Raw genomic sequence first — 72,089 nt, forward strand, 5'->3', positions numbered from 1 at the left:
ACCCGAAGATAATGGGAGTCGACTCATGGATACCTCTGGTGATCTCTGACGCGATGAACTCGCGTAGTCCCTCATCTACCGGCTCGGAACCTGATCCCGAACCCGACCCCTCTCCTGAACCGCCATCTACCGGCCTCGATCGAAGTACCACCATTATGCAATACATAATACAATCATTAGTGATACTGATACTTCCTGAGGGATCACTGCTACTTACAAGTTCCCTGGTCTTATCTTGGCCTTCCTTGGTTCGGGTACGGATCCTCTGCTTTCAGTAGTACGGGCCCATACTACCTTCCACATCTATCCATACCTTCTTCAAGAAATGCCTCGACTCCACCAGATCCCTTTCACTACTGCTGATCACTGCTATACTCATCCTAGGCTTGCCCTAGGGAAATCTCTGATTCTACTCTATCCAGTCCCCAGCTGCTGCAGGCCTCCTTGTAATGCCAATTAGCCATTACCCGAATACCATCACGTGTGACGAGGCTCAGATAATCCTTCGAGTACCCGACTCGTCCCTACAACGGTTGGACTCAAACAAGAGTTGCGCAGTAGGATCAAATCTGTCACTCTAAGATTATTCAACCCTGATCACATGTGACGTGACGTCTTCGCCTAATGGCTAACTCCCATTATTCAGAGTCCCACATAGCACGAAGCAAGCAGCATTCAGACAAGGGTAACAATCTCAATCAACTCTATCTGCTTACAGGAACTGTACTAGCATAAAATGCTAAGCTCATATTACCAGGCATAACCTAATCAGGCTATCCTACTCGCTGTCTACTCAATACTAGCATGCAATTCTCATACAACTGAAACACATAAAGCAGGCACATAAGGCATCACTCCTAGATCCTTAGTCCTATTCTAGCATGCTGTTCTATAAAAGCTGATAAACATAACATAAACTTGTATGGGTACTTTGGGGAATACTTACTTGAGCTCGGCCGGTCGCGCACATCACACACTTCGTTCTTTCTCAAAACTCTTTTCTCAATCTTTAGAAAACATTTTCTTTTGGAAAATCTTTTAATCCGTCGATTTGAGTTCAGACACCCCCGAAGGTGTGTCCGAATCCATCAAACCAGGGCTCTGATACCAACTTGTAACGACCCAATTTTCACGTCCAAAAATTTCGTTATAAACATTACATAAGAGCATTAAAAGTTAAAACATTGTTTGATTAAACCACTCTCATCGAAAATCAAATTGAAAACCACCACGCTCGATCAATCAAATATCAGAGTATCAATCCCAGAATAAACTCGTAACTGCAGAAACAAGAGAGTGAGTGTGTGTGACATGCTGCTACCGTGCCGGCTCCTTTCCCCTAGCTGAGGAGGTACCTGAAACCAAAACTAAAAACCGTAAGCACGAAGCTTAGTGAGTTCCCCCACTGTACCACATACCATACAAACACATAACATACATACTGCCAGGCTATTCTGGGGTGCCTGACTACCCGGTACGGCCATTCTGGGGTGCCGAATACCCACGTCAAGCCATTCTGGGGTGCTGACTACCCGTGTCAAGCCATTCTGGGGCGCTGACTACCCGTGTCAAGCCATTCTGGGGTGCCGACTACCCATCAGTCCTAACAACCGATCCTCGGGGACTAGTCCCCTCCCACTACCTCTATCGCATATAACATAACAAGCCAGCATGCAAATATATCATCACGTACTGTCGGATATTTCTGGGGTGTCTGAGCTACCCTTCGGTCCTACCAACCGATCTCTACTTCTATCTCATAAAACATAGCATGCTAGCATATAACATATCAGGTAGTAGCAAACCTAGATGTTATCACAAAGACAATCATCTAACATACGACTCCTACCGGTGGGCCGGCATTGTGGCCGTAGACCCACCGCTACTGGAAGGTAACTCACCTCGAAGTAGCTGCTGATCTAATCGGGAACTGACTGTCTACTGCTGCTCCGGAAATCCTCCGGCTGCAAATCCCACAACATACTCAATCAAACACTGCTAACTGTCCATTGGGTAAAATGACCATTTTACCCCTGATCATGTCATAAGTCAAAGTCAGAGTCAACTTTCAGTTGACCCGACTCGCCGAGTTGGCTCTCCAACTCGCCGAGTCCCTAACCAAACGACTGTCCTGGATCCCGACCCTACTCGTCGAGTTAGGCGTTGCCTCGACGAGTTCTTCTTCTTACTGAGGTTCAAGTCCTTCATACTACTCGCCGAGTTATATGAACACTTTATGCTGTGACTCGCCGAGTTGTATGAACAACTCGCCGAGTCTGTTCTTGATCTAAGGAGATTGCCTTGAACTCGCCGAGTTAGGGCATGGACTCGCCGAGTTCCTCCATGGATGAGTTTGGCTTCCAACTCACTGAGTCACACCCCGTGACTCACTGCTCACTCGACACTACGAAAAGGGGACAAACTCGGAGACTCGCGAACCGACTCGCCGAGTCTGATGAACGACTCACCGAGTCGTCGCCATGCATTCACTATATATGCGATTTTGCTCGATTCCAGTCCATGCCATTTACAGATCTGGGTTCCTAGAGCATGAATGACACGTAAAGTTTCCAACTTTACGTGTAGATACTCACCAATGAGGGATTTAGGGCTCAAAATGCCTCAAAAGGGTAGATCTAGGGTGAACAAGCAAAATGGGTCCATAAAGGTAACAAATATGAGCTCCTGGAGTTCAATCTTGCCTAGATCTAAAGGCCAATCAACTTATTACGACTTATATTGCACATACAAGCTTGGGGATTGGCTCAAGAATGACTTAAATGAAGTAATAAGCATAGAAACATGGGGAAAACGGGTTATACCTCAAAGGAACTGCTGAGAGAGCACAAAGATGCTTGGATTCCTTCCCTTCCTCTTGATCTACTTCCCTTTTGCCTCAAAACCTTCAAGATCACACAACAATTGCTTCAAACTCTCAATGAACAACTTAGAACGAGGGTTGGAAGCTCTGGGGGTGAATGGGGGCTGGCTTGGGGCGGATATGTTGTTTAAATAGGGTGCAAACCCCTGAAACTTAGGGTTTCATCCAACAGCAGTGACTTGCCGAGTCCAGGATATGGACTCGCCGAGTCGCCAACTTAAACGTGTCCCGGGTCCCGTATCTACTCGGCGAGTCGGACCTATGACTCGCCGAGTCCAAGGCTACAAAAATAGAATACTCAAATAAGATTTACGTACCAGGAACCAGGTGCTATAGAGACCTTCAATAGAACAAGGTCACCAACCTGAAATTCCAAGGGTTTCCGTCTTTTGTCTGTGTAGTTTTTCTGTCGGTCTCTAGAGGCTTTCAATCGCTCGCAAATTTGCAAAATCTTTTCTGTTGTCTCTCTGATGATTTCTGGACGAGTGAGAGTGTTGTCAGGAACTTGTCCTTTAGCTAGTTGTGTGTCACCCACCTCAACCCAACATAGAGGGGATCTGTACTTCTGGCCATAGAAGGCTTCGAATGGAGAAACTTTGATACTAGTATGGTAGTTGTTGTTGTATGAAAACTCGACCAATGGTAAATGGATATCCCATGCTTTACCAAAGTCGGTCACACAAGCTGTTAGCATGTCTTCCAACGTTTGTATAGTCCTGTCACTCTGTCCATCAGTTTATGGGTGGTAGGTTGTACTCATGTCCAACCAAGTTCCCAGGGATTTTTTTAGCAACTAACAGAATCGTGAGGTGAATCTACTGTCTATCGGAGATAATAGATATGGGAACACCATGCAGTCGTACGATCTCTCTAATGTATGTTCTGGTCATTTTCTCCATCTTGTCGGTTTCTTTGATTGGTAGGAAGTGCACGAACTTAGTTAACCGTTCAACGATAACCCAAATGGTATCGAGACCACCCGTTGTCTTGGGCAACTTGGTTATGAAATCCATTGTAATCCGCTCCCACTTCCACTCAGGTATCTCTGGTCGTTGTAGTAAACCTGAGGGCTTTTGGTATTCTACCTTAACCTTGGCACAAGTAAGACTTGCCTACGAAGTTAGCAATCTTTGCTTTCATGTTAGGCCACCAATATAACTTTTTGAGATCCAGACACATCTTTTCTGAACCTGGACGAACATAGTATCGAGTATTGTGTGCTTCGTTCATGACAACGTTTCTGGAACCACCGATTTTCGGTGTCCAGATCCGATCCATGAGGTATAACACTCCGTCACCCTTGACTTCTAAGTTCTTATTCATCCCTCTCAGGGTTTCATTTGCCACATTTTTAGGCTTTAAGGCTTTCTGTTGACTTCTAAGTTCTTATCCTTGACTCTATGTCCTAAGTACTATTTCCGACTTAGGGCGTCAGCTACTTCATTGGCTTTACCAGGAGGATAACGAATTTTGCATTCGTAGTCATTTAGTAGCTCGACCCACCGTCGTTGTCTCATGTTGAGCTCCTTATGGTCAAATATATGTTGGAGACTTTTGAGGTCTGTAAAGATAGTGCTCTTCGTACCATACAGGTAGTGTCTCCAGATTTTCAAAGCAAAAACTACTGCTCCTAACTCCATATCATGAGTAGTGTAGTTGACTTTGTGTGTCTTAAGTTGTCTTGAGGCGTAGGCGATGACCATTCCTTGTTGCATATGAACACAACCAAGCCCTTAGGTGGATGCATCGCAGTATACCACAAAATCTTCTATCCTTTATGGGAGGGACAATATCGGTGCGCTGCATAAGGCTTGCTTCAGCGTTTGGAACGTTTTTTCTTGTTTCTCTTCCCAGTAAAAGGTTACCCCTTTCTGGGTCAATGTGGTAAGAGGTTTCTCAATCTGTGACAAGTTCTCAATGAATCTGCGATAGTATCCAACGAGGCCTAAGAATTGACAGATTTTTGTAGGCGTCCTTGGTGCCGACCAGTTCTCGATGACCTTGATTTTGGAAGGGTCCACGTGAATTCCCTCTTCGCTAACCATGTGACCCAAAAATTCGACTCTTTGAATCCAAAATTCGCATTATAGATCTTCGCATAAAGCTTCTCTGCTCGTAGTGTTTCCAAGAACTGTCGTAAGTGTTGACTATGTCCCTCCTTACTGCGTGAGTAGATAAGTATGTTATCGGTGAATTCTATCACGGACTTATCTAAGTAAGGACAACACACCCGATTCATTAAGTCCATGAACATCGTGGGTGCATTGGTTAATCCGAAAGGCATCACTACAAACTCGTAGTGACCATAACGAGTTCGAAAGGCTGTTTTGGGAACATCTTCCTCTAAAACTCGTAACTGGTGATACCCGAATCTTAAGTCAACCTTTGAAAAGTAGTTTGCTCCTTGAAGTTGGTCGAACAAGTCGTCTATCCGTGGTAGAGGGTATCGGTTCTTAACGGTAAGATTCTTTTGCTCGCGATAGTCGATGTACATACATAACGATCCATCCTTGTTCTTCACGAACAAGACCGGTGCTCCGCAGGGTGAGAAGCTTGGTCTAATAAATCCTTTGCTGAGAAGTTCGTTCAGTTGACTAGATAGTTCCTGCATCTCAGCTGGTGCTAATCGGTAAGATGATTTGGTTATAGGGGTAGCTCCTGAAATTAAGTTGATTTTGAAATCGACTTGACGTTGTGGTGGTAATCCTGGAAGATCTTCGGGAAAGTCGCGGATTGCTAGGATGTTCTTTTAGTCATTCACCTTTTGGCTCACATCAACCACGTGAGCAAGGAACGCATGATATTCCTTTCGCAAGTACTTATGGGCTTGAATACTCGAGATGATTCGAAGGTTCGTGTCTGGTTTGTCGCCATAGATAACTAGGGTTTCGCTATTTGGTAGATTAAGACGAACGGATTTCTCAAAACACAAGATGTCAGTACGATGAAGACTCTTTAAACTGGCCACCAAGAACACTCTTTAAACTCAAGGATCACATTCTTTGCAAAACTAGGGTTTTGGGACGATAAGATGCAATGGAGGCTGATTAGGGCGAGGTCCAAATGACATGAGAGTGATTAAATAGGGTCCTCGCCCTGAAATTAGGGTTTGGGTCTTAAGCCACGTACGCCCCGCGTACGTGGTACATGCCTGCATCCAAACCTCCCGAATATGCTAAGCGTATACATATGTACGCCCAACTTACTTTAGTACCCTTCATGCAAAAGAATTATTAATCCAAGGGTAGAAAGGGTAAATACCTGCATTCCAACCGTTACACAAGACTTATTTATGAAAATGCCACTAGGGCTCTTTTTGCACATTTTCTTGAACTTAAGGACCAAATGCAACATAATAAAATTATAGGGTTAAATTTAAAAGTACCTTATCATCGGGATGTTACATGTAAATATAATATTGAAACACGAACTGTTTTGTGTACTTGTTTTGGTGTGGTACTCGTACCCATTGAGTTCTGTTTTTTCCAGTCCATTTGCTCAACCCTATTTGAAATTGTCTAAATGAGAGAGAGAGAGAGAGAGTGTGTGTGTGTGTGTGTATGTTAGGGCTTAATACTTCTAAACCCTCCTTATTTGTCAAACTATTCCTTCAACTTAATCTTTTTGCACAAAGTATCACATCTAGGATTTCCCTAAGAATTCAAATCCTTAAGCTTCTAGATTAGCCCACAACATTAAATATTTTTATAATTAAATCCCAATAGGTTAAGTCAAACTACATACCTCAACTTCAAGTTTTGAACTGTCAAAATAACTTCAACTATTAAGACTATAACCCTAACCTTTCAGATAATAATTCCAAATTAATTATAATTATTTAATCAAGAAAGATTTTGTTAAGAATATTCATATATACTAAGTTGAAGTGTTGGCGATGTGTCCATCGACACTTTCAACCCTATATTCTGTAAAATCTGATATTTTCAACTCTTCTACTCTTTAAAATGATAAATTTCACCCTGCTATTTTTTAAGATATCACTTTGATCCTTCCCCTTTAAACTTTATAGTCACTTTCACCCCTCCATTTTTTAAACTTTCGTGTTTAACCTTCATCTACTTTGTAAAATGATATTTCCACTCATCTACTTTTTAAAATGTCATTTTGACCCCCGTCACATCTAGGATTTCCCTAAGAATTCAAATCCTTAAGCTTTTAGATTAACCCATAACATTAAATATTTTTATAATTAAAGCCCAATAGGTTAAGTCAAATTACATACCTAAACTTCAAGTTTTGTACTGTCAAAATAACTTCAACTATTAAGACTATAACCCTAACCTTTCAGATAATTATTCCAAATTAATTATAATTATTTAATCAAGAAAGATTTTGTTAAAAATATTTATATATACTAATTTGAAGTGTTGGCGATGTGTCCATCGACACTTTCAACCCTATATTCTGTAAAACCAATATTTTCAACCCTTCTACTCTATAAAATGACAATTTTCACCCTGCTATTTTTTAAGATATCACTTTGATCCTTCCCCTTTAAACTTTATAGTCACTTTCACCCCTCCATTTTTTAAACTTTTGTGTTTATCCTTCATCTACTTTGTAAAATGATATTTCCACTCATCTACTTTTTAAAATGTCATTTTGACCCCCCTTCACTTTGAACTTTGTAAAATATCACTTTCAATCTTGTTTTATCCCCCATATTATATATAATTTGATTTTCCTAAATAAATTTCGTTCGTTAACTTAAAAAAACTAACTTTTATATGTTTTTATGTATGTGTCGGTATAAATTCAATGTGGTTAGTGTTTCGATGTATCCAACGTAAATTTAGAACTTTCGTTCGTTCATTTAAAAAAATTACTTAGTTTTTTATGTACGTGTTAGTATAAATTCAAGTTTTTTCTAAGTTTTGATGTAAATTTATTTATATGTTTTCGTGCTTATTTTTATGTACGTTTGTTACATATGAATCAAATAACATATAATACGTTTTTGATTATTTGAACTTCTGCTTGTTAACTTGAAAAAATAATCTCAATTACTTATATTTATATACATGTCGATATAAATTTGAGACAACTCATCATTTGTCAAATACATTGCAAACATCTTGTTCTAACCTAAAATCATAAGTGTTATCGTACAAATATGTATTGGTTGTACAAGCAATCAAGTTTTTAAAAACAACTATTTTCTTTTCAGTTGTTTCGATAAACTAAAAAACTTAATCATGCAAGTTCCTTATTCACTTGTTACAACAACATAAACATATTATTTCCTGATAACAACTTATTCGCTTGTTACAACATATTATTTCTTGATAACACCCACATATATAGGTGTTAAATGAGCATCTGATGAATAATTTTTTATGGAAAAAGAAAATAAAAAAATTTAAAGTTACGTTCATAAAAACATATCCTTTGTGAAGTATTTTAAACTAAACCGACAACATTTTTAATGTATATTTAATGGAAATATATTTATAATTTGAATTAAAACTTATTCTTATTTTTGCTGTTATATTTGTGTAATAATTTCATTTTAACTTAGATATCTATCTATTTAACTGTTATAAACAAAGCATGCTTAAATGACTTAGTTTATGAAAAATATTTGAACGACTTTTACCTATTTTTAAAAAAATAAAATTTCTTTTTGTATCTTTTAATCTACCAATAACAAAATAGATATTACATTGATTGTTAGAAAACCGGGGTATTAGAATGCTTGAATTACTAAGAATTGTTATATTCATTTTCAGATTAAAGTATTTCAAGGGTACATTCGAAAATCTCTAATCGGATAAAACTCAATATTCAAGAACAAAGAATGAAGAAGATAAAGTTATGTCTTGTATGTTTTGTGTACCAAAAAAGTTCTAAAATTAATCAATTAACATGAGATAACTTCCTGTCCAAAAGCTGTCAAAAGATAGTTACAGGAAAGTAACTTTATGTTTGAAAACTGTCACTAACCACCTTAAAATCGGGTCTAGAATTAGTATCATAAAACCGGATTCATTTTCTTAAATTCAGTTTTTCATGCATTTTTAACAAAGCATATGGGTCTAGAATCATGATCACAAAACGGGGTTCATTTTCTGAAAATTGCCCCTTGGACCCCGTTTCCAGGAGTGTTGTTCTCGGACTCCCGTCAGTTCAGGGACTTTGTCTCTAAATAGAAATCTAGTTTCAACCAAGACAAACTTAAACAAATGTGCATTCCGCACCACCCTAATTTGTTTAAATTTTTTTCAAGGCAACATTGATCAACAAATTAATCCTAATACACTTAAATAGTATTGATGATAGAAATCACCAAGATTGATCCTATGTAAATTCTAAAAATAAATATATAAAAAGTCATCTTATGAGGATAGATGGGTCTAGGCAAGGGGTGGTGAAATTAGCAAGCAGTATTGGCCCTTTGTTATTCCTCGACTTCAATCCGTTGTTTCGGTTGGGAACAATATGTTCCTTGGCTTCAATCCTTTTGTAGAATTTATATTGTTGGTTCTTTTGAGGTAGCGAAGTTGATGAAATTTTGTTGGATAAAACTTGAAAAAGTGTTATTTTCAACGGTTGAAGGACTAGGAAATAAAAAACTATTACTAATAATGTTCGTTCGAAACTATTGAGTGACTCTAAAAGTCCTCCCAAAATATCATGCCAAGGACATTCAAAAATGTCTCTAACAGAATGAAGATATCACCACTAAACACATGACCTAAGGCTCTGGGGAGTGGTCACCACCAACCCTTCGAAAAAATGGTGTCACCTCTGCGTCATGTCAGCTTCACCACCAATCCACTAGACATAAGAAATGGTCATCACCCCACAGTTATCTTTTATATATTTTTTTTTATGATTAAATCAAATAAAAACATAATTTAAAACATAATAAAATATCTTATATTAATTGAAACCACATTACATTAATTAAAAAACATAGAAAATTAAACATAAAAAATAGAAAATTAAACTTAAATTACTAAAAAAGCATAAAAACACATAGAAAATGAAAATTAAAATACTAAAAAAAACATAAAAATAACATAGAAAATTAAACCTAAATTACTAAAAAGCATAGAATCTAGTTGCGATATTTGTCGAGAACTTCTTGTTGGATTTTCAAAAATACCCTTAAATTTCCGGGTCGAGATTCGGTTGCGGCACCGTGTTTATAATTTGAAGATCGGTGAGTGCCAATTGTCGTCGACATTGTTCCTCTGTTGAATCAATTTTTTTCTAAAAAATTTAGAGTTTTGTCGATTTTCTCCGCTAGTACATCCCCGTTGGTTGATTTTCCGTTAGAAGACGCCCTCTTTCTCGTTTTGTCCCTTCTCGGTGGTCGACAAAGTTGGACGTCCGGTGGACCCCCCCCTTCGGTGGCGTCGAACTCATCATTGAGGTTGAAGTTAACATCAATGTCCGACTCGGACGTTCTCGGCCTTTTGTTGGAACCGGTGGTAGATCCTGAATGCGCCGTTTTCGGATGAAGGACCCATTTTGGACAATTGCGACAAACTTTCCATGCTTTTTGGTTGGCAAACGGTTTACCATTGTTCGTAATTTTGTATTGGTACAATACGGTTGATAAAAATGTTGAAATCGTTGCTACCACTTCGATCCATATTTTTAAAATTGTCAAATACACTGTTAAATTTGGTGCAAGCCCCTCGAAGGTCACACCATTTTGCATTGACCGAATCTTATGTCCGACTTGTTTGCCTTCCCAATAACGCGTGGAAATCGTTTAAAACACAATTCCAAAAGCTTTGACCCGATCGCGCATTGCCGACATCCCCGTCTAGTGATATGAAAAATCCAAGCTTTAGCTAAAGTTTCCTCCTCCTCCTCAGTCCATTGCGTATTTTTCTTTTTCGTTCGATCTTTTGGTTTTTTTGCCTTCTACGACCTGGTTGTGTTTCTTTAACCCATTCGTCATCGTCGTCATTGTTGATGTTTACAGGTTGAGCTTGAGATAATGGAATTTGAGATGGTTGTGAAGTTTGGGATTGAAATTGCGGAGAATGTTGTTGTTGAAATGCTTGAAGTTATGGTTGAATGAATTGTGGTGGTTGTTGTTGTTGGTAGTAGTGTGGGTGGTATGAAAGATTAGTTAATAGATGTTGTTGAACGGGGGATAATAACAATTGCATGTAGCCAATATTCGCTAACAGATCATTTGGAGTGTTTGGGGTATTCGGGGTGGGTGGGGTATTTTGGTTTGGATCCATAAGAATATTTAAGAAAGAATTTTTTTTGAATATATGTGTTTGTGTTGATACAAGGTATGTGTTGAATATATGGGATATTTATAGTTGTAGTGGAATTGATTTTTGAATTGAAAAATAATTTTTCATAACCCAAGCCCATTACCATTTTGGGCAAAAACGGATCTACTAATTCTTTGATTCCACTTAGTAACAGGGATCTTGAACTAAGAAATAGACCCTAGAAACTAAAAAAGGGTATCCTGAGCAATTGCAATAATCAGATTCATTGATATTCCTGGTATAGTAAATGTTATCACACATACAATCATACTCAATTCGATGGAATTGTTTGATCTTAAAGTGGATCTTCTATAATTTCGCACGTAGGGGTTATTTTTGGTTTCGTCCGGTCATTAATAACTTGATTATTTTTAGATAATAGTAGATAGAAACAACGTTTGTAAGGAGTCCTATTAAAACCAAGAAATATAGCCCTGCCTGCCATCTACACCAGAATAAATAGAGTTTTCCGAAAAAACCTGCTAGTGGAGGAAGACCTCCTAGGGATAAGAGACATAGGGCTAAAGAGAGAGCCAAAAAAGGATCTTTCGTGTATAGTCCTGCATAATCTCGAATGTTCTCCGTTACGGTACGTAGACCAAATATGATAATGCAAGCAAAAGTTCCTAGATTCATGGAGATATAGAACGACATATATTTTTTAATGTGCAACGGCTACAACTACGAAATGCTCAAAATGACCGTTGGCAATTTACTCATCTCCCATTCATTGTCTTCTTCCTTCTTCCGAGTCACGTCACCTGCAGAACACGGGCCCTTGGGGTGGTGTTCACGTGTCTTCAGTCACGCCACCTCAGCATCACGCGTCTTCAAGGACACCCACTCCGGGTAGCCTAACTTTCTTTCGAACGTTGTCTATCCCTTTTGTCTTTATAGTTATGTCTTTGTTTATGTTATTTATGATTTTATTAGTTGTATCGAGGCACTGAGCTTGTGCTGGTCTTTTTTTTTTTTTTTTTTTTGCTTATTTGGCTCATGGGCCTATCTAGTGTATGTAGACACTTTATATGGACACTTATCTGGGAGAAGCCTTTAATTTGGATTTTTTTTTCTATAATAATTTTTAATGAGATACCGTCTTTTTTCTTTATCAAAAAATAAAGGGATAATGACTTGAAAGGGTAACGAACTTTCGAATTTGTTCACATTTAGTCACTAAACTTGTTTTCATTATCTATTTGCCACTGAATTATTAAAACTGTTCACATTTTACCCTTATTACCGGTTGTTACCGGTCATAACGGAAAAATGGGAACAGTTTCAGTAGTTCAGTGACAAATAGATAAAGAAAAAAAAGTTTAGTGACTAAATGTGAACAAAATCAAAAGTTCGTTTCCTTCTCAAAAAAGTTTAATGACTAAATGTGAACAAACTTTCTTCTTGTATTATGGTTTAGCAAATTATGTATTTTTGTTAAATTTTAACAATATTTGTTGATGAAGAAATCTATAAAAAAACAAAACAAAACCCCTAAAAGGTATAAAAAACGAAAAATGAAACCAATATTATATGTATAAGTTTTATTTTATAAAAATATGCAATATTATATGTTTAAAAATTATCCTAATATTATATGTATGAATTTTGTGTTATAAAATTATGCAACATATAAATTGACTACATTAAACCATATACGTTGTTTAAAAAAGAATACATACATAGATTGATACATTATATATGTTGTCATACTTCATGTATTGACATACATTATATTAATATATTTACTATTAAAAAGGAGATCGAAAATGAAAGTCAACTTGTTTAGAATTTAGATATTTTTAATTTACCTGGATAATTGATTTATATTTGAGATTGTACTTTCTTAAAAAGTTTGAATAATTATTGAAATTTATGATTATTTAACTAGACATATAAAGTTAAGTAAAAATGTTAACATGTTTTATGAAGTGTTGCGCCAAAACCATCTCATCCATATTACCTTTACAAAAATATTTTTTTAGTAAAAAACAGCTATATATTCAATAGTTAAACGACGCTATTTTTTTTCTTTCAAAAAATTCACTCATAATTTTAAAAGGTTTTAGAAAAAACAATTCATATTTAAATAACTATTTTACAAAAATAAGGATTTTTTTTTTCAAAATACAACGTTGCTAGAATTTGTTTTTTTTATTTCATAGATTTCTTCGTCAACAAATGTTGTTAGAATTTAACAAAAATAAATAATTTGTTAAAACATAATACAAGAGGAAATTTGTTTCCATTTAGTCATTGAACTATTTTAGAGGGAAACGAACTTTCGATTTTATTCACATTTAGTCACTAATTTTTTTTTATCTGTTTGCCATTGAACTACTGAAAATGTTCACATTTTACCGTTATGACCGGTAACAACCGGTCATAAGGGTAAAATGTGAACAGTTTCAATAGTTCAGTGGTAAATAAATAACGAAAAAAAATTTAGTGACTAAATATAAACAAAATCGAAAGTTCGTTAAAGTTATTATCCCAAAAATAAAATAAAAATATTTTTAGATTATTTTTAATTTTAAAAGTATCTGGTTAAAATAAATAAACAATACCTTTTCAAGTTAAAAAGTAAAAAAGAAACCTATGAAGTAATTTTGGTTGCCTTCCAAATGGTTGAAGTTTAGGCTCCATTTTTTTTCCTCCATAGAATTACGAGGTAAGTATCGATTGTGCCCCCCTTAACCTCCTATACACACACCGCCTTTCTTTCTTTCTTCTCCATTTTTCCGTGTACATGTAATTGCAGACATGAACAGGGCAACGAAAATAGCCCTAATCAACTTAAACAACTCCAATTTACATCTGAGAACAGCTTTCTTTCATTCAACTCCTGTCCTCGATCGTCGACGACGCACCCACTGGGAATCTGTAAGCCCCTCTCTTTCACTTTCTTTAATTTATATCCTGTGCTTGAATTTACATTGCTTGATTACAAGGATTACTTGTTATTTGGCGAAATTTTTGTTTTTCTTAGGAGTAAAAGAATCAGGGAATTGAATACAACTTGGGAATAAGTGAATTTGGTTTTGAAAAATAGCAAACAAGCTAATCTTGCGATACCTAAATAAGAATAGAGAAAATACACAATTATTGACTTCATTTAGAGAACCAAAAGAATAGGGAAACTAAGCATATTGGTCAATGCGAAGATATATTAAACTAATTCTCAACGCCCACATAAGAATAGGGAAACTATTTGCATATAATCAGAAATTGTATTGGTTTTGTTCAACTAGATTGCCATATTGGGGGAAAATGCAATACGAAATTGAGTTTCAAATTTCATTAAACCTAATTTGGCGTGAGTTGTTCCCTTATTAACATCAAACTTGTCAATAAAGGAAGCATCTTTAATCAGCACTGTAAATTTGAATTATTGGTTACTTATTTCTCATCTTTTTCTTTCTAATTTGAGCAGGCTGGAAGTTTTTACAGAAGTTCCTCAAGGGTGAGAATTTTGTTCATAGTCCTTTCTTTTTTTAGATTTAACTAGTGAGTTAAGTAACCTTTTCATCTATTGAATTTAGCACAAAACACCCGCTTTTAAATCATAAACTCTTTTTTTTTTTCTTCTATGTTAAAATTCCATACTTGTAAATACTTACAGAGACCCAACTTCAATTCAAGAAGACAAAGAAAGTTTTATGCTAAACATGAAATGCTGAGGAATGCTAGTGCTTTTGCAGAAAACATTTTCCAGGTAATTGTAAATGTAAATCGCACATTTATATAAAGTTCATGAATATCAGTTAAAAAGTTGTTGTGGATTCATTTCCATACATTTAGGGATTGAATGATGATGATGAATTTGACCCATCTTCAAGTCAAGGAAGCTCATGGTTTAGAGGTCATAGTGGACCCGGTGGGACCCGAGGTAACAGTAAGGGAGCCCAGGCTAGGGCCCGCAAAAGTAAGTGGGAAAGACATATATGCCCTTGTCATCCTCATGATTGAAAATATCCTTTGAAGTTGTTGTTTTTACTTGAATTTTCAGAAAGGTTTCAGTTTTATGAAGATGGTGAAGATGTTGAGACGATTTTCCGATCTGCTTTTGGTGGAAATGGATTCTATTTTTGGTCTTTTATAAATGATGAATCACCAAGAAACTCATCAGGCTTCTATAATAATCATGGGGCTTCATGGAATTTTAGACATCAGTTTGAAGATGAAGATGAAGATGGGTATTCATCTGAGTCAAACAGATTAGAAACTGATTTGACAAAAGACAGGATTACCCTTGGTTTGACTCGTTCTGGCCCTTTAAACCTTGAAGATGTTAAAAATGCGTAAGCTTTTCAATCTTCTCCCTCTTTTTTTTTTTATAAAGATTAGAATGGTGTCCCAAATTATTTTTTTAATTACTTTTTATTTATTTTTTTTTTAATTTTTCAGATACCGAGTTTGTGCTTTGAAATGGCATCCAGATCGTCATGAGGGTTCTTCCAAGGTATGATGCATTCTAGTTTTAGGGTTAATCCGAAAAAATGGAAAAAGGTAAGGGCCAAATCGATAAAATGGAAAAATGTAAGGGCCTCTTAAGAAAAAAAAAAGTTTGAGATTACACACATCATTTCAATCCCGGATTTGAACTAGTACATTTACATAGTTGCTTCTGTTACATTTGTATTTATAGCTTCTACTTTTTATTTTATTTTATTTTATTTATTTATTTATTATTATTATTATTATTATTATAACAAAACTAATAAGATGGTGTACATGAACAGGCCATTGCAGAAGAGAAATTCAAGGTCTGCAGTGCTGCATATCAATCTTTATGCGACAAATTGGCGATTAATTAAAATAAAATAAAATAAAAAATAACTTTTTCTATTACCAATGCCACTTAGTGGTCATTTGATTTTTAGTTATTTAGTGTGTTTCATTTTTGTACACCAAACAATATGCTTTTGGTTGATTGTACAATTTACTAATTTCTCCCTGAACAATTTATTATAGTTTTTTGTGTTAGCAATTGTTAAGATTGCTGAATAAAATAAAGCAGAATGTTACTCAAGTCTCTTTATTTGTCTCCTAACATCTGTAGTATGTATCTTTTTTAATCAATGCTTGAAGAACACATTTGTGAGATATGTTGATGCATTCCATGTTTTTTTGTCTTGTAAATTATAATAAATGGTTGAAATATTTGAACAGGTTTTGAGTATTTTATTAAACAATTTCAGTTTGATAGATTTGTCCTCTGTAATTTCGTAATGCACTTTGTTTTCATTCGAAGAAGCCAAGAAATAATGATATTTTTTAAAACCTTGTTTCTCTATCCTACCTATGGATTTCTAATAGATCACGTACAAACCAATTTGTATTGATTGGGTGATTAAAAGACCCTTCAATGTATTATCCATTTAAAAAAGAAAAGGTTCTTTTGTGCACTTCTAGCTATGGTTTTTTCTCGTTTAGGTAATGACTTTGTTATGTTTGCGTATTAGGTGTTGGTTCAATGGTCGTTTTGATTTTTTTTTTTTTGCTTTTCTTTAATAACTTTATCTTGTAGATCTTTGCTAAATGATTTTATATTACCAAATGAGTACAACAGCAAAAAGAAATTAGCTAAGGCCGGACGGAGCGGGTGCAGGGAAAGGAAGCGGGAAGCTTCCCGTCCGGCGGAACACCGCACTATCGGCGCGGGAATGGTGTGTGCGGGAAACGGAGAGGGGAGCCTCTCCCACTCTCTCTCTCTCTCTCTCTCTCTCTTGTTGCGATTGGCCGACATTTTTAATTTTTTTTTTTTGGAAAAACTACCGTTGAATAACGGTAAAAAGTTTTTTTATTATTTTTTTCTGTGGCTGTAACGGCTATTTTTCTTTTTATTTCTTTTTTTTATCCTTTTACCACTACTATAAATATATACATATAACTTAAAAACATCACACTATTCTCTATTCTCTCTGCTTTATATAAAAAAAAAAAAATGAATCCCGACAAGCAAACCCCAAGTTCCGATCGACAGAAAAAAGTCATGGTTCGAGTATAAACATCCCTCCTCACAACATTTTTGCTATCGATTCATCCCCACAAAGAGTTTACCGCCCCCAACTCGATGCTCCCTTTCAATCCCCACTACAATTTCAATACCAAAATGTTGGCCAATATTACCTGATGCAAGTTCCAAATATTCCATCGCAAATGTTTTCAAACTTTGTTGTGTTTCTGGATCAACAATCGCCAAATCAACCTAACCCCAAACTCAAACTGAAACTCAAACCCAAACCCAACACCACCACCAACTTGTCGATGAATCGGATGACGCGGAAAAAGAAGACATGGTTCCCGAAACTCAACCAACACCACCACCACAAAGACGTAAAGGGAATAAAACAAGTGCGCGAGGGTGTCGCACAACCGGGAAGACAAAAGCCGACAACATGGGTTCCACACGAAGAGCTAGTTTTGGTCAAAGCTTGGGTTGATATTTCTGAAGATTCGATTCAGGGAAACGCACAACTGGGATAACATTTTTGGTTTCGCATTTTAGAGCGATTTCGAGAGGAGCTAGGAAAATGTGACGACTACCGTACAAAACATCAACTTAATTCGAAGTTTCGAGAAATAGCAAAGGGGGTTTCAAAAATTAACGGGTTGTACAACAACCTAAAAACCCAACGAAAAAGCGGCCAAGGCGACAAAGAAATACTTCAAGAAGCGTTGCAGTTTTACCTTGAGGAAGTCGGAAAACCATTCAAGTGGCACGATTATTGGAAATTATTGGTCCGAAGTCCTAGGTGGAAAAAATACGAGCGGGATTTTATTTTTGGAGTCCACCAATCAAAGCGAACGAAAACGGGCTCTAGTGGTTACACAACCTCCTCCGATGCTCGGGTCGGTCTAGATTTAAATCAGGACGACGAACTCGAGCTAGAAGAAATTGAACGCCCAATAGGTAGGGACAAAGTGAAGAGAAAGGGAAAAGGGACTTCTTCGAGTGCATTCGATTTCAGCATGCACATTGACGAAATGCAGAAGATAGCATCTTCGTTTGATCGATATAATCTAAATTTCTCCGAACGCTTGGCTTTCGACAAAAAAAAAGAAGAAACAAAAAAAAGGAGCGGGCGGAGAGACAAGAAATGGAAGATATGAAGTTTTTGATGGAAAACGTCGATCATCTCTCGGGACCCGCTCTCGAGCTCGTAATGAAGAAGAGGGAAAAAATTCTGAAAAAATATTTTCCGTAGGTCGTTGGTGGTTTGTTTGATTTTTAGTTTATGTGTGTTTTTTTTTTTAATTTTCTACTTTTTTTATATTTTAGGTTTAATGTAAGTTTTATTTTAATTAATGAAATGCTTTTTATTTTTAATTAAATTTTATGTTTAGTATTAATTTAAAAATTATAATTCATAACAAAAAAATTAATTTTATTTTAAAAAAAAAGTGAGGGAAGGGCTTCCCACCCACTCATTGACTTTTAGATGAGAGAAAGAAGAGTGAGTGAAAGAGGGTATGGCCCACCAAAAGTGATGGAAGCTTCCCTCCCACTCATTCCAGTCTAAGAAGACCCAAAATGTGCATAATCACAAACAACCTTCAAAATTACTTACTTAAAACATGCACATTTTTTTTAATCATACACCCCCACACACACCCATACACTCAAGCCCACAAAGGGTCACGCACATATGCACATTTTATATTTCTTCTGTTGTAATACAAATTTTTTGCTTTATATAGTAGGTTGCTCGATGTGTGCTCGGGAAAGAGCTCGGCGATCTCAGCGAACACCGGGCCGAGGCATCGGCATGCCGAGCTCGACTCAGCAATGGTTTACCGATGAGAGAGTGAAGCGCTGGTATATATATTTTTTTGTTTACCCGTTTATCACTCAAATTCCATTTTCAAAATTTACATTCTTTCCAAAAAATACCCAATTTAAAAAATAAACGTTTTTTTTTTTTTTTTTTTTTAAAATTTCAAATTTTAAGCCCTCAATCTTCAACTATGAATAGCATGATCCTTATTCATTCTCCACCCTATTCAAATATTCTTAATTCAATTCTCTTAACCTTTTTAATTTTCATCTTCTTCAAAACATCATCACTAAAATGGCTCATGTTTGGTCTCATGAAGAATAGATGTTACTTGTTCATTCATGGGTTGATGTAACAAAAGATCCAATCCATAATAACACCCTTTCGACTATTTTTTGGATGCGAATCACCGACATATACAATCACCAAGCTCATATATCTCGCCGTAAAGAATAAATTTATGTCAAATGGAGGCAAGCAAACACACTTGCAACTCGGGTTAACGTGTTTCATAGGGTGATGCATGAAATTGAAAATGGTGAAAATAAAAATACTTTGGTAAAGAATGCTCTTAAGGCTTACCATGTTAAAAATAATAACGGTTTCAAGTCTGTTGAATTTTGGCAAATTGTGAGGCAATGACCAAAATTTGTTCAAATTTAAATTCATTGTCTTCTAATTTCTAATGGGTTACGTGTTGAAGTTTCCAGTAGATTGTTTTTGAATTTCTAGTGGTCTTGTGATGTTTTTAATTTTTAGTCTTCTGTTTTTAAAATATATAGTATGTTTGTTTTTTTATTTGCTGTAAGTTTATTTTCCAGTTTAATGAATCCTTAGGTTTTATAAAAATAATATGTTTGAAATTTTAAAATATAATTTAAATAATTTTCGAGAAAAAGGAATGTGTCAAGAATGACAACCTACGCCTTGCAAATGACAAAAAATTAAGACAATGTGGCAAATCCTAGTTGGCGTTTAGGTGGATTGTGACAAGTGTGACACCATTTCCACCTACCTTATGTGCACAATAAAGAAAAACATATGTTTAAATGCTAATTGAAAATTTTAATTAAATTAAGATTTTATCATTTTTATTAAGTTGCAAAAAAGTAAACAAAAAGGTATGTTAGTCTTATTATATAATTTATTTTTCAATTTATTTGACAAATCTTCAAACCTATAAGAAAACAATTTCATCTTATGTCAACAAAAAAAAATTCTGGGAACCAAAGACATAACATATTGCAAGCATTCTTTCATATTAAAATTCCTTTATTTTCGTCAACCAAAAATACCCCATTAGATCCCTCAAACTTATATAGAGATTCGACCCATATATATTTTTTGTATTTTTACAAATAAACAATTTTATTAACACAACCGGTTGTCGTCGGTTTATATACTTTCAACATTTTTTTTTTTGTAGATTTTAATCCTTAAAAAACAAATAATTAATAAAAATTTATACATTTTAATACTTTGCATTTTCTTCGACCTTTTATTCTAGTTGCGATTGCGACATAAAGATTGTATGATCTAAATGTTAGTTGATGGGCAAAACGACCAAACATGAAGACTGAAGCATAGTACGAGGACCAATTTTGTTGTTCACTCTTTGAAGTGCGAAATTTTTGGACAGAAATGGGATTTAATGTTCACCATAACTGGATTTGGGGGAAATCACACACCAAAAGGATAAACAAAATCCATTCAGGGGATTCAGCACTTGCTTAAAATCCGATCATAACGATCGACTTCTTTAATTTCCCCTTCAATCTTCCCAAGAATTCGTAAAATTTCATGTGAACACCTTTCATCCAATTGAATAATGCTCAGAAGCATACAATTTCTTGGTTCCTCTTCAGGGTTCCTTTTTCATAGATTAAAACTTCATGGAAATCATTCTGGGCTCTCTTTCATTTCCATTTCTGCGAAACCATGTTCAAGAAGACCTTTATTAACAACTTCAAGAACGCCTCGTTGTTTTCGACAATTTCGGGCATCTCCAATTCGTTCCGAGTCAAACCCAGATGTAACCTCACCTTCTTCTTCATCATCTTCATCCCCCATTTTCCGATCAACTGTAAGTTTTCTTTTCATAGAATTTCAATACAGTTTTGGGGGTAATCATCTCTTGAATATTGAACAAATTCCTGTTGCATAAATTTGGGTCGGCATATTGTAAGGTGCATTGTGTCTTAATCATCTTCCCAACAGTTTTTGATTGTTTATTGGCATATTCTATCCATAGATTTGGGTATCAAACCATATAACCACTACCTTGTTTCAATAGCAAACAATTCAATCATTCAAGAATCTTGATTTATTGCTCAATGATCATATTTGAATTCATAAGCTTCCATGGTTGTTTTGCAGGGCAGTTCCCGTAAGATAAATTTCTGTCAATCGTGTGGAGGATCAACAAAATATGATATACCAGATGGGGAGGAGAAAGAGAGAGCTATTTGCACCCTTTGTGGAAGAATTTCATATGAAAATCCAAAAATGGCAAGCTTCTTATATTAATCAAACACAAAACTACCTTCTATCTTCCGTTATTCACCTTAACACTTTGTCTAAAATCCAAAAAATGATAACTTTTTTTCAGGTGGTAGGTTGTTTGATTGAGCATGATAACAAAATTTTGCTATGCAAGAGGAACATCCAACCATCTTATGGTCTTTGGTACGTATTTCTTCTTATGATGTAAAAGGTTAGGGCTTAATTGGGAAAGTCTCATTTCCTTGACTTTCTGTATTAAGTCAAAAAAGAAACACGCGTATATAGCTTACCAGATTAAGCCATGTGGCGCCACAGGACACTTCCAGCTGGGTACATGGAGAATGGTGAGTCAGCATCTGAGGGTGCAGTGAGGGAGACATGGGAAGAAGCCAGAGCTAAAGTTGAAGTTCTTTCCCCTTTTGCTCAATTAGACATCCCTCTCATAGGCCAAGTGAGTCATCAATTTTTATGACCTTTTTTTTTAACTTTCAAAAATACCAAAAAAAAAAAAAAACACATTATTGATTATTGCAAAGTACAATGCTATGATTACATTTTTTTTTGGGACAGACTTATATAATATTCTTGGCGAAGTTGTTGACCCCACATTTTTCACCGGGTCCCGAATCATCAGAATGCCGGCTTTTTGCACTTGATGATATCCCTTATGAATCTCTTTCCTTTTCATCAATGCTCGTTACCTTAAATTTGGTATGTTTTCTTGTTGTTGTTGTTTGTGTTTTTTGTTTTCACTTAGGTAACTTCAATGGTTTCTTTCTTTCATACTGTTTATGTAGTACATTGAAGATATTAAGGTTGGAAAACCGAAGTTTCACTATGGGATCATCAACAAGAGGTACTTTTTGAATTTTGCGATTTTGTTATTGAAATTGTATATATGGAAGATAGCAATTTTAAAATTTTTTTGGCATGTTATGTGTGTATACAAATACTTTTTATGTTATTTTAAGATTTTGGTTGTTTCACAGGCCTGGGACTAGTCCTTCGGAAATTCATGCGTATACTATCGATTATCATATACGGATTTGATGAAAGGCACAGGGCAATTTAGATGATCAACATTTTCGTTTTTTTTTTGTTGCTAATTGTGATTTGGGTCTTCGGTTTATGATGATGCCCTTGATGTAAAGTTGTATTTTATGAGTTTGAAAGTTCTTTCAAACTTGTGTTGTTCATTGTAAAAAGTTAAAAACTTTTTATTGGTAAAGTTCCATTTCTCAAATTTCTTGGCAAAGTTATTTTTTAATTGTTAAGATTATGTTTGGGGGATTAGCTGATAACTTGAAAACTAGCTACTAGCCGATAAAAGATAATATTTAGGCTATGTTTGGTCTATTAGCTGAAAGTTAGGTGATAGCTAAAAAGCTAGATGTTAAATAAAAAGCTAGCTAATAACTTAAAAGCTAGCTGATAAAAAATGACGTTTGATAAAACTAGATGAAAAATTAGCTGAAAGATATAAAATGATGTAAAAGGACATTCAAAATAAATGTGTTTTTATAGTAATTAATTAAGAGGTATATTTGGAAAATTTTAAAAAAGTTCCAAAAAAAAAAGCTTATAAGCTATTTTTTATCTTGCAGACATGATTGCTTAAAAAAATTCGAAAAATAAGTTAACTTATCAGCTAATTATGACGCGCCAAACACAATTTTAGTAAAACTAATCGATAAGTTACCCGAAATATAAAAAAAAATGGCTACTATAAAGATATGGATTGACCAACTCATTTAGTTAAATGAGTTGAGTTAGATTCAATTATCAACATTTTATCAACTCCCGTTATATATAATATTTTTAATTATGATATTATTATATTCATTGTATCAGAAAAACATAATCATAAATCTAATTTCTAAAATACTACGACCATGGAACAATTTATAGTGGCATAAAGGTTGTCTTAACTAGAACTAGAAAGCTTTTATGATATTCTCTTTTATTTACATAGGTCAATACATGCAAACTTATTTATTAGATTGGGTTGGACAAAAAAATGATAAACAGGTGAACCCAGCAGTAATTTAAACATTATTACAATGGTAAAAAACTTCTAAAAATCTTTTACAAATAATTCAAAAAACTTAAAAAACAAAAAATACCACCATTGGAAATGCTCTACAAGACAAGTCTTTGTTTCTATATCATTTATTATTTACTCCAAACATACATTTATCCATCCAACATTTTATTTTACCCACAGAGCATTTCACGAGGATTAAAAAAATAAAATAAAATAAAAAAACCCTAAATCTTTACCCCATTAAATTAGATCACACATAAGTAGACATAAACACGACATGTGACGAGTAAGATAACTAATACATTACATATGTTTATATATATCTATATATGGTTGTTGAGTTTCAAAAAAGCTTGGAAAACTTACAATTATACAGGCTTATTTACATGAGCAATCACACTAAAACATATTAGGGACCAAAAGAACAAACATCACGCATTTTAAGTGCACTTTTATAAAAAAAGAAAAAAAAGAAAAAGAAAAAGAGCATAGCAACGAGGAGCTAGATATTATTATTGGGCAATGTCCGACTTAGCTCCATATATATTACTATTAGTATTAGGGTCCAAAAGAACCCATATCATATCATATCATCATTCATCAACTCACTTAAAAGCTTCTTCAGATGTGCAAAATGGAGCATCATTCTGATTCCAATCTCAGTTGGATTGCTTCTTGGAGAGTTGACCATTTAGGAATTCCAATACAGAAACACGCTGCAATAATTAAAAACAAAGAATCAGATCAAAATCAAAATCATGTTTCATGATATATATACATATATAAAGACTTCCCATTAAATTAAAAAGAAACAACTTACCCGTTGTTCCAGTGCAGTTTCTTCAGACTTTATATTCAAAGATTCCAACAAATTTATGGCTTCTTGAAACCCTTCAATTGCTGTATCCTCAGCATCAAGATTTCTATCCACATCAGCAACTTTCGCAAGGGACACAGCCACATCTAGAACCTGGAATCGGAATTGGAATCAACAAACGGAATGGAATCAAATATAATTATATAATTAATGGACTCACCTGTGATGGAGCTTTTGAAGAATCTTTTATAGCATTTCGACGAACATCAAGAGCCCGAAAGTAATGATCCCTTGCAGCTTTCAAATCCCCTTCATAATATTTCAGATCCCCAATTTTATTCAAAGAAACCGAAAGTGTATGTGTAACCTGCATTACATATATATATATATTCAACTAAGGTTATAAACGTAATTTTACCTTCATTAAAAAAAAACAGATTCAAGAAATTGTTTATACCTCTAGATCATCTGTTCCCACTTTCGAAAGGAAATTCACACTCTCATCAAAATATCCAACTGCAGAATTACCATCTCCCATTGCACGACTACAGTTTTCAATATAATCATCATTATAACTTTGACTTTGACTTTGACTGGTCAACAGAGACAAAAATCAACAGATTGGAGATATAATATAACACATACCAACAGTCACCAAGCATACCAAGAACAGCTCCTAATTGTGAGCATAACTCAGATGTATTCCCTGCTACTTCAAGTTGTTCTCTTATATCTTGTGCACATAAACTAAGTCTTGATTTTGCACTTTCTACATTATTAGCACGAAATGCCTACACAAGGAGAAAAATGTAAATTTTAACAGAAACTAGTAACAAGATGCTGATAAAAAGTTGATAACTTACTCTCATTGCATGTTGAACAAGGAAAGCACCTCTTTCCAATGAGACATCTTCATATATCACTGTTTTCTTCTCACCAATTATTTCTTTTTCCTTTTCCTTTTCATCTGTATCCACAGGAGACCTTTTAATTCTAGCATGACCATCGATAAATCGGTCGACTACACTTTGAAGATTTGCATCAGCTTCTATCTTCTCAATGTCAGCTCCACATAGAGGACAATCATTGAACTTTGATATGCATGCTCTGTTTTTACACAAAACAAGAATGTAATGATAAGTATTTAACTATATATACGTGCATGAAATTGTAGAAAAAGTATATGGTGTATGTTTACTTGCAAAACACGTGAGTACAAGGAACACATCTGCTACATTCAAAGAGTAGGGCTTGGCATATCAGGCAACTGAATGGGCCGATTTTGAAAGTTTGAGAATCATATCCAAAGGGGCATTTTGGGGAAATCACATTAGATTTAGACTCTTCAGAATCTTGCTTGACTTTACTCATTGGACATCCTTGTCCCTGCTGTTTGTTTTGGTTTTCCTTGCTCATTGGGCATCCCTGCTGCTTATTTTGGGATTCTTTACTCATTGGGCATCCTCCCTGATGCTTATTTTGGGATTCTTTACTCATTGGACATCCTCCCTGATGTTTGCTTTGGATTTCACTGGATTTTTTTGAAGATGCATCATCAGGTCGAGCAGCTTTCACAAAAGGGCCAACAGGTGTCATCTTAGTCAAAACTCTGTAAACAAAGAAAATTAGAAATTGCTCAAGATTCAAGAACATAAACACATTCGATTAATGGTATATTGTGGATTTGTTTCTGGTGGTGAATTAGTGACAGAATTTAATTCTCTTCTTAAGCTCAAAGTACTAGCTTGACATAAGAAAACCAGCTCCTTTTTTGGTATCCTGAAAGATAGTATTGGTTGATCAAAGCTAGGCATATAATTTTACATTTTTTCTTGAGGCATTATCTCTAAATAATCAAAGATCATAATCATAATCTATTTTTATCCAAAATCTCAAAACTGACTATTGTGATTGTTTGATCGCACATCCTAGTGTCCTACCTCCTTCTCCTCACAACATGGTAAACTGCAAATGTCTAAGAGGCTTAAACAACTAAATACAAGTACAATTACATGAACTTTCGCCACTCACAAAACTGTCATAAACCCTTAATTTTCAGCTCCTAAATTGGCCTTATCAAAAACAAAACGAAAAAGGTAAAACCCAAAAACCTCCTAGTTTATTACGAATGTGATCTCCGTAAAACGAATTCTTTAACCAAAAAGGTTAGGTATCGTGAATTGAATCTGAGTTAAATTGCAGAAACTCTAAAAGATAAGGCGTAATTGAGATACTTGGAAAAGAAATTATCGATTTTGAAGCTAAAACTGAAAACCCCAATTACACAGATTTCTCATGAGATTGATTTCGATTCAATTAAATTAGATAAGAAAGAAGAAGTTATAAATCCAAAAGGGAGATAAGGGATTGCGATTAAACCTGCAAGCGTAAAGGGATTTCAACGTTTGATGAGGTGATGAACAGGAAATTTGCCTTTTCGTCAAGCTATTGATGGAATCACGAGAGTGAAGCTTGTAGACGATTTCGGATTTGAAGATAGGAGAGAGGAAACACGTCGACGTCTCTATAATGTATAATGGATGACCTTTGTTAAACAAAACTTCAAAAGTAGCCCATAAACTACCAACTTTAACATTTAGGTCCTTCTCGTGTGTGGAGATGGCAAAAAAATAAATAAATAAATAAAAACATGCCTAACGGAATCCAATACGGAACACTCAAGTTGACTAATGATTGGGATAAGGATGTGGATGAAGAATCTCCAAACTAAAAACTAAAAATCGGGAATGGTGATGCTCATCGGTCCGAGCTCAATTTAATGTTATTAGACAAAACTTCAAAAATGGTCTCTGTGGTTTCCGAAAATATCAAGTTTAGTCCCTAAGTTCAAAAAACCTCACAGATGGTCCCTGTAGTTTCAAAACTTTTAACAAATGGTCTTTTTCGCTAACTCCGTTAGCTTTTGGCCGTTAAGTAAGGGATATTTTTGTCATTTTACTACCCAGGGACCATTTATGAGGTTTTGTATTAATTTACTACCCAGGGATATTTTCTCTCTCTCTCTCTCTCTCTCTCTCTCTCTCTCTCCTATAAACATCGAGTAAACTAAACTTCAAATAGAATCAGAAAGAGCTCCTATAAACATTGAGTAAACTCAACTCTATTTGAGAATCAGAAAGAGATGTGAATACCCATTCAAGTGAGGAATGTCTTTTCTAGGTTTATGTGTGTGATTTAATGTGTGTATTTATATTTGATCTTTCTTGTATTATCGATCCAACACCTCCACCCTCCTAAAATCAACTGCACTGTTACCTCAACCATAGAGCTCAAAGAAACAAACCCCTAAGCGAACTTCAACCAAAGATCGGAAATCACCCCACTTCGCCTCTGCAAACCACACCTCGACGAACAAGAAACCAATCAATTCGTCTCTCTTACTCTCCGACGACCTCACCATTTAAAACCCTAGCATTCATCGGAATGAAGACAACGGTTGATTGTTAGGCGGTGGCGTTTGGAGAAGTACTTTTGTTCTTGAAATTGTGTGAAAGGGAAAGAGAGGTTCAGGCATCGGTTCTTATTTTGAAGAATAAGGTTGTTTATGTGCGATGATGTAAACATTAATAGGAGGCCTCCTGTTTATAGAGGGATGAGCAAATCGGAAGTCAAGGTCATCGTTGTCGGCTTCAATGTCAGTTGCTCGAGAATTCATGACCTGAGCTTGAAGCTATTGTCGGCGTCAATGTTAGTTGCTCGAGAAGTCATGACCTGAGCTTGAAGCTGAGACATGACCAGAGATGAAGAAGTAGCGATGGTGTTGGGGGTGTTGGTAGATTCGCTGCTCCATTTGTGTGGGTAAACTGGACTTGAGATCCGCCCCTGGTCCATTTGAGAAGGAAAGTTGATTGCACCGATTTGAGTGTGTTTTTGGATATAATCATTGATTCAAACATATTTTGTTCTTCAACGCGCATACAGTTCTCTAAGAATGAATTGAATGATTTCGATTTTTGTTAAAGTGTGTGTTTTTTTCATAACTATGTGTGTTCTTGAGTTTTGAAGAACACAGAGAGAGAGAGAGAGAGAGAGAGAGAGAGAGAGAGAGAGAGAGAGAAGGAGGTGGGACCCTTGCATATTAAATTTTATTTATTTATTTATTTATTTTAAAAAAATTATACAAAACCTCATAAATGGTCCCTGGGTAGTGAAATGACAAAAATACCCCTTACTTAACGGCCAAAAGCTAACGGAGTTAGCGAAAAGGACCATTTGTTAAAAGTTTTGAAACAACAGGGACCATTTGTGAGGTTTTTTGAACTTAGGGACTAAACTTGATATTTTCGGAAACCACATAGACCATTTTTGAAGTTTTGTCATGTTATTATTATCATTTAAGTTTTGGATCAATTAGTCATCTGACTTATTTTAAGTTTTAAAAGTTAGACAAAACTTCAAAAATGGTCCCTATAGTTTTTAAAAATATCAAGTTTAATCCCTAAGCTCAAAAAACCTCACAGATGGTCCCTGTGGTTTCAAAACTTTTAACATTTGGTCCTTCCGACTCACTCCGTCAACATTTCACCGTTAAGTGAGGGGTATTTTCGTCATTTCAATACCCATGGACCATTTATGAGGTTCTCTCTCTCTCTCTCTCAAAATCCCCACCATTATCCTTTAACAAGCCTGCAACCCAAAGGAAAATACATAAATACAAAAGAATAATTGTTTGACTTTGAGTTGCAACGGAGCTGCTTCTTAACTTTCCGATTCACTTCCATATTTCTTGCAACTGATACCTTTAAACCATCATCCCCAACTCCTTGTTTTTGTTTAACTTTTTAAACACGATTAACCCAAAAATTCATATTCTCGCCTAATTTTAGTGGCGTTCATATACCTCCTTTGCTTCTGGCTGCTACCCCAACCTTACCACTTCCTTGTTTTAGGTGCTTTCAGCTATATCAATAAAGATTGATGTTTTAATTTTGAGAACAAATCGATTGTTTCCAAATCATTTGTTTCCGAGACTGTTTCCAAACATGGGTAAATTGATTGTTTCCTAATCTAGGTTTCAAATTTATTTCATGAACAAAATCACACATGATGGACCCATATAACAAAAACACACATAACTGATGAAGAATGCGCATTCCAAATCGATGGTAGATGGAGATCGAGAGTTCTAATTTTGTTTTGCTGGATAAAGGAGATGCGGGGTTCCAGATTTGCATCCTCTGTTATGTTCTTGCAAAAGAAAATGTTAACAGCTACTAGAAAATCAACAAACTTTTTTGAAACTGTTCAGGGGAAGAGAACAAAAATGATTAATAGTGGCTCTAGTCATTGAAAGTGGGTAAGAAAAAAAACGTTGAAGAAATGACGAACATATGGGTTGTTTGGTCTTATTTCACGCAGGCCTCCTATTTTACTTTCCTGTCGACGAGAACGAAGAAAAGGGAAGGGAGTTGGGTTGGGTTGGGTTTGATCGATGAAGGCAGTGACGGAGTAGAGGGTGGTGGGCAGCTGCAGTGGTGAGGCGGTGGTCAGAGGTGAAAAGGAACTGAGAAACATGGTAATAGTCGAGGTGCACTCAATAATTTCTTCCTTACTCGTTTTTCACACAGCCATAGTGGGAAGGAGGGTAGTGGCGAGGCTGTGGGCGGCAAAGGGTGTTCTCTTGGCAAAACCGGAAGGAAGAAGGTGGTTGGTAATCGGAATTCCATTACCATAGCAGCAACTCAATGGTGGTTTTACTAACGAGGGAGATGGAGGATTGTTATAGAGAGAGAGAGAAAAAGAGAGAGAGAGAGAGAGAGAGAGAGAGAAAGAGACCTTTTATGTTAAAAAATTATATTTTCTTTTTTCCTTTTTTTTATAAATAAGACAAAGTTTCATAAATGGTCATTGTCATAGTAAAATGACGAAAATACCCTTCAGTTAACAGCCAACACTTAACGGAGTGAGCCGGAAGGACGAAATGTTAAAAATTTTGAAACCACATTGACCATCTGTGATGTTTTTTGAACTTAAGGATTAAACTTGATATTTTTAAAAACCATAGGGACCATTTTGAAGTTTTGTCTAAAAGTTATCTGAATTATTAACTTTTGCCAAAACTATAACTAACAACAATATATTTTTATATAATTTTATTATTAGCTAAAGTCATTGAATTTTTTAGTTATTTAGGGTTATTCAAGTTTTTTGGCCTATAATTACTTACTAAACATTTTCATAATTCCATTTACAGTTTCATTATTTTTTCTTTTCAAAATCCGTTTTTAGAACTTTATTTTTTTCTTCGTTTTTATATGTTTTTTTTAGTGTTGTAAAAATCCCGATTAGGTCCTTATTAATCTCCGATTAATCCTAGGCGCTACTTGACCGATTAGAGAGTGCCTAGCTATTAATCCATACATATAATATGACTAGAACAGTAGAACCCGATGAAATTTTAACACTTTGATGAAGTTATATGTAACGCCCGTAGATCCGGACTAATCAATTTAGAGATAATAGGGGTCGAAAACGACTTTTCGACAAAAGATTATTTAGAATAAATAATCTTGACCAAGTTGTAGAATATGTCTCAAGGGTTCCGTACATATAAAGAGCGCCGAAATCCGAGTTATAACGAAGAAGTTATGACCCGTCGAAGTTTCGCGACGGAACCGGCACGACATCAGGAGACGTAAATAGTGAATTTACGATAGAGTACTTTTAGCCTTAGTAATCTAGATGAAAGCCGTAGAATATGTTAATCTGAGAGCGTCCATAAAAAGAACACCCAAATCTGATTTCGTATGAGAAAGTTATGATTTTTCGAAGTTTCGCTTTAGCGGTGTACAGCCCGAAGTTCGAGTATTAGATTGAGCGGTTTTTAGCCGACACAACCTAAACGAGAATTGAATATCTCGTTATTAGTAGTGTAACAATAAAAAGACAGACGAAAACAGACATCGGATGAAGAAGTTATGAGATTTTAACGGACCAATCATGTCCCGGCCTATTAAAAATATAACTTTAAAAATAAAGTCAAAATTAGCCGACGGAGTCTAAATGAAAGTTGTAGAGTACGTCTCCACCTATACGTGGATATAAATAATGTCAAAAACGGAGTTCGTATGAACGAGTTAAAAATTATAATAGCATATTTACGTATTAAAATAAAGTATAAATCATATATACGTACATATATATATATATATATATATATATATATATATATATATATATATATATATATATATACACACACACACATATGTATATATCATTAGAAAGGTATCAACGATGTGGTCATTATAAGACTAATGTTGAGTTATTTCGACATTAGTTTAGTACAAATATCGTTAAATCTATTTAAAATAGTATTATGAAGGGGTGTTTAGTCGTTTATATAACTATAAGGACATTAAGTAATTATGGAGGGTAGTTTTTGTAAATTCAATTACTATAAATAAGAGGCTTGGGCTCTCATATTTCTTGCACCATTCTCTTGATTCAAGAATCTTTCTCTTCTTATCCCCCGAGCATTTCTGTCCCTCGTAATTCGACTTCTCTTTCTGTAGTTTTAGTATAGTAAGGTGAGCGTCAAAGCGCTGCACGAATCTTTGTTAGAAAGATTCAGTGACGAAATTCTGCCCCTGCAAAGCCCGACTCCTAGCTAAAATCCCTTTGTAAATAAGTTATGCTTACCCTATTTTAAATATAGTTTATTTTTAAAATTAGTATTGTTATTATGAATTTATAATAAATATTTGAGCTATTATTATAACTTATGTAAGTGTCGTTATAATATCTTTTTAACTACTCGCGGTATGAGGAATCTGGTTTAAAGGGCCGCATAGGGTTGTTGGATTTCAGAAGTGTTATATGCCAAAATGGTCCTGCCCTCCGGTGTTTTATGTCTGCCCTTGTCTGTACATAGTGGTTGGAAAGTATTGTTTAAACGCTTATATAATAATAATAATAATAATAATAATAAGACTAATAATTAGTTATGGTAAATATTAGACTAAAATCTAGCGATAATAATACTAGGTTTCGTCGAAAGAAATTATTTTAAAGTAAACGAAGCGCTTTCCGAGTACCGAGTCACCACCTTCTCAGGTGAGTGCATAGTTACTTTCATCTTACACATAGATATGAAGTATTTTGTATAAATTACGTGCTATGTATGCAAAATAACTGAGTACTTGCTGTCTATGCTAGATGAACGAATTTATACATGTTTTAAATGATTTAAATTGTATATGTATTTTATATCTACGATAATGTTGGGGTAAAACATGAGTAGATGTAATAGATGGAATATGAGTTGGATGATGAGTTGAGATGTGTTATAGACCACGAGGTGAGGGTGAGAGGTGGACGATGTGAGAAGCCTTTCCCAAATGATGGCCCCATCATTCAGCAGAGTATGGATGACAACCACAGACTATTCTAGACAGTCCAGTGGAACACTAGCAGACTCGCAACCTGTAGGTGTTGTGAACGATGTGTTCACCCGGTGTACTCTAAACCCTGGCGTCTATGCAGACTTGGTACCTAAACCTTGGTGATCATGCAGACTTGATGCCTAAACCTTGGTGATCATGCAGACTTGATACCTAAACCTTGGTGATCATGCAAACTTGATGCCTAAACCCTGGCGACTATGCAGACTTAGTGCCTAAACCCTGGCGACTATGCAGACTTAGTGCCTAAGCCCTGGCGACTATGCAGACTTAGTGCCTAAGCCCTGACGACTATGCAGCCTTAGTACCCGTTGTGTAAACCGTGGCAACGATGGACTTCGTGCTGATTCCTTAGGATGATCCTTAGGAATGAATGAACGAGGAATAGCTAATTCTTAGGGTAGATCCTTAAGACTAAAGAAGATAATGGGGATGTGTAATTGGGTTGACTGTTTGATTGTTTAAACATAATAATTATATTATTGTGGGTTGAAAACCATATGTACTCACCAGGTTTCCCAACCTGACCCACTCAGTTTATTTATATCACAGTTGTCGATATGAAGTGACATTACACTGAGAGATTAAGGAGATATAGATCAATAGTGTAAATGAATGTAAGTTCTGTTTATGCTTATGTTTCTGTATTGACGATGACATCCCAAATGTTTTAAAATGAATAAAATACGTTTCTTTGGAAATGCTTTGATAACGTATTTATCGTGTTTTTCTGGGAATAAATTCTGCAACATTTTTATTAAAAGAGGTACTCTGATTTTCATAAAGCATAAACAAAATCGGTCTTTTCTGGCCGTGAAATGGGGATGTCACATTATATCTCAATAGAAACTATTTGAGATACGATTAGTGTTGTATTTATCATATTAACTTATTTTGTTATGATATTAGTTATGAACTTTTATATGATATTAGTCATTTTTAATTTGTTAAAATCTAACAAGTTAGCAATTAATGGTCCCGATTAATCCCTCGATTAATCTCCGCCTAGCCGATTAATCCCTTGACTCCAGTCCACCGACTAGCTAACGTCGAACGATTTTTACAACCTTGGTTTTTTTATACAATTTTTTTATAAATTGATGTATTTACTTTGTTTGTATATGTTTTTTCACATGATATTAGAGCTATTTTCAATCCATGGTTGTTGATTTGATAATTGTAAAAGACTTTGTAGAAGACACAACTATCGCGGATCAAATTATTCATCGTAATTCACTTTTTAATACTGTTCATCATAGTTTTTGGTGTTTAATGAAATTGGAACTTCGTTTGAGGTTTCTTTTAATGTAATGGAGTTTGCACCTGCCTCCAACTTCTTATGAATTTTGATTTTATGAAGCAGATACTTACTCATGTTGTTTGTTTGTATGGTGGGATGTAATATAAAGAAAGGTAAACACTCATCGTCTCTTACCAATTAAAAACTACCTAGTTGTTTAAACTGAAATAAAAAATACTATCGTTGAACAGAAAGCATACAAAAGGGGAAAAACTAGTTTTGGTTTTAGTGGTTGTCGAAAACATGTCGAGGAGGTGGTGTTCATGGTATTAGTGGTAGTAAGAGAGAGATGGTTGGAGTGGGTTCTTTTTCCTTCCTTTTTAAACTATAAGGGGATGCTTAGTATCCTCTTAATGGTTCCTTTAAGAGATAGGCTTTGAAACGATTAGATGATCGATTCACAGTGTTTGCTTTAACATTTTTCACACATCTAAATGACTCAGCATCCTCTTATTTGGCAAGCTATGAAATGTTGTTGAATTTGTTGAAATGCTTCTAATTTTGTTAAAATGTTGCTAAAATGCTTTTGAGTTTGCTAAAATGTTTTTGAAATTATTGGTATATAACTATATATATTATTGAATCACACAAAAGAGGTTTATGATTAGTTTTCAGCTAGAAGGTGTAGAAAAAAAAACTTTATTTAAGCATGTTTGTATGAAGTTATAATTAATAGACAATAAGACAATAATTTGAAATCAAACTCTCGGAAAAGTAAAGGTAAAATATATATTACTTAATAAATAAAAATCACCCTGTTTGATATGCGTCTGACCAGACTCGGTCAGACGTTTTTGGCTGACTCGGTCAGCAAAAAGTTTTTGTTGATCCAAATTTCGGCATCTAACTCGGCATCCGATTCGGTCCGCTAGAAAAAAAAATAGACGCAGTTTACCCTTGCCCCCTTGACCCATGTTCGCTATCTTCTTCAACTGATTGATCAGTTCCTTCTAACACCAACAGTCGTCTTCTTCTTTAATCGATTGTATGGATTGGATTCATAAAATCGATTTCATGAAATTGAGGTAAGGCACAGGGCTTCTGAAGACACATCTTCTGAAACCGGCGACCGCTTCAATTTCCAAAACAACATATTTCTCTCAGGTTTTAACTTGTATTTTGTTCATGGGTTAATGTTTTCTTTAATTATGAATTTAGCAATGAAATGGGTCATACATTTATGTTCTTTTTTAAGATTAAAGCTTTGTTTTTGTTAAAGCTGTTTGGTAATTTAACCCACTACATTTATGTTCTTCTTTGAAAAAGGTCTTATTTGACCATAAAAGGTCAACATATTCCCAATATGTGTATTTGATAAAAACGGAAATTAAAATGTAGATGATATTTTTTGTCCATTTGTGTATTTGGACTGCAGTTTTAAATCAATGTGTATCCTATACATCTTCGGTTTAACAAAAACAGAAATTAAAATTGCCATTGAACTTGTTTTTGGGTGGTCTGAGATGTTTAAAGAGTATGATTCACTTAATGGGATTCCATATTTTTGACCATGGTATGATATAAACTGCCATATCATATGAACTTTGAAAAGACCAATTTTCATAAGCTTTGATTGCTTCCCCATTTGTTATCATGATTACACACGTAGTGGGATTAGCTAGATCCACGTTTAAACACCGTCAAAAGGTAGAAGAGGTATTTTGGGTACAAAAATATTATATGTATGTTTTGTTCTAAACGTTGAATCAAATTTGTGCTTAAAAATGTATGTTTTTATAATTCTTCAACCATTTCTTCCATCACAGTGTAGAGTAGCAGGGTAAAATGATCATTTTAATCAGTCAACACATTTAGTCAGATGTACAATCAAACATCATGATTTCTTACTCAATCATGATTTTTTACCCAAACAGATCTTTCCCAGTCAGCACTTTCTCAATCAGCAACTATCAAACGGGTTCTAAGTACCAAGTGACATCTTTTTAGAATATGATTCTAATGATTTCAGGTGACATTCTTAAAAATTTATTCACATTTAATATTTTAAAAATATATAAATATAAAAACAATTAATTAAAATTTTAAAATGTATTGTACATCTTTTTCTACTTTCTTCTCTATACTCCTTATATTCTTTGATTTTCTCTCATAACCTTGAGTTGGCTTTGTGATACAGAAAAAAAAAATATTAAATACTAAAAATAATGAAGGATTAATTGAGATATGATCTTAGGTTTTGCATGTATTTTTTAATGATTTATATCCTTTTTGAAAATTTTGCTATTATTTCTTTTCGATCGAATGAAGGTCATTTTCTTCCAATTTTATTGTTTATTCTTCATCTCTGTTATTTCTTTTCCATCACTAGATCATTAAATATTTGTTATGAAATTAAATAAAGTGACATATATTTAAGAGTATGCAAATCGATAATCATTAACATTTAGGGGCATCGTTGATAAAAAGATATAGTCTCATATGCATCTTATTGCAATTTTATACCATTAAAATGACACAAAAAAAAATTTACAAAACCATATTGATCTCTTGCTACACTTAGAAGACATAATTCTACCCAAATCATATAAAATAATTTGTTGAAGTAACTAATTATTTTTTTAGATCTATTAATCAGAAGATATTTTTTTATCATATTATTTTACAATCATCTTAACTATCTTCTGTTAAAAAATAAATAAAATAAAATAAAATTATAAATCATTGAAATCTCATTTATTAAAGTACAATAGTATCTTATATGGACTAATATCATAAAAGTTCTAAGTTTTTAACGCGTAATTAGAAAAAGCGTTATCATTTTTTTATTATTGTTATGACCATAACTTTTTCGTAAAATTATCATTCTAGCTTACTTAACGAGCTTCATAGTTAACTTCATTATCTTTTTTTTTGAAAAATCAATCATAAAATTGGGTTTAAAGTTTAAATTTGGTCTCTATAGTTTACAAAAAATTACACTACATGGTTTTTTAACTTTATTTTTTGTTTTTTTTATACTTTATTTATTTTCGTTTAATATATATATATATATATATATATATATATATATACTTTCTTTATTTTTATTTTTTTATTTACTCTAATATATTCATATATTTTACACTTTTAGTATTTTTTAGTGTTTTCCATATTTGTTTTCGTATTATATTTTAATTTTTTTCATACATTTAAATTATGCATTTTTTTCGTATTATTTGTTTTCATTTTTTCGTATTTTTAACTTTTTCTTGATCTTTTTCAAAAATATAATATATATTAATATAATAGAGTATATTACAATTTTGGTAATTTATAATTTTTGTAATTTTTTTATTTTTATTCAAGTGAAGAAAAGTCATTCCAATGTATTTTCTTTTTATTTTTTTTGTTCTTTAGTGTTAATATATTTATGTTGCAAAAATATAAAAGTTAAAAAAAAACAGCTTGTTTATTGAGAACTAATGCTTCAGTGTGTGATAGAACTTGTAAAATAAATAATGGTTTTATATGTGATACCAATAGTTTAAATTCAAGATAATATTTTTCAATTTGATAACAGACTAAAAGAAAGAATAAAAGATATAATAATAGTTGGTCTCTATAAAAAAAACTTGTTATAATATTTTAAACTGATTTCAAGTTTATTTACTTGAATCAAAATAAATAAGAACATTAGAAAAATCATAAATAACTAAATTTGAAAAAAAAATATAGAAAACAAAAGGTAAAAAATAAAAAATCAAATTCTTGAAAAATAAAGTTAAAAAACGAAAATAAAAAAAGTATATATAAAAATAACGAAAATAAAAAAAAAAGTATATGTATAAAAAAAAGTATATAAAAAAGAAAAAAAAAAGTTAAAAAAACATGTGGTGCAATTTTTTTTGCAAACTATAGGTACCAAATTTGAATTTTAAAATCAATTTTAGGATTGATTTTGCAAAAAAAAAAAAAAAAAAAAAAAAAGATAACAGAGTTAACCATGAAACTGTTAAGTGAGCTAGAGTGATAATTCTACAAAAAAGTTGTGGTCATAACAATAATGAAAAACAAAGCTTTTTTTAATTACGCGTTAAAAACTTAGGACTTTTATGATGTTAGTCCTATCTTATATTTACAATCATACTTCAATATAGTCTAGTATTAAAATTTTTAAATTTTTTATTTTATCAATTTACTTTCATTATCTATCTTATAAAGAGTCTCTAACCTAGTATTGAATAATAAAAATAATTTTATTACGGATAAAAAAAAACAAATGAAGAACCGTCGTTGCTACTTAAAACCAAAGTTTGGATCTTGGGTGAAGTTAAAAAACAAAACTGAAATATAAGCACCTTTAATTTGGACGAAGAATAGAGGAAAGTAGAAATAAAGATAGTTTCATTATAAACAAAAATTATTATTATGTTTTAATAAAATTATATAATTTTTCTAGGTAGTTGCATAAATATGTTAAAGCTTTGAGAAAATTTTCATTACCATACCCTAATATTTGCACTCAATTATTCGATGGGGGGACTTTGACTAGCTTTGATGGTTGGGTCTAACTTCTACACTTTCATCTTTATCAGGATTTGCATCCCTATACTTTAAATGACTTTGACGAAATTGACCGCATTCAAAAGGAACCTTGAAATTCAAGAGCCCCGCAGGTGTAAGTTTAAAGTCATTCGTCGTTTAAAAGAACAAGGAACCAAATAAAAGGGTAAATGATTTCAAAAAATATTTTCCGAAGATATATGTGTATTAGATGGAGCTATTGTATATTTAGTCATGTCCGTTGATCAACATACTCGTTATAAAGGAATAGGAAAAGATGAATGGTTTTAAAATGTATTAGAAATTTGTGACTGTGATATAGGCCGGTTAGAAGGGAATAACACATGATTTAAGAGCTTTGGAAGAAGTTGCATTTAACCTTGTATTTATCTATTTCCTTTATATAATAGTTATGACACTCACGTTTAAATATAAATATCACCTTTATGAATTGTGATGCTACATACACCAACGCCTGTGGATTTATGACTCCTTATCGTAACACGAGGTATCAGTTATCCAATTTTCGATGACGTCATATGTTAACTAAGTAAGGGAGATTCAATCATGCTCACACACAACTCAAAAATGTTATTGAGTATGTTTATGGTGTTTTGAAGACAAGATTCTCGATCCTTGGCAAATGACTCCTTATCTTATGCTATTGAGTATGTTTATGGTGTTTTGAAGGCGATATTCTCGATCCTAAAACAAATGACTCCTTATCTTTTTTTAGTCAAAAGATAGATAGTCAATACTTATTTCACAATCCCTCAACGTGCACCCTTATTCTATAACGCCCTATCCTGAACTGTTTCCCAGTTGGGTGTGGGTGACATTATTTAGATGATCCGGGTGTTCGGTTTATGTTTTGGAGCCATGGAGCATTTTGGTAAAGTGTCAGCTCGGGCCTTTATGGAAATTGGATTTTTGTTTAGGAAATCTTAAAGCAAATATGAGTTGATAGAAGTGTAAAGCATCTCATAACCTCTTCGTGAATATAACGATCGTCAAAATCGGGCTTATAACGAAGGAGTGATGGTCTTTGGAAGGTTGCAAGGTTTAAGGCAAAACCCTAGTATGCAGGGCGTATATAGGGAGTACGCGGAGCGTGCTGATGTGAAGGTAAGTATGTTGGGCATACCTCGGTGTACGTTAGGCGTACGAAGGAGATGGATCGCGATCATTGAGAGGAGTATACTAAGCATACTGGGAGTACGCAGGGCATACTCCAGGTTCATGCAAACCCTATTTTAGGATTTTGGACCCTATTTAAGCTCATTTCCTCTTCACAAAATCTTAATACCTTCAGTCTCCACCCATTTTAACCCTAGAACCGAACCCTAAGTGCAATTTGGTGATTTTGAGCTTGGTATGTGCTTGATGGGTGTCTTGAGAAGAAGAAGAAGAAAATCATTTGGAGGTGTGGCTTGAGCTTCTAGATTTAGGAGTATCTTTCCATTTGCAAGCTTCCAAAGGTAAAAAGCTTTGACCTTGATGATCTTTGTGGTTGGAACTATTTTATGGAGTTCTTTGGCATTGTTGAGTCCCTTGATGAAAAGGTGAGCTTTTGATCTACTCCAGAAGTAGTGGATGTTAGATCTAAGCTTCAATAAGGTCCTTTGTTCATACAAATGGAAACTTTATGAAAGACTTTGGTCCATGCATGTATTAAGCTCTTATTTAGTTCATTCTTTAAGTGTTGAGTCCCATTAAGTCGTGTTTGTGAGTAAAGTTGGAAACTCTATTGGTTAAGACCTTGGATATGGACCAAATCTATGTTTTGGGACATCTTGACTTAACCCATTAAGAGCAAAATATGGGTTTTTAGACTCCTAACTAGTACGATGGGCGTACGAGGAGGTACGCTCAATGTAATTTGAGGATTCTGCATCAGGCTGTTGTACATCGTGCTTTATGTTCAAGTACCCGGGGCGTACATTTCTAGTACGCTATACGTACTCCCCAGAGAGTCGTTTTGGGCTTTTGAGGCTTGGGCCATTGTTGGGTTTTTATAGTTTGGGCCTTGTTGGGCTATTAGACTCCTTGGGCGTTTATATGGAAGTTGGGCCTTTGGATTATTGTTTTGGGCTTGGGCCTTGGGCAAAGCGTAAGGAAGGGTAAAAAGGTCTTTTACTCTAGTTGGGACTCTTAGTGTGAGTCGTGACCCAATTATTAATTTGATGTTATTTTGGATAATTGATAGCACGTGATTATTAGCGGATCTGTAGTCAGAGAGTATCTGTGGGTTTTAGCTATATGAGGTGAGTTTTCTCACTATATCATTGGGTCGAAGGCACCAATGTCAGCCCATTACTTGTTTTGTGTAATGCTAGTTATCTTTGTGATACTTGCTTGGAAGACGTCGGGGGTAGCCCGTGACATTTGTATGAAAGACCATGGGGGTAGCCCATGACACTTGGATGTCAGACCATGGGGATAGTCCATGGCATTTTAAGGAAAGACTGTGGGGGTAACCTATGACACTTGGATGTCAGACCATGGGGGTAGCCTATGACATTTCAAGTAAAAGACCATGGGGGTACCCTTGACATTTCAACTAAAAGACCATAGGGGTAGCCCATGACATTTCAACTAAAAGACCATGTGGGTAGCCCATGACAAATATATGTAGGATATGTGGTATTTGGAAAACTCACTAATCTTTGTGCTTACGATTTTCAGTTTATGTTTCAGGTACTTCGGTTTTCAAATGGAAGCGCTCGGGATGATTGCAGAACACACACCCACCTCGTTCCGCATTTTCTTGACTTACTCTGACATGATATGATGATTGATACATTTGTTTCATTTGGATTTTTATGATAATGTTTATGGAATACTGGTTTTATTAATTTAAAATGAAATTTTTTAGTCTTATTTTTGGGACTTTATATCTTCTCTCATTTTTTCTGTATTTTTTCTTCTTTCTTGATCTCACAACGGAGTGGTCATGGAGCAACACCATCTTCTTTAGGAGCGTGGAGAAAAAAAAAACATTGATGTTGATGTGGCACCGTGATAGGTTGTAACCACAACGAGTAGCATGATTTTTCAAAATTTGACAACACATAATATCACAAGTAACCCCAAGTGTTGAATATGTAACGAGAGAGAGAGAGATGATCTAAAGTTTTAATATGCGTCGGTTACATATGTTTCACTATGTAATGTGGATACGTTGATGTAAATTAATTCAATTCAATTAGTTTACATTAGCGTTAAAAATAGGAAATGATTCGTACATAACAGTTTTTTGCCATACACAACAATTCATGCATTATATAGTTGTATAATACAACATTTTAAAGCACAAATTGTTGTGTATTGAGAAAAATTGTTGTGTACGTATCAACTCCCAAAAAATAGCCACAAAAATATGATCTAAAGTTTTAATATGCGTCGTTTAGATATGTTTCCATTATATAACGCGGATACCTTGATGGAAATTAATTCAATTCAATTAGTTTACATGAGCGTTAAAAAATAGCCGAATGATCTTGAATTCGAATCTGCATTGCTTAATAAATCCACAAAAATACGATAATTATTGATATCATAAATTGATATAGTTAACTTATCTATTTGACCATATGAAAACTTCTCACAACTAGCTATAGAAAATATTATACATGTCACATCATCTTAACTTTCCAAGAAATTATACAAATCTGTTTTATATAAAAATACAAATCTGATAAGGAAGCAAACTTCGCTGAAAGAATTGCCATGAGGTGTTTATATCTAGTTTCTATTCATACAATTAGGCAATAAACTTTCATAAAAAATGGGAAAGCTCGAGAATGATTCCATGATAAACCATTTCAGCCACGAACACCCCTTGAAACTTCAACAAGTGCAAGCTCAGATCGCAAGTCAAACCACATGTCAAGCATGTAATCAGAGCGTTTGTGGATCGGTTTATTCTTGTGTCTCATGCAATTTCTACCTTCATAAAACATGTTCAAATCTTCCTCGAACATTAAAACACAAGAGCGATCAACAACATAATCTTGCTCTTTTATCTTCTCCCGCATATCCAGAAGGCGTTTTCAAATGTAACGCATGTGGATCTCAAGGGAAAGGGTTCTCGTACCATTGCCCCGATTGTCAACTTGATTTGCATGTCGTTTGTGCTTCTATGCCGCTCTTGATAGACCATGTCGCCCATGATGATCACAAACTTAGCCTTTGTTTTAAACCACCTTACGAAAACCAAGCGTTCAGTTGTGATATCTGTAAGGAACCTGGCTCGAACCAGTGGCTCTACCGATGTGGTTTATGTGAGTTTGATGCTCATATGAAGTGTGCCAAATCTAGAACAACCACTTCTCGATCAGTACTACCAAAGTCCACTAGTCTCCCTCACCATTCCTCAACACCACGTCCACCACCATCCCCAACTCCGGCACCACCACCCATCCAAATATTTTACTCATCTCCGTCGCCGGCACAGTATCCTCAAGTACTACTGAAGTCTACAAGTCTACCTTCTTATGACACTCACCAGTACTTCTCATCACCACCACAACACCCAACTCCGCCGCCACAGCCACATGCACATAGTCAACCATATTACTCCCAGACGCCACAATATCAACATCCTCAACCACAAGTGAGCCACTACCAAGCTACACCAACAATGGGTGTTCCTCAGTATGTGCAGCCTTCAAGGCAAACTGGTTTAGTCAATAACATGGCTGGGCATGCCGTTGAAGGTTTAGTCGGTAGTGTGACGCAGGAAATAATACAGGCGGTTTTCGAAGGAATGAGTTCGTAAATCAAATTAATATTAGAACCATTTCTTTCTATTTGAATTTTATTTGGTGAGTTTCGTTCGTGTTTGTGCAACTCGTGTATTAAATTTCTACCGTGTTTAATGAATAATGGGTATGGATCCATCTAATCAAATGAGAATGTTTTCTTTCTCTAATTTGTTTTCGCAACGTTGAAGAAGCCGGCCGAATTCACTTGAATGAAAGTATTGCGGTTTTCTTGGAAGCCCCGGTGGCCTTTAGAGGTGCTCGTTATACTTAGCATATATATCTCGGTGAAACCAATAATTAGTAGCCGAACACATATACAATTTACTTTGTCTATGGGAGCTTCGAAGCATCCGAAGTAGGTTACCTTCATTGTAAAACTAATAATCTTTGATTGGATACTATGATCATTTTTCTATATGAAAGTCAATTAGGAAAATCTTTATGTAAAATCCTAAGGTTGCTTTTAGTCACTGAATTCTTGTTGGTAAATTGCATAATAATTCATATGTTTGATTCTTGTTAGCAAAATATATATCAAAATTTATTTATAAGATGCTTGGAAATTATAGAGAAGATCATTTGTCTAAGTTGGCTTGGCATATAAGTTTGTTTTAATTAAGCATCAAACAGCCAGCTTTCGAACTCTAAACGCTCTAAGATATCAAGGCAGCTTCGACCGTTGTTTTTCACATGCTATAATCTCCAAGCATCCTTTAAATGTGAGGAATCGGTTTTTTTTCAATTTTTTTTGAGGTTTTTTTCGAAAAGGTTATATAAAACTTGAAGATTACGGGCATGCATGCTAATTAAAAGAGCCAAATAAAAAAAATGTAATGGCTTATAAAAAAATAGTTGAGGTTAATATGAGAAACTCCAATAACCAACAATTCTTTACATGAAAAGCCAAAAAAAAAACACTCAACAATCGTTTACACATTTGGGATTTTAGACAATAATATTGAATTTTAGCATATAATCTTCAAGTTAGTCCTTATATTTTTAGTTATATTAATAATAAAGTCATTGTTTTTTTAACATAAAAGAACAGATATAATAAAGTATGGTTACATTTATAAAAATACGTTTTTCCATACAAATATATCACAATAAGATAATATAATCTATTTAACAAAGAGAATATAATAAGATAACAATAAGAAAATACCTTTTTTCAAAACACAATATAATTACATCAAGATAATACTCACTATCAGAGACTTAGAAAGAGATAATACACTAATACTCTCTGTGAGAAAGAGATAATAAATTAATATTATAATAAGATAATACCACATTTTAGATAGAGAGGGTAGAATAAGATTACGGTAAGATAATATTGTATGTCAAACAAAAAGAATACAATAAAATTAATAATAAAACAAGACCTTCTGCTAGACAAAAATTAAAACATTATGGTTATTAGTAAAATAATATACTTAATCTAGTAAATAAAATATAATAAGATTATATAAAGAATATAGTAAAATTATAGTTAGATAACATTAGATAGAGATAATATAATAATATTATCATAATACAAGATCATAAGCCAGACAAAGAAAATATATAATAAGATTATAATAGGATAATACCATATATATGTTAAATAGAGAAAATACAATATAATAATGCCCTTTGTAAGTATAACACCCCTCACATGGGTCTATTTGAAATAATATTTAATAAAATATTTCAAAATAATATCAGAGTTTTAGTTTGTGGAAAAACGATCCCAAAGTTTAATTTAAAATATTTTACAGAGTTCAAACGCGGATAACGGTCCCAATTAAAAATTTCCAACAAAACATTTAGTGGTTTAATAAAAACATTTCTTGCGATAGTGTCATAACAGATATCAAAACAACGTTTAAGAAAACATTACAAACCAAAGGTCTTCTAAATATCAAAAGCTTATGAGTCTCCTAAGCTTCTGAAAATATCTACTAATCTGTAAAGATTTATCAACAAGTTGGTTAGGCTATGTGGAGCCTGATGAGTACAATCTCGGGATTTTACATTATATCGACTGGGTATGAGTGAACACTCAACTCATACACAAATGTACAAACTCATACCTTCTCAAAACAACAAAACATCAATATTCAATTTGGGGCAAAATTTAACTTTTAACAAAGTATATTGTCATTTGTGATAATTTCCATACAAACATCACTGTCAAATAAACCATACCAAGTGAGTGTACCTTGGGTAGCACCTTACAATAATCAAGATCCAAAAGAAATCAAATAAACCAATAACTACTCATGTGAGCTATAACAGAGGTAAAAATCCGGTTTACAAAAGTTCTAGGTTTTTAAACTATCAAAGTATATACAATTTGAGTATATTAGCTCAAAACCAAAATAATGGTCTTAATTTCCCAAGAGATATACTTTAAATAATTTAGTTTCCAAAAAGAGACAAATAAGTCCCATAATATTCAAATGGTTAAAACAAGATCAATCACAATATGTAAGATGTAATGCATGCAACTATTTCCAACCCCTTGTCAATCTCAAATTCCAGCTCACAACAAATATCGGATGCAAATTACTCATAATAGATAGCCAACTTTTGTACTCACATCCGACAACAAAATAATGATGGTCGGGTGTGAAGAACGCACGACAAAAGAAATTGTCAAGTCGCCCTTACACCCACAAACAAGGCACTGGGGGGCATCCAACCTAGGCCACACGAGGGGTAGTGAGCCTCTACTTGTGAATGTGGGGATTATCTAGAAATTTACTCACAAACAAATAACAAGCGACAAACATGTCACACCCCCAAACCGAAACGGCGGAAACGTTCGGGGGTGGAGGACGTCATGTATAGTATCACAACAATTGCATCATAGTAATCAAAGTAAACACAACCATTACAATATAATATGAATATTTACATCTTTTTTATTCTTGTTTTTATACATCAAAAGTATAATCAAAAGAAAAAGATGTGACTCTACACGCTTCGTCTTCCCAAAACTCCACGAGGTACCTGTCTACTGATTTTCTGAGAATACAAGCAGTTTTGAAAGAGTATCAGCATAAAGCTAGTGAGTTCATAAGCATGTTTTGTAGTGAAAACCTGTTAATAAATCTAAAAAATGTATGCATGTTTCCCAAGAAAATCCAATATTTTCTAACATGTTTGTTTGTTACTATATGTATAGTATGTTCTGTTTGAAAACCCTCGCTACCACCAGTATGTAGTGTATGTTCTATTTGAAAACCCTGGCTACCACCAGTATGTATAGTAGCTTTATTACTTAAAATAAAACCATGTATTGTATCCCTAGAAACCCTCCAGTGTCATGTGTAGTAGTTCTATTATTTAAAATAAAACCAGTGAAGAATGAAATCCCGTAAACAAAGTATAACCATGCTTGATATGACTGGTGACCTCAGCGAAGTTTCTTCAGGTGTCGTATGGTATGATATTTGTCACCCCATGCATGCCTGCCTAACTGTAGCCAGCAGTTTAGGTGTGGGATTGTCTGTCCCGAATAGATCTATTCACAAATCTCATGCTCTCCCTCTAGGAGACTCTGGATATACTAAATGTTGAGGATTTAACCAGTACCTCGAAGGGTACAATTGAAGAGATGTCTCACAATCCTATATTAACTAGTTTACATGTTGTTATGTATCGTGTTCTCATATATGAAATCGTTTGTATACTTGGTAGAGTATAAATAAATATACGTAAAATAATTATTTAGGGTTATACTCTTGTTATTTGAACGTAGTAATGAATATCGTAAACTAAATCTGTCATTGTTTATATAATTGACCAAGTAAGTAGTTCGTATTGGTAAAACTGGTAATGTATTCCCCAAACTATACCTATTATATTTTGTCTGAAAAGTTATGTTCTTAGTTCGTGATTTGTTCTGAAAATCATGCAATTATGATTTGAAAGTGTCCCTTATGCTCCGCATAATACAAAAGGGAATAAAATATTTGTATATTTTATGAAAATCGTTGGACTGAATCAATTGCATAAGTTTTAAACTGGTTGAAAACCTTTTTGTTTCCGTTCACAAAATCATTTGTGTTTGGCTTGTATTCCCCCTGAAAACGTATAAAAACCATAAAAGCGTTGTGGTATGAACTCACTGTTCGTCGTGTGCAAGCGCTGAACTGGAAACGAAGACCCTAGAGTTGTTGTACGTGGCGCTTAACGGAATCCTAATAACAATTAAATACATATATGTATCTAAATTAGCGATTTCATTAGTTAAAGTGTTAGAAAAATACTTGCTTTCAGTTAAGGAATGTTACCGGGACTTGACTGAATCGAGGAAACAGGTTTTTCACCACTTAGGAGTTGTGTACGACCGTGAATGGGGGGTTTACGGTCGTGAACAGGGTTTACGGCCTTCAACTGTTTTTCGAAGGGTTTACGGCCTTTGAAGGTTTGAAGGGTGTACGGTCATAAACTCAAGAACAAAGGTGTTTGATTTCGAAGAAAATGTGTGCCAGATGCTACCAATCGACCCCAAAGGACGATTTTTGATGATTTTCATAAGAAAAGAGGCGTTTTTGGTGTTTACGGTCGGAAGTTCTAGAGAGAGAATGAGAGAGTTTTCGGCCAAGAAGTTTCAAATGAAGGTGGGGGTCATGTATTTATAGGCTGGGGGTATGGTCGGTGGTGGGGTCCACCTGACGCCAACCGTACACGGGTTTATGGCCGTAAACTCATTCTGGCCGCAAACATGATGATTTTTCGAGAAAAATTCGAGTTTTCGTGTGATTTCTGGTTCCGACTTGTACCCAATCTTATATATATATATATATATATATATATATATATATATATATATATATATATATATATATATATATATATAAATAATGTAATAACTTTTCCAAACCAAGGAATTTGACGGAAATCCGATAAAATTCAAATTTTATTAACGGAGTTTGGTTCAAATAACAGGAAAAGTTTCGGGTTGTCACAAAACAGTTGTCCATTGGGTACCCGGGACCTCAAAGTCACACCCATCCTCAAATGATATACATGTATGGAACAAGTCAGATGCCAAAATCTCTTTTCTCAAAATAAGCATTTTTAGCTTTATATCAACCAAAAGCATTTTTGAAAATATAATTTCATGAATGCACAAATAATTTACATACAGGCAGCTAGCAATCAAGTATATGCTAGACAGTTTCAAAATACAAAATCAATAATAAAGGATGTATACTCCCGGTAATTTACAATGAAAACCATAAGGGCAGTTATAGCCATTATACGTAAGAGTGAGTTTAACCCCTACAATGGAAATCCTTTTTCAAAAGCATGTCTTTAGGTCAAAAGGACGCCCCCGAATAATAAACCATAATATCAAGCAAATAACATATTTTATACATATTTCACGAAAAAGGGAAACACATATAAGATACTCATATTGTGGGGACACATGTTTCAATGTAAGTGTACTCACCTTAAGTCCTAAACTTGAAGCACCAAAGATATTATTTACTTAAGTTTAACCACTTGATCTCTACCCAATTCAATCACCTAATATCAACATCATGAGGTTGTCAAAAGACCATAATACCCTTTTAAGGTTTTTATCCTTTAGGCCTTCTCCACAAGCTTATTTACTCCCTAATAGCTTATATATAAAGTTTGAGGGAAATTGGAGGTCATTTACTAGGTTTTCCATGAAAGAATTACTCTTAATAGGATACTTGACACGACCCCATGTCAATTATGCCTATTTTGACACTCCTCGTGTCAGCCTTGCTATACACATATTTTGTAAATTTTTTGTTAAAAGCTTTGTAAAATGTTTTCTAGACCTCAAATGGCCACCAAACTTCACCACAAAGTTATTATGGACTTAATAAAGGTTATTAACCTCTTGAATACTAAATTAAGTCATTTCTTCATTATGACTTAACATTAAGATCCATAGATATCATAAAATCTATAAGAAAACTTAAAATGTCATCCAAGCACCGACCAATTGATCTTCACTGTGTATGCCAATCGTTGGCAGCCTAATGATTCCTGGAGCAAAAGTCGATCTACCTTTAACAGAAAAATTGAATCAAGAACGCATGACAGAAACCCTACTATGAGAAATTATCATGTAAGCCCTAATGCAACTTCCTTTTACGTGACCAATTTTCTAGACTATATAATTTCTTCTAATTTGTGGCGTGCCTGTAATCGCATTGGAAAAGTGGTTGATGTGTTTATTTCAAATAAGAGGTCACAATTGGGTAAATGTTTTGGCTTTGTTAGATTTTTGGGTGAGTGTAACAATGAATTGATGATCAAACAACTTTGTGACATTTGGTTTGGATACCATAAACTATTTGCTGCAATTCCTAGAACCCCGAGGCATATTAAATTTGCTCCTTCCTCGCAACAAGTTCCTCATATATCTGAAAAACGACATTCCCTGGATAACTCATATGCTAGTATAGTTAAAGGTTCAGTCAATTCATAACAAAATAAGATTGTAAATAAGGAGGTATTGACTCTCACTTCGGGGGACTTTGTTGTGGAAAATAATAAACGTGCATGCTTTGTTAAAGTTAGAGATTATTCCACTTTGCAGATTATTCGAATGCTTTGTTTTGATGAAGGCTTTGAGGACTTTGATATCCGTTATGTTGGCGGTTTATGGGTAATGTTTGAATTCAAAAATAGAGAAGCATGTAAAAATTTCTTGGCTAGTAAATTATTGTATCAATGGTTCGTGGAAAAAAGAAAATGGGATAGGGATTTCATGCCACCGGAAAGACTTGTTTGGGTTGATGTTGAAGGATTGCCTTTACGTGCATGGAGTAAAGATGCTTTCAGAAAAATTGTTGCTAAATGGGGGTACAATTACTCATCTAGAAGACGACCTTGGCGAAGATATTTATAAGAACTGGATTTGTATCTTGACCTCTTGCCAAGATACCATTGCGGATGTGATTAAGGTTCGGATTGATGACCGCATCTTTATGATTCGTATCAAAGAGGCTCCAGGGTGGATCCTGACTATTACATCTGAATTCCCGAAGACCACCTCTACAAATCGTGAGATACATGGCCCGTTTGAAGAAGATGATGAAATTAATCCTATGAAAGATAACGATGACATCTCGGAAGACCCGTTTGGCATTTATGACACTATGAAAAATTTAGAAAAAGATGAGAGAAATCTTGATGTTAATGGATATAAAGATGGGGAAATTAAAAACAATACCTTGGAGGGGCATAATGGGAATTTTTCTTCACAAAATCCAAATTCCAATAATTTTGATGAGTTGTATGATGCTAATGTGAGTTGTGTACCTCCTCCCATAACAGCCCCTGATGTCGCTAAAGCATGTGTTGTCATGAAAATTCCAGCACCATTAGCCTTTCCTGCTACTGTCGTTGATGTTGTTGATTCGACTTTTGTTGCTGCTGGTCACGTTAATTCTTCAGCCTCGGTTCACTCAACCTCATCACATACAGGAGGTCAAAAAACATAAAACGAAATGGTGCAATTCCGATTGGTTTCTCGGGTGGGTTTGGCCGCATGTCGGGGGTTATGGATTCGGAAGACGAGTTAACACATCCTCTGGGTTTTTCTAATTTGGTGGGTAAAGGTGGGGTCTCCGAAGGATCAATTAACAATAATTCGTTTCTTGATGAGATTCAAAAAAACATTTGATATTGAAAGAGCAATGGGGTATAATATGGATGGTTGTTTAGATCGAGTGAAAGAAATAGTTGAAGGATACGTGCAAAGACAAGTTAATCCATGAATTGTCTTTCTATAAATTTACAAGGAGCGGGTTGTGGTGATAAATGGGTGTGGGTTAAATCTCTATGTCAAAAACATAAGGTTAACTTTTTAGCTATACAAGAATCTAAAATGGAGGTGGTGGACTTGGTTGCGATTCGGTCTTTTTGGGACAACGTGTCATTTTCTCATGCTTTCTCTCCTTCTCGGGGAGCCTCGGGTGGCATCATTGTTATTTGGGATCCCGATTTCATTTCTAAGAAAAGGGTGATTATTTCTGGTTATTTTGTTGCAGTTGAAGCCAGGTGGTTGAGAAAAAATTTGGAGGTTATGTTTTCTTTGGTGTATGCTCCTCAAGATGTCGAATCTAAGAGAATTCTTTGGGATCGTCTTCATCATATGATTAATTCATTTCAGGGAGAGTGTGTCTTAATGGGAGACTTTAATGTTTTTCGGGATGAGTCGGAGAGATTGGGGTCCCAGTTCAATCTCGTCACGGCTAGATCTTTTAACCAATTCATTGATCAACTTGATTTGATTGATATTTCGATGGGAGGGCCTAGATTTACATGGAGTCACAAGGGGGTTCTAAGTTTAGCAATTTGGATAGATTTTTGGTTAGTGATGGTGTTATGAATGCTTTTCCACATATTTCCGGTATGGTTTTGGAAGAAAAGATTCCTGATCATCGCCCTATTCTTCTTCTGGAGCACAGAGTCGATTATGGCCCTTACCTTTTTCGTATTTTTCACTCTTGATTTGATTTGGATGGGTTTGACCTGCTAGTTTGTGATTCTTGGTTGAGGGGGATTGATTCTTCTCATCCCTGGGTTATTTTCAAGAAAAAACTTCAATTTCTTAAATCTAACATCAGGGATTGGAACTCCTCTTCCCGAGATCAGAGGTGTATAAAACGGAGGGAGTTACAAGATTTAGTAGAAGATATCAATATGCAGCTCATGAATGATAATGGCTCAACTATTTTACGAGAGCAACAAATTTCACACAGAAAGAGATTAAGGATTTAGATCACTTAGCTCTTGTTGACGTAGCTCAAAAAGCTAATATCCAATGGGGTATTGAGGGTGTTGAAAATTCAAGTTTCTTTCATGGAACGGTTAATCGAAAGAGACGTTAGTTGGCCATTCAGGGTGTGTTTATTGATGGGGTGTGGGTGGATGATCCGGTTATGGTTAAAGAGGAATTTCAGTCTTACTATAAAGATCTTTTTTCTCGTCAGCAAGGGTTGAGACCAAAGACTGATGCTACTCATTTTCTATTCTTTTGGATTCTCAGATTCAATTCATCCTTGCGCCTTTCTCCCGTGAGGAAATTAAACGGGCGATTTGGGATTGTGGCTCTTCGAAAGCTCCCGGTCCTGATGGTTTTTCTTTTGGGTTCATTAAGAGGTAATGGGATCTTATTGCGGATGATGTGGTGGATTTTTTTACTCATTTCTATTGCCATTCGGATATTCCATTGGGGTGGGGTGCAATGCCTCTTTCTTTACTGTCATCCCTAAAGTCAGGGATCCGAAGAATGTCAAAGATTTTAGACCTATTAGTTTAATATGTTGCCACTATAAAATTGTTGGCAAACTGTTGGCTAATAGGTTAGCTAAGGTTAGCGGGTCAGTGGTGAGTTTGGACCAGTCTGCCTTCATTAAGGGTAGAGAAATTTTAGATGGGCCTTTTTTTCTTAATGAGGTGGTTTCTTGGTGCAAGGGTTCGAAAAATCCTCTCATGGTTTTTAAAGTTGATTTTGAAAAGGCATATGATTCACTTTCATGGGACTATCTTATTGAGATCATGCAGATTATGGATTTTGGTCCTAAATGGTGTGGGTGGATTTTAGAGTTATTGAGATCTGCATGAGCTTTGGTTTTGGTTATTGGTTCCCCTACTAAAGAGTTCCAGATTCAGAGAGGCTTGAGGCAGGGAGACCCTTTGTCTCCTTTACTTTTTATTTTAGCTATGGAGGGCTTACATGTGGCTTTAGAGAGGGATCGAATGTCTAATGCTTTCAAAGGGATCTCTATTAGTGGAATTGAGATTTCTCATCTCCTGTATGCAGATGATGTAGTTTTGCTTTCTCCCTGAACTTTAGATAATGCGACTCATTTGGCCCGTATTTTGAGATGTTTCTATATGGCTTCCGGCTTAAAAATTAATTTGCAAAAAAGCAAATTGGTTGGATTTGGGGTCTCTTCCTCCCAGATTTCGAATATGGCTAGTTATATGGGTTGTGCTTCTGAGTCTATTCCTTTTATACATATTGGGGTTCCAGTGGGTCAAAATATGTCATGTGTTAATGGGTGGTCTTCCATTGTAGATAGATTTCGTTCCAAATTAGTAGGGTGGAAGGCTAAATGTCTTTCAGTGGGTGGTCGTCTAACCTTGATTAAGTAAGCTCTTGGTTTTGTAGGTAGTTATTTGATGTTGGTCTTTCCTACTCAGATCACAGTTCTTAGATCCTTGGAGTCTATTAGAGCCAATTTTTTTGGGGGTGCTGATTTGGATGAGAGGCGGTTGCATTGGATTAGATGGGATAGAATCTTGGCCTCTAAACGTGTTGGAGGCCTAGGAGTTGGTATCTTGTTTGCTTTTAACAGGGCTATGATTTTTAAATGGAGGTGGAGATTCTTTCATCATCCAGATCTATTGTGGGTGAGAGTAGTTAAAGCTATTTATGGTTCGGATGGTGGTTGTTCTTCTTTAAATCCTCGCAGTTCTTTCAATGGGCCTTGGAATAATATTATCCGTATGCTTTCTAGTTTGCGTGACCGTGATATTGACATAATGTTTATGTGTCCTATTAGAGTGGGGGATGGGGCTTATTCGTCCTTTGGGAAGGATAGATGGGTGAGTGATTTACCTCTTGCAGATACCTTTTAGAGGATTTATGCTTTGGATAACTATAAATTGGAGATTGTTAGAGATCATTTTTCCATTGGTTGGGGTCCTGATACCTTTCACCGGTTGCCTAGGGGAGGAATTGAACAGACTCGGTGGGAAGATTTTATGTTTATTATGCAGGATCTTCAGCTTCAACCTAGACCTGATAGATTGGGTTGGAATGGTGATGTTTCTGATACTTTCTCTGTTTCGTCGTATCAAGATTTTATTGACAGTAGTATGCTTGATGTGACTGGTTTGGAGACAAGATGGAATAATTGGGTCCCTATTAAGATTAATATTCTTATATGGAGAATCAATCATCTTGGTATTCCTACATGGGAAAGATTATCGCATAGGGGTATTGATGTGGATGTCCAGTTTTTCACGATGCCATGGAGACGATTGACCATATTTTCGTTGGGTGTATGGAGCTAAATGATATTTAGAGACGAATCTCTATTTGGTGGAATGTGTAATTGCCTGATCAATTGACTATTCCTTCTCTTTGTTCTTGGATTGATTCGATTAAAATGAAGGAAGGTCAACGCAAGGATTTGGATGCGGTTATTTTAACGACTTTCAGGTGTTTGTCGAATTTTCATAATTCCATAGTTTTTGGAACGACTAATCCTAGGAAATCCATTCTTTTTGATGATATTATTGATATATCGTTTTTCTGGATTTCTAATTGAAGTAGTAAAGCTAAGTTAGGTTGGAGCCCCTAGCTCTATAATCCCGTTTTAGCTTCTATTATGTTGTAATGGATTCTTTCTAGCTCCTTGATAGTTTTTATTTTATCAATCTTCTACCGTTCAAAATAAAAATGTCATCCAAGCATCCTAGTTAGCCATTAAGATCTTAATGACTAAGGTTCTCATCAAACATCATTGTAAACCACTTAACAACTCTTATTCTCATCTTATACATCTTAATTGATATTGAAGTAATACATCCATCCATTCCAAGTGTTGGAATTGATGATTCCATACTTGAAAAACATTGAAAAGCTTGATTCCATAGTTTTCCTTTCAATTCCTTTATATCCTTTTGATAAATCATGCCACTACAAGAATATGAGTCTACAACGACGAAAGTTATACGGAAGACAAATTTCGTCGCCATAGAGGAGCATATAGGGTTGACAAGTCGTCACTATAGAGTTGACAAATTTAGTTTGACTTCCAAACCTAAAGCGACGATAAATCGTTTATGTAGTTTGAGCAGGAACAAAAAATAATTCGCGGGTATCCGAAAAAGATGTAAGGACGACATATCGTCCAAAACATAAATAAATTTAAATATATATATATATATATATATATATATATATATATATTTAATGTGTATATATCAAAAACCCATGCGGTGTCGTTTTAATGGGCAACTATAGGGACGACTTATCGTCCCTATAAGGTTTCGCCAAATTGAAAACCCTTTCCAAATGAGTCACTCGCACCCACAGAAATACCGTTCGTCTCGTGAGCTGAGGCGAAATCGCCGGTACCTATAAGGCGATAGGTAAGATTCGATCGTTTATTGCCCACCGTTTCCCTCGTCTACTTCTTCAACCTTTTACTATGATGTTTTCCCTCCGGGATTGATTCCGTACTACTAGAGTTGTGGCAGAGGAAATCCACATGAAGAGATGTTTGATGTAATGGATGATATTATGGAAGATGAATATCCACATATAGAAAATATAAGCGAAGAAGCAACTGGTTATGACCTAGAGTTTCATGCATTGTTTGAAGAAGCCAATACCGAGTTATACCCTGGTTGTAGTTAGATGTCTTACTTAAACTTCCTAGCAAAACTGATGCACATTAAAGTCATCAACAGGTGGATAGACAGTTCATTTGACCAACTTTCAGAGTTTTTAAGAGTTGCATTCCTGAAAGAAAATTCCAACTTAATACTATGACGCTAAAACGAAGTTGAGAAAGATTTGGTTGGGATATCAATATATCCATTCTTGCGTTAATGATTGTGCTCTGATTTGGAAAGAGAACAATTCAACGCAAAATTATCCTGTTTGTAAGGAGAGCAGGTGGGTTGACAAAAACACAAAGGGGAAGAAAATGCCACAAAAAGTGTTACATTATTTTCCTTTGACTGCTAGGCTTCGTCGAAGGTATAGTTCAAGATTCACAACAAAAGATATGATTTGGAATATTACTGGGTGTTCAAATGATGGTAAGATGTATCATCCGGTTGATGCGAAAGCATGACAGGAATTTGATAAGCGATATCCCAAGTTTGCCAAAGAACCTAGAAACGCCCGCTTGGGTTTGGCTGCCGATGGCTTTAATCCATTCAACAACATGAATCAGCCTTATAGTATGTGGTCGGTAGTATTGATAACATACAATACACCACCATGGTTGTGTATGAAAGAATCTTCTTTCATGTCGACTTTGCTAATTCCTAGCCCTAAAGCACCTGTGAAGGACATTGATGTTTTCTTGAGGCCTTTGGTGGACGAGTTGAAAATGTTATGGAGGGATGGAGTCCAAATGCGAGATGCATCAACCAACACTGTATTCACAATGCATGCAACACTATTGTAAACTATTAATGATTACCCTGCCGGTAGCAGTTTGTCTGGATGGAGTGGTCAAGGTTATAAAGCTTGTGCTACTTGTAACAAAGACACACTCTTATGTTCTATAACCAGCAAGATAGCTTATGTTGCTCATAGACAATTCTTACATAGAAAGCATAAATGGAGGGATAGTTTATTGTTTAATGGCAAGAAAGAGTCAAGAAAGCCTCCTAGACAATTGAGTAATGCATTAATAATAAAGTAACTAGACCGTCTCCCACTCGTATTCCAGGAAAACACTCTAGCTATGGTGGTGGTGTGAAAACACTACTAGAAAAACAGTCTTTTACACGTGCAAACCATGACACGCAGTGATTTACGATACACAAAAGTCTGCGTCCTAAAAATAATGTCATCTCCTCTAAAATTTGAAGAATTTAGGTCACACATTTTTGTGTGCCCTAAAATTAGTGTCAAAACGGAAAAAAACATGAAGGGCACCTTTTAAAAATAGTGTGTCGTGTGAGCATGTCGCTTTATAATTTTTAAAATGAACGCGCGTGTTCGGGCTATTTCTCTTATCATAAAATTGCAGGGACCATTATCTAGGGCTTTTTCAAGGAGTGCTCTTTGTAACATTCGTTACCTCACCTCACCTGTTGTCGGCGACCTCAGTGTAACGCTTGTAGATCCGGGCTAGTCAAAATTTAGAGATAATAGGGGTCGAAAAGGACTTTTCGACAAAAGATCATTTAGAATAAATAATCTTAACCAAGTTTTATAATATGTCTCAAGGTTCCGTACATATAAAGAACGCCGAAATCCGAGTTATAACGAATAAGTTATGGCCCGTCGAAGTTTTACGGCAAAATCGGCACGGCATCGGGAGACGTAAATAGTGAATTTTTGATAAAGGGCATTTTAGCCTTATCGATCCAAATAAAAGTTGTAGTATATGTTAAACTGAGAACATACAAAAAAAAAAAAAGAATGCCCAAATCTGACTTCGTATGAGGAAGTTATGAATTTTCTAAAATTTGGCATAAGAGTGCACGGTCCGAAACTCGAATTTTAGTTCGAGCGGTTTTTGGCCTACTCGACCTAAATGAGAATTGAAGGTCTCATTAATAGGCACTCAACGGTAAAAAGATAGACGAAAACATAGTTCGTATGTACAGTTATAAATTTTACGCGGACATTTAACAGTATAATCTCCTCGTACTGTTAAATTTGAGATCGGTCGAGAATTAGCCAACGTAGTCAAAATGAAAGTTGTAGATCTTATTTTTACCTACGCGTGGATATAAAGAACGTCAAAAACGGAGGTCGTATGTGAAAGTTACGAATTTTAGAAGTCGGAAGTGTGCTGTACGAAAATGGGTGATGTGGCACAATCTTGGCCATTGCTTTCTCCCCAAGTCTTGCCACTAGATGGTGACATGTGGCACCAAGTTCAGCCAATTTTTACCCTATAAATAGAACCTCTCCCACCCTCATTTCCTTCACACATTTCTCATTCATTCTTCTCTTTACTCTCTCTCTAGAACCTCTCTCTAGCCACGAAACCCCCCGAAAGGCCTAAGGAACCTCCCTAGCACGAGGCGGAAGCCCCGGAGTGCTCGACGGCTCCGAGAAGAAGAGCTTTTCAGCTCGGGAACGTTGCTCCAAGCAAAGCCCGATTTTCTATAAAACCCGCTGTAAGTGAGCTACGCCTACGCTATTTTTAATATATCGTTTATTTAATTATAGTAACGTTATTAGGAACTTATAATAAGTACTTGGGCTATTATTATGGGTTATATAAGTATTGTTTGATACTTATATAATAATAATAATAGCTAGACTATTAATTAGTCTCGGTGAATAATAGACTAAACTCTAGTGATAATAATACTAGGTTTCGTCGAAGGAAATTATTTTTAAGAAGCGAAGCGTTGTCTGAGTTCGGAATCACCACCTTTTCAAGTGAGTGCATAGTCCCTTTCATGAACATGATTTTAATACAAGTATTGATTGAAGTATTAAATATATGTTTATGTGCGAATTATTTGATGTTGCCTGAAATACTTGTTAAAGAACATACATGATTATATATGCTGATTTAGGATAAAGAGTAAACCTAAATTAATTATGAGGAATATTGGGTAGTGTTTTCTTACGAGTACGAGTGAATTATACTCAGAGAATAAAACCTTAGTATATGTCATTGATCCGGGAGCATGGATTAGACATAATCATTGTCCCTAGTCCGAGAGTATGGATTAGGCATAATCATTCATCATTAATCCGAGAGTATGGATTAGTCATTCGTCCCTAGTCCGAGAGTATGGATTAGGTAAAGTCGTTCATTTATGATCCGGGAGTATGGATTAGGTAAAACGGCTAATCTTAGGTCCGAGAGTATAGATAGTCTCGTTGTGAGGATCGACGGGGGTGGGATAAGAGTTGTTTATATATATGGTGAAATTGTATATTTTGTGAGTTTTAAACTATATATATGGTATAACATTGTGGGATTGAAATCCCTATGTACTCACCATGTTTCCAAACCTGACCCACTCAGTTTATTTATATCACATGTGTTGATATGAAGTCACATTACACTGAGAGATTAAGGAGATATAAATCACTAGTGATAATGAATGTAAGTTCTGTTTATGCTTATGTTTCTGTGTTGACGATGACATCCCAAATGTTTTAAAATGAATAAATATACTTTTCTTCGGAAATGCTTTGATAACGTATTTATCACGTTTTACTGGGAACAAATTCCGCAACATTTTTATTAAAAGAGGTACTATGATTTTTATAAAGCATAAACAAAATCGGTCTTTTCTGGCCGTGAAAATGAGGATGTCACACTCAGCTCATCTATTTCCACCGGCGACCTCGGCTTATCTCTTTCCACCAGTGACTTCGTCTCATCCCTTTTTACTGGCGAGCTCGGGCTCACCTCACCTCACCGAAGACTGCAACAACTGTTCAACGTTACAAGCCCTAGTTACGATTAAGGTATGTTTTGGTTTACAATCCCTACTTTATCTTTATCTCGACACTTCTCAACAACAGTCGTCGACTTAATCGTAGATTTCCTTCAATTCGATGTTTCTCTTAACCTAGGAAGCGTGAATCTGATGGTTTCGAGGTTAAAGATGCGTCGGTTCCTGAAAGTGCCGACGGCGCTGAGGCGGCGACTACGATGAAGTCGATGTTGGCTGAAACAATTGTGCTAGGTTTTAGCAACACATTTTGTGGACATCCATATACATATTGTGATTTCAAAGTCATCTTATGAAATCAACATTTCCTCAATTTCGATTTGATGCAGGTAATACACGACCAACTACAAGTCTATTTCTCTTTCTCTCTTTCTCTCATTTTCTCTCTCTCTCTCTACCCCCTACTACTCGACAACCACCCATGCACCCACCACCCTTCGTCTTCTCTCTAGTTCACCACCGCCACCAATAAAGCACCATTATACCACCAGCACAACATACCACAAGATTAAAGAACGAAACATTGGGTTTGTGTTTTTGAATCCCAGGTACAACATTTGCTGAGGTTATTTTTTCTTAGTCTGCTAATTTTGTATTTTTTTGGTTTTTTAGGGCTGCTCATGGTGTGATGATGATGAAATAGATGTCCATATAAGTAGAAGAGAAAAACATAAATGATGGTGAAGAGGCGAAAGGTTCTGTTAAGACTTCCATAAGCATTATAAGCTTCCCTCCAATGAGTTCCTACTATCACAGACAATATGGGTGGAAATGGAATTGGAAATAAAACAGTGCCTATCATGAATTTAGAATCACAGATTTTGAGTTCTGATTTAAACCTTCTTTCACTATCGTGAGTCTCTTGTGATTTTCTCTGCTATTAGGGTTTCCTTTTTAAGATACACAATTACAAACCTCATATTATTATTACTATTTTCAGATATGGAGGGCTTATTATGTTCGAATTTGGACTCCAAGCTTATTCCAGAACATATACTACGCCTTTCCTTGGAGCATCATCGGAAATCAGTGTCTTCTCATCTACCAAACAATTCTTACAATTTCTACAATGTCTTGTGTTCTATTTCATTTTTTTCTGTTAGATTATATCTTTTACTTTTTAGTTGTTAATTTCTCTTGGTGATATAGGATTCAAATGCTTCCATGTTGGCCAAGATGGTGGATCCAATTATGAATCTCCAAAATCGGATTCGTCACCTTCTAAGCAAATGGGATGATCATCTTGTTCTTCATAAAATTATGGATGTGATTGATATGATCTTGTCTATACCTATGAACACCCCTCTTGCTAAGGCCATACACTTTTTTCATTAATAATAATAATAATAATAATAATAATAATAATAATAATATTAATAATACCTAATTGTTTTCAGGTAATCGACAAATATTTTGGGTTTGATATTGTTGTAGAGGAAGCTCAAAGAGAAATAAATGTTGCACATGTGGAAGTGGAAAGTGTTGAAAATGGAGTTGCAATAGTCAAACTTATGGGTCGATACAGTGGAAAGTATCAATCTTCAATCTCCTCATGAAATAATAAATTGTTAAAAAGTGAATTTTTTTCTCACTTATTTATTCTTCCAAACTTGTTTGACCTTTTTCAGGATTCATTGCCATGTTTGCCACATTGGCAAGTCGAGGTGTGGTAACTAAATAACAAATTTGTAATATTATTAGTTTTATTAATCTGTAATGTAAGAATAAGATAGATATGTTAATAATAATTAATAGGTGTTATTGTAATTGTAAAACATGATTGCTCCTTGATTCCAGAGTCTCCATTCTATCTAGAAGGGCAAGGTGGTCTTTTTGAGTTCATTCAACAAAGACTTAAAGAGAACGGGTATGTGGTGATTGTGTTGGCTGAAGGCACATGCCAAGAATATGTTTCTGATAGTGTGAATGCAGTTGAAGAGAGAGAGAGAGAGAGGGAGAGAGAGAGAGAGATGCATTTGGAAATAAACTACTTATTGATATTAGTCAATGGTTGACCCAGAAAATTAAAAACCATTTTGCAACAGTCAAGAAAACAACCATAAACATGAAATATATAGGTACACTTAATATATAAATGAATGAATGAATGGGTAAAGTGGGTGAATGAGATGAAATGAAGATTGTACCCTTGGATATCCAACATACATGCTACGGGCTATTCCAAGCAATGCATATGATAACATCTCCTGTACACTTCTTGCTCAAAGTGCAGTTCATGGGGCCATGGCAGGGTTTTCTGGTTTTATAGTTGGATCTGTCAATAGCAGACATGCATATATTCCAATATAGGTAATTAAACACTCTTACTTTCTCATATTTCCATTATTTATATTAGTATTATTGCTAATTAATATTTATAATTTACAATTATAATTGCAGCGTGTTACCGAGGCTACAAATGTTGTTAAGTTGACAGATAGGATGTGGGCTAGACTTTTGGCTTCTACTAATCAACCTACAAATGTTGTTAAGTTGACTTTTCCACATGTACATTGTTTTTGTTCTTCTCTGTTTCTGTAAAGTTGCTTTATTCTATTATTGTATGTGACTATGTGGTTTTACCTTATGCATTCTTTTATTATACACAGTCGTGGTCATGAGGAAAATGTGAGGATTTTGTACAATAAATTCGGATTCCACAATCTCCTTGCAACCCTTTCCTCTACAAACCAATTCTGTTGTTGATAGTCATGCAAATGCAAATCCTGGGGTATATAGTCCTATTGGAATTGGAAGTATCCCAAGGCACATTAACATACATATTCATGTTGGTAAGTTAACTCAATTTGCCTTCACATATGTGTGTGTGTGTGTGTATATATATATATATATATATATATATATATATATATATATATTCTGATATGTATCTTTTTAACAGGAATAGGTCCTAGGGTAACTAATGTTGTGACATCCCAAATTTCACAGCCAGAAAAGACCGATTTGTTTATGCTTTGTTTTTAAAATCAGAGTAATCTTTTAAAGAAAACGGTTGTGGAATTTGTTCCCAAAACAAGATATGATAATAACTTATCAAAACATTTCTCAAAGAGAATGTATTTTCATTTAATAATAAAACCTCGGGATGTCATGTTCTGATACAAACATATAAGCATAAACAGAACTTACATTATTTACACTAAAGATTTTACATCTCCTTTAATCTCTCTGTGAAATATATCTTCGTATCGATACCTGTGATACAAAGGAAACCGAGTGGGTCAGGCTTGGGAGCCTGGTGAGCATATAGGGTTTTCATCCCACAATGTTATATTATATAAATATACATAGAACATCCAAAATTATATAATTTCACCATATAAAAGCAACTCTTATCCCACCCCATCGATCGTCACAACGCCACGATCTAAACTCTCGTATCTAAACTTTTCCTCTTTATTTGATCCCTACTCACGGATCTAAACTAATCTCTCCACCCGATCCATACTCTCGGACCTAAAACTAACCTCTTGGTCTAATCCATACTCCCGGATCTAAACTAATCTCTTGGTCTGATCCATACTCCCGGATCTAAAACTGTGCCCAATCCATACTCCCGGACTAGGGATAATTAACTATGTCTTAATCCATACTCCCGGATTAATAACAAGTTTACCTATTGGTCTGATCCATACTCCCGGATCTACAACTGTGCCCAATCCATACTCCCGGACTAGGGACAATCTACTATACCTAAATCCTGTTCTGATCCATACTCTCGGATCTAAACTGTGCCCAATCCATACTCCCGGACTAGGGACAATTTACTATGTCTTAATCCATACTCCCGGATTAATAACAAGTTTATCTCTTTTCCTATTCCATATTCTCGGATCTAAATCCAATCTCTTGATCTAATCTATACTCACGGATCTAAAACTAACCTCTTGATTTGATCCATACTCACGGATCTCATCTACCCATGTCCTACCCAACATATTTGTAGTTACAAAATACATATACAGTTTAACTCATTAAAACCTATATAGTTCATGTATTCCACCAACATCTCAAATAAACAACAATATAAAAACACATAACACGTATTTCATAGCAAATACTTAATATTTATGCGTTAGAAGAAAGTGACCACACACTCACACATATAAACATCTTTATATTATACACATAGCACGTATTTCATAGCAAATACTTAATATTTATGCGTTAGAAGAAATTGACCACACACTCACTTGATCAGAAGATGACCGGGTAGCACTATGACTTGTAGAAGTAGTATCCTTCGGTGAAACTGTGATCTCTTCACACACCGGACTTCTCGCGGGCAGAGCTTCGGCTCGGAAACTCTTTTCTTCTTGGGATCTTCGGTGCTTCGGGACTCTCTTCGGGTCTCGGGATGATACCAGGGCTTCGGGGGGTTAAAATAGAGCTTAAAGGGTGTATCGGGAGTGGGAGAGAAGGGATGGAGCAACCATAGTCGGCTGACCCTTCAAATCTATTTATAGGGCAAATTTGGCCCTTGCCACGTCGTGGCACCCTTTTTCCACATCGTGGGCTTGGTCGTCACTGCATACGTCATCGCAAGTTGCATCTGGGGGACTCCCGGAGGTGTCAGGAGACTTGCCACGTCGTGGCACTGCTTGCCACGTCGTGGTCTCTAACAGTTTTGGGGTTTCGCGCCCCGAACTTCAGAAATTCATAACTTTCGCATATGAACTCCGTTTTCGACGTTCTTTATATCGACGCGAAGGTGAGATTATGCTCTACAACTATCATTTAGACTCCATTGGCTAATTTTGACTTTATTTTTAATATATTATAATTATATTACTTATATGTTATTTTTAGTAGGCCGGGACAGGAAAAATCCGTTATAAACTCATTACTCCTTCATCTGAACTCCGTTTTCGTATGTCTTTTTATCGTTGGACTAATATCGATGAGATCTTCAATTCTAATTTAAATTGTTTTGGATAAATATCGCTCTAACGTAAATTCACTATTTACGTCACATTGTGTCGTGCCGGTTCTGTCGCGAAACTTCGGCAGGTCATAACTTCTTCGTTATAACTCGGATTTCGACGTTCTCTATATATTCGGAAACCTCGTAACATATACTATAACTTAGTTAAGATTAATCCTTCTAAATAATCTTCCATCAAAAATTCATTTTTGATGCTTATCTTCTCTAAATTGACTAGCCCTAATCTACGGGCGTTACAAATGTTGAATCATCAAATCAAGCAAATGTTGATCTTCTAATGTTGTTCTTTTATAGGTGGTTGGAATTTTACCTAATGTTGGTTGCTGATATAGGAATAGTGGGTGCACCAAATGCAGGAAAAAACATGTTTTTAAGTGTTATTAGTGTTGACATGTAGTGTTGTTTGACATGTAAAGTTAGGTAACTTGTTTGACATGTGATATATATTTTTTTTAAATGAATTATTGTTCATGTATGGTATTTTATTTTTTATTATGATAATTTCAGTCTCTTGTTTAATTTGAAAATTAGTAATTCTATCATATATACATACATACATATATATATATATATATATATATATATATATATATATATATATATATATATATATATATATATATATATATATATATAAAACATTTAAAATTATGACACGCAAATACGTGTCATGTTCATTTATGACAGGGGCTTTAATGATATGCAATGTGTGTCCTAAACGCGCATCGTAAGGTTATGACATGCAAATGCATGTCGTCTTCCTTTATGACAGGGCCTTCCTTGATACGCATTGCGTATCATAACTGTGCGTCGTAAATGCGTGTCATAAATGCGCATCGTAAATAGACGACGCGCAAAAGTGTGGCGTCTCTCATTATGACATGGCCTTCCTTGACACGCATTTGCGCGTCGTCTGAGCGTTTTACAACACGCATTGCGCATCGTAAAAGGCTGTTTTTCTAGTAGTGAAAGAAGGTGAATCGAGTCAGAGTTAAATTAGACCAAAAATAGTATCTTCTTCAAACTTGATTATTGGTGTTCGCTAGATCTAAAACACAATATTGATGTTATGCACGTGGTGAAAAATGTTGGTGAGAGCTTGTTAGGTACTTTGTTAAAGAATGAAAAATCAAAAGATACGTATAAAGCAAGATAAGATTTGAAAAAATGGGGCATTTGAGAGAATCTATGGCTGCAAAAGAAAAACAACAAGAATTATCCACCCCCTCCAAATTACTCTTTCAAACCAGTCGATCGAGAACGTTTTTGTCAGTTCATTAAAGGTGTAAGACTACCCGACGGTTTTGGATCGAACTTCAAGAATAAGGTACATTCTAATGATTCAAATATAATTGGGTTAAAGTCTCATGATTATCACATCCTCATGCAACGATTGCTATCAATAGGGGTCCGAGGTTGTATGCCCGCTAATGTGTCAAAAACAATCATTGACCTTTGCAAATTCTTTAAAAAAATTATGCACGATCATTAGATGTGAATGACATGTATAAAGCACACAGTGAAGTGATAACGATATTATGCAATCTCGAGTTGATATATCCACCATCATTTTTCGACATAATGGTTCATCTAGTTCTACATTTACCAGAAGAAGCTATTTTTAGAGGTCCTGTATATATGAGATGGATGTATCATTTTAAAAGATACATGAAAAAGATGAAATATTATGTCAGGAACAAAGCCAAATCCGAAGGTTCAATAGCGAAAGGTTATGTTGCAGATGAAGCATTGACATTATGTTCCATGTATCTTGATGGTATATAAACGAAGTTCAATTGTCACGATATAAATACAGATGACGAGCTTCCAAAGATGCAATTTTTTGTGTTTTCATCACAATGTCGACCAATTTCCAAGATGAAAATCATTGCTCTTTTTTAAGAGGCCTGTAACACCGAAAATTTTAAAATTTATTTTTCACAATTTATAAAAAACATTTCTCGTTTAATTTCATAAAAACATTAAGTTTCAAATTCCAATATGTATCATACAAATCCCAAGATCACATAAATATATCGAATTCCCCTACGTGTGTACAGATCAAGCCGGCGCCTTCCCACGGTCATCGCTGGTACCTGAAACAACAACACTAACACTGTAAGCACGAAGCTTAGTGAGTTCCCCAAGATACCACATATAACACATATTAGCCACTCAAGGCTATAACTCTGTGGGTCCGTGCACCTAAACTCTGTGAACCCTCAGGTTCTAACTCTGGGAACCTTCCGGTTCCAACTCTATAAGCATGCACAACATAAATCATATAGGCATCATGCAGTACAACACATAGCATACATATAACATACACATACTTTATCACATAACTCTGATTACCTACTCAAGGTAAAGTATAGTGAGAAGACTCACCTCGCGTGTCTCGGTATCTCACGATCCCTGGAAATCCCTCGTGCTCGATCCTCCGAGCTCTAATCCTCCTATAACATCACAAGACTCTAATTAACATTTTTTTATCTCTAAGGTTGACTATCCCTAAGAAGTCAACACAGGTCAACGGTCAACGGTCAACGGTCAACTTTGACCGGACTCGGCGAGTGCACACGGCAACTCAGCGAGTCTAGACGTTCTCACCAACTCTCTAGGATTCCCTTTCTACACGTCGAGTACTCCCCCTGACTCGACGAGTTCCACCTGGAAGAATTGCGGGACCACCCCGACTCAACTCGCTGAGTCTCAAGAACGACTCGGCGAGTCCCAGCTCGACTCAGACCACTTGACAACCCTCTCTAACTCGCCCTGACTCACTGGGTCAATCCATGACTCGACTGGACCACTCACTGGTCGGTCCAAGACAATCTTCAAGCTACTCGCCGAGTCTGCTCATCGGACTCGGCGAGTCCATGCCATGCAATCACTCAAACTTGCTTCTAAGGTCAGATCTACTCCAACAATTCATAGATCTGGCCCTCCTAGACTGATTCATCACGTAAAGTCCTAGTCTTGATGCATTAACAACCTCTATATGACCAATTATGAAGAATCATCAACAAATCTCACTACACAAGGTCATGACCTCCATTGTTCTCTATAAAGCTTGAAGAATGAGGCTCTCTGGACCTCTATGGATCCAGATCCGAAGTCTCATCACTAGCATGGGACTATTTGGCCATCAAATCAACTCAACAAGGCCACAAGAAACCCTAAAATCGATTATACTTCACAAAACAGGAGATGAGCCGAAATCATACCTTTAGATTGAAGGGTCAAGCTTCAAATCCACCAAATAGCAGTCTCCTTTGCCTCCTCTTGGCTAGAGCCTCCCTTTTCTTTGCTAAACAACACACAAATGTCAAGAAATGCCTCCTTTCTCTCTCAAATCGCTAAAGCACTTTTAGGGTTTCTCTCTATGGACTGATGGATGCAAATGACGGCCATAAGGCCATTTAAATAGGTCCCAAACCCGAGAAATTAGGGTTTCATTAAACAGCGTGGACTCGCCGAGTCCATATCCTGGACTCGCCGAGTCCAGACGAATCCCGCGTCCAGAATCGCGACCCTACTCGGCGAGTCTGAGCTCCAACTCGCCGAGTCCCTTCTCAAAACTCAAAAATATCAAAACAATAAAATACCTGGAAATCCGGGCTGTTACAATTCTCCCCCACTAGGATTAGACTTCGCCCTCGAAGTCTCGCTCTAAAAATAGCTCCGGATGCTGTTCCCGCATCTCGCGCTCCGGCTCCCAGGTCATCTCTGATCCCTTCCGGTGTTGCCACTGAACCAACACCAGAGGTACCTCCTTGTTCCTCAGAACCTTGATCTTCCGATCTCTGATGGCTACTGGTCTCTCGGCATAATTCAGGCTCGCATCCACCTGAATATCCTCTAATGGAACTATTGCCGACTCATCGGCAATACATTTCCTCAATTGCGACACATGAAAAGTGTCGTGGATTTGCCCCAACTCTGCTGGCAATTCCAACCGATAGGCTACCCGTCCTACCCTCGCAATCACACGAAATGACCCAATATACCGGGGCCCCAACTTGCCCCTCTTCCTGAATCGAATCACTCCTTTCCAAGGAGACACCTTCAGGAGAACGAAGTCGCCGACCTGAAACTCAAGCTCGGACCGGCGTCTGTCTGCATAACTCTTCTGTCGACTCTGGGCGGTCAATAACCTCTGTCTGACCTGCTGAATCTGCTCTGTCGTCTGAAGCACGATCTCGGTACTGCCCATCACTCTCTGCCCAACCTCTCCCCATCAAATGGGGGTCCGACACCTCCTACCATACAACAGCTCAAAGGGTGGCATACCAATGCTCGAATGATGGCTGTTGTTGTAAGAAAACTCTGCCAAGGGTAAATATGCATCCCAGCTACCCCCGAAATCCAACACACATGCTCGAAGCATGTCCTCAAGCGTCTGAATCGTCCGCTCACTCTGACCGTCTGTCTGGGGATGATATGCGGTACTAAAATGCAATCTAGTACCCAACTCCTCATGAAATTTCTTCCAGAATCTGGAAGTAAAGCGCACATCACGGTCCGAAACAATCGAGATCGGCACCCCATGCCGAGATACCACTTCTCTCACATATAATTCCGCCAACTTCTCTGCTGAAGAACTCTCACTGATGGCAAGGAAGTGAGCGCTCTTCGTCAACCTGTCCACAATCACCCAAATTGCATCAACTCCTCTGGCAGTTCTCGGCAATTTGGTGATGAAATCCATAGTGATCTGTTCCCATTTCCATTCGGGAACCTCCAATGGCTGCAACTTGCCATGCGATCTCTGGTGCTCGGCCTTAACCCTACGGCAGGTCAAGCACCTCTCAGCGAACCATGCGATGTCCCTCTTCATACAGGGCCACCAATACTCTCTCCTCAAATCCAAATACATCTTCGTAGCCCCCGGATGGATCGAAAATTTCGACCGATGAGCCTCCTCCATCAAGGAAGTGCGCGTACCACCCACAAACGGTACCCAAATCCGACCCTGAAAGGTCATAAGCCCTCGATCATCCGTAACGAACTCTGAAACCAAACCCACAACCCGTTCCCTCTTCTGCATCTCCGGCTGCACAGCCTCGGCCTGTGCCCCACGAATGGCATCCACTACCGGAGCTATCATGGTCAATCTCAAACATACACTTCGCAAGGGAGTGCTTTCCGCCCTGCGGCTCAACGCGTCAGCCACCACATTGGCCTTGCCCGGGTGGTACAGGATCTCACAATCATAATCCTTGACCACATCCAACCACCTCCTCTGACGCATGTTTAGATTTGGCTGATCCATCAAGTACTTCAAGCTCTTATGGTCCGTGTATATCGTACATCGAACCCCATATAAGTAGTGGCGCCAAATCTTGAGGGCGAACACTACTGCCCCCAACTCTAGATCATGCGTGGGATATCTCGTCTCATGAGGCTTCAGCTGCCTCGATGCATATGCTATCACATGACCCCTCTGCATCAACACCGCACCCAACCCCAAAATCGATGCATCACAATATACTACAAAATCCTCCATCCCTTCCAGGAGAGCTAATACCGGGGCTTCGCACAACCTCTGGCGAAGTGTCTCAAAGGAGGTCTGCTGCTCGGGACCCCATGAGAATGCAACACCCTTCCGGGTCAATCTGGTGAGCGGCACTGCGATCTTGGAGAAATCCTTGATAAATCTCCGATAATACCCTGCTAGTCCAAGGAAGCTCCTAATCTCAGAGGGTGACTTTGGCACCTCCCAACTCATCACCGCCTCAACCTTGGCCGGATCGACCAAAATCCCTTCCTGGTTAACGAGATGTCCTAGAAACTGGACCTCCCGTAACCAGAAATCACACTTGGAGAACTTTGCATAAAGCTTCTCCGATCTCAATACCCCAAGGACCTCCCTCAAATGCTCCTCATGCTGCTCTCTAGATCTCGAATACACCAGAATATCATCGATAAATACAATCACCGACCGATCCAACATCGGCCTGCATACCCTGTTCATGAGATCCATGAACACCGCCGGGGCATTGGTGAGCCCAAAAGGCATCACCACAAACTCATAATGCCCATATCGCGTCCTGAACGCTGTCTTCTGAACGTCCTCATCCCGCACTCTCACCTGATGATATCCCGACCTCAAGTCGATCTTGGAAAACCAAGAGGCTCCCTGCAACTGATCAAATAAATCGTCGATCCTCGGCAACGGGTAACGGTTCTTGACCGTCAGCTTGTTCAACTCCCAGTAATCAAAACACATCCGGTGTGAACCATCCTTCTTCTTGACGAACAGAATAGGTGCTCCCCACAGCGAGCTGCTCGGCCGAATGAATCCCTTCCCCAGCAACTCCTGAAGCTGCGAGGATAACTCTTGCATCTCTGGAGGTGCAAGACGATAAGGCACCTTAGCTATAGGCGCAGCCCCCGGAACCAAATCAAATGCAAACTCCACTTGCCTCACAGGAGGTACTCCCGGCAGCTCCTCGGGAAAGACATCTGGAAACTCACACACCACCGGTACCTCCCCAACTGAACTCGGTCTCTCGGAAGTCGCTCGCGTATCCATCACATACGCCACAAAACCCTTACAGCCCTGCTGTAGACACCGCCTCGCCCTAGCGGCCGAACAAAAGGCTGATCCCGAACGTGTACCCTCACCGTACACCGAAAGAACTCCCCCACTAGGGTCTCGTATAGTCACCAGCTGACGCTCACAGTCGATAATCGCGCCGAATCGGCTCAACCAGTCCATGCCCACAATGACACAAACATCACCCATCGCAATAGGAATCAGATCAATCGGAAACTCAACCCCGAAAATCTCTAACACACATCCCCGGAAAACCTCTGTGGCGCAAATCACTCTATCTTCAGCTATGGAAACTCTCAGAGGCCGACTCAATGCCTCACGACTAACACTGATATGCTGACCAAAGGCCAAAGATACAAAAGACCGACTCGCACCCGAGTCAAATAACACTAAAGCAGGTACGGAGTTCACAAGAAAGGTACCTACGCATAACATAATATAAGCATAACATCATATATCAAAAATAAATACACGAAAAGAAACATACCAGCCACAACATCGGGCGTGACGCGGACCTCCTCCGCAGTCAACTGGAAGGCTCTCCCTCGAGCTCTCGGCGCCTCGGCCTTCACAGGCCGACTCTCTGTAGCTCTGATGGCGGCAGGAGCAGACCCCTGAGATGCTCCGCGCAACTGCGGACACTCGGCCTTCCGGTGTCCGGTCTGGTTGCAGTGAAAGCACACTGCAAACCCCTTGGGGCAGTCCTTGGCCATGTGCCCCTCCTTGCCACATTTGTAGCAAGACCCCGCTCGGCAAACTCCGTCATGACCCTTGCCGCACTTTCCGCAAGTGCGGCCCTTCTGGCTCCCTGATCTGGGATCAGCAGGCTTGGCCCGCTTGGCGGCCGGCTGCGACAGCGCCGGTCGCCGATCCCTCCCCTGAGACTCCGCCTCCTCCCTGGCCTGGGTCTCAAGCTCAATCTCCCTCTTCCGGGCATTTGCCTGAAGCTCGGCAAATGTCCGGTACGAGGAGTTCGCAGCGAACTCCCGAATATCCCGCCTCAAGATGCTCAAGTAGCGGCTCATACGTGCCTGCTCAGTGGACACGTGCTCAGGGCAGAACATCGCCCTCTCGTGGAACATCCTCGTGATCGCTGTAACAGAC

At 36.2% G+C, this 72,089-nt stretch overlaps 5 protein-coding genes across 5 annotated transcripts; 4 read left to right on the top strand and 1 right to left on the bottom strand.

Annotated features, from left to right (window-relative positions):
- The first annotated feature begins 13,800 nt into the window (after positions 1 to 13,800).
- On the top strand, positions 13,801 to 16,180 carry LOC111908852 (uncharacterized). The gene is made up of 7 exons (XM_023904653.3): positions 13,801 to 14,028; positions 14,579 to 14,608; positions 14,768 to 14,860; positions 14,947 to 15,070; positions 15,155 to 15,446; positions 15,553 to 15,607; positions 15,888 to 16,180. The coding sequence occupies exons 1-7, from the start codon at positions 13,909 to 13,911 to the stop codon at positions 15,960 to 15,962; spliced, it is 789 nt and encodes a 262-aa protein (XP_023760421.1). The 5' UTR covers positions 13,801 to 13,908; the 3' UTR covers positions 15,963 to 16,180.
- Positions 16,181 to 17,444: 1,264 nt separating this feature from the next.
- LOC111908712 (uncharacterized) lies at positions 17,445 to 18,261 on the top strand. Its single transcript, XM_052763880.1, has 2 exons — positions 17,445 to 17,574; positions 17,657 to 18,261. Exons 1-2 carry the CDS (start codon positions 17,445 to 17,447, stop codon positions 18,259 to 18,261), a joined length of 735 nt encoding a protein of 244 aa, XP_052619840.1.
- Positions 18,262 to 20,587: 2,326 nt separating this feature from the next.
- LOC111908841 (nudix hydrolase 23, chloroplastic) lies at positions 20,588 to 22,671 on the top strand. Its single transcript, XM_023904643.2, has 7 exons — positions 20,588 to 21,009; positions 21,303 to 21,434; positions 21,535 to 21,611; positions 21,744 to 21,879; positions 21,999 to 22,139; positions 22,226 to 22,284; positions 22,418 to 22,671. The coding sequence occupies exons 1-7, from the start codon at positions 20,755 to 20,757 to the stop codon at positions 22,476 to 22,478; spliced, it is 861 nt and encodes a 286-aa protein (XP_023760411.1). The 5' UTR covers positions 20,588 to 20,754; the 3' UTR covers positions 22,479 to 22,671.
- A 1,081-nt stretch (positions 22,672 to 23,752) lies between these two features.
- LOC111908831 (protein NCA1) lies at positions 23,753 to 26,829 on the bottom strand. Its single transcript, XM_023904633.3, has 8 exons — positions 26,669 to 26,829; positions 25,488 to 25,898; positions 25,153 to 25,396; positions 24,935 to 25,080; positions 24,747 to 24,834; positions 24,510 to 24,656; positions 24,293 to 24,442; positions 23,753 to 24,188 (listed from the first exon to the last, which is right to left on the bottom strand). Exons 2-8 carry the CDS (start codon positions 25,883 to 25,885, stop codon positions 24,132 to 24,134), a joined length of 1,230 nt encoding a protein of 409 aa, XP_023760401.1. The 5' UTR covers positions 25,886 to 25,898; positions 26,669 to 26,829; the 3' UTR covers positions 23,753 to 24,131.
- Positions 26,830 to 42,237: 15,408 nt separating this feature from the next.
- On the top strand, positions 42,238 to 43,777 carry LOC111909039 (uncharacterized). Its single transcript, XM_023904833.3, has one exon. The coding sequence runs from the start codon at positions 42,303 to 42,305 to the stop codon at positions 43,293 to 43,295; it is 993 nt and encodes a 330-aa protein (XP_023760601.1). The 5' UTR covers positions 42,238 to 42,302; the 3' UTR covers positions 43,296 to 43,777.
- Positions 43,778 to 72,089: the final 28,312 nt, after the last annotated feature.

The sequence above is a fragment of the Lactuca sativa genome, chromosome 5 (genome assembly GCF_002870075.4).
Source record: "Lactuca sativa cultivar Salinas chromosome 5, Lsat_Salinas_v11, whole genome shotgun sequence".
Taxonomy (NCBI): domain Eukaryota; kingdom Viridiplantae; phylum Streptophyta; class Magnoliopsida; order Asterales; family Asteraceae; genus Lactuca; species Lactuca sativa.

Bases quoted from the DNA above. Each gene is read 5' to 3' on its own strand.
- LOC111908852 (XM_023904653.3), top strand. From the start codon at position 13,909: ATGAACAGGGCAACGAAAATAGCCCTAATCAACTTAAACAACTCCAAT. The intron at 15,447-15,552 runs GTAAGCTTTTCA...TTAATTTTTCAG, and splicing joins CTTGAAGATGTTAAAAATGC to ATACCGAGTTTGTGCTTTGA. The intron at 15,608-15,887 runs GTATGATGCATT...GTACATGAACAG, and splicing joins GTCATGAGGGTTCTTCCAAG to GCCATTGCAGAAGAGAAATT.
- LOC111908712 (XM_052763880.1), top strand. From the start codon at position 17,445: ATGGTTCCCGAAACTCAACCAACACCACCACCACAAAGACGTAAAGGG. The intron at 17,575-17,656 runs GTCAAAGCTTGG...TTCGCATTTTAG, and splicing joins CACACGAAGAGCTAGTTTTG to AGCGATTTCGAGAGGAGCTA.
- LOC111908841 (XM_023904643.2), top strand. From the start codon at position 20,755: ATGCTCAGAAGCATACAATTTCTTGGTTCCTCTTCAGGGTTCCTTTTT. The intron at 21,612-21,743 runs GTACGTATTTCT...GTGGCGCCACAG, and splicing joins CAACCATCTTATGGTCTTTG to GACACTTCCAGCTGGGTACA. The intron at 22,285-22,417 runs GTACTTTTTGAA...GTTGTTTCACAG, and splicing joins TATGGGATCATCAACAAGAG to GCCTGGGACTAGTCCTTCGG.
- LOC111908831 (XM_023904633.3), bottom strand. From the start codon at position 25,885: ATGACACCTGTTGGCCCTTTTGTGAAAGCTGCTCGACCTGATGATGCA. The intron at 25,397-25,487 runs GTAAACATACAC...GTGTAAAAACAG, and splicing joins TGTACTCACGTGTTTTGCAA to AGCATGCATATCAAAGTTCA. The intron at 24,189-24,292 runs GTAAGTTGTTTC...TAATTATTGCAG, and splicing joins AAACTGCACTGGAACAACGG to CGTGTTTCTGTATTGGAATT.
- LOC111909039 (XM_023904833.3), top strand. From the start codon at position 42,303: ATGGGAAAGCTCGAGAATGATTCCATGATAAACCATTTCAGCCACGAA.